The sequence below is a fragment of the Phyllopteryx taeniolatus genome, chromosome 4 (assembly GCF_024500385.1).
Source record: "Phyllopteryx taeniolatus isolate TA_2022b chromosome 4, UOR_Ptae_1.2, whole genome shotgun sequence".
Lineage (NCBI taxonomy): Eukaryota > Metazoa > Chordata > Actinopteri > Syngnathiformes > Syngnathidae > Phyllopteryx > Phyllopteryx taeniolatus.
This window is the reverse complement of record NC_084505.1, coordinates 5,507,154-5,579,242: the sequence shown is the minus strand read 5'-3', so window position 1 is coordinate 5,579,242 and position 72,089 is coordinate 5,507,154. Positions and strand designations below refer to the sequence as shown.

Sequence of the window (72,089 nt, the reverse complement as noted above, 5' to 3'; positions counted from 1 at the left end):
TCAGACCCCCTTAAATTTTTCACTCTGTTATATTGCAGCCATTTGCGAAAATAATTTAAGTTCATTTTCCCCCTCATTAATATACACACAGCACCCCGTAATGACAGGAAATAAAACGGAATTGTTGAAATTCTGCTTTCTGTTTTGCTTTAATGCACATTAACAGTTTGTGCTAATAATAACGTTGTTTTGGTTTTGTTCAAAATAATTTGGCTTTGGGTATGTATTTTAGGCCACAAACTGATAATGAATCCGAAATACTGGTGGTTAATAAAGTGGTCAATAAAGTTTATCAGTTTGAACATTAAATATCTTGTCTTTGTAGTGTATTCAATTAAATATAGGTTGAACATGATTTGCAAATCATTGCATTCTGTTTTTATTTATGTTTAACACAATATCCCAACTTCATTGGAATTGGGGTTGTATATTCTGGTCGTTTTTTTTAGTTTCTATTCACCGCAGCAAATTAACACCTGGTTAAAATGCATTGACGAATACAATGTTTACAATCATGGAAAACACTGAAACTAGAATTTCTCTGTGGAGAAAATACCCCCACTCAAGAAGCCAGAACTGTTAACAAAAGATTTGATCTGTATGTGACTTTTGTATTGCTGTGAAACTATATTTCTCGCCCTGTTCGTCAGATTAATTTCTGGTTCACAGGGATGATGTGAGACAACAATGGGTACTCTTATAACTCACTTATGGGGATGCTTTATTACATCCAGGCAGACGTGGCACAACTCCTCAGGACAGTATCATTCTTCTCAATACAAACAACACTGGAATCGAAACAAGAGTTCAGAACATTTAAATAACTTGATAATTTCATCATTCATTTTCCGCATAGAGTGCCGTGAATAAGTATTGGCCAAATCAAATTCGTATGTTTTTTCACAGTTTCCCCCACTTTGTTTAACATCATCAAACAAATGTAAATATCAGACAAACATAACCCAAGTAAACATAAAAGGCATTTTTTAAATGGTTATTTTATTTATTAAGGAAAACAAAACAAAACAAAACACTTATTCAAAGCTACCTGGCCCTGTGTGAAAAAGTAATGCCCCCCTAAACCCAATAATTGTTGCACAACAACTGAAATAAAGCATTTTCTGTAACTGAAAATGCATCTTCCGCATCTTGTCTTAATTCAGCAACAATTGAATGTTTTTGAGCATGAACCACCAGTATTTCAATCGGATTCAAGTACGGACTTTGACTAGGCCGCTCCAAAACCTCTATTTTTTTTAAGCCATTCAGATTTGACTTGCTGGTGTCTTTTGGATTCTATCACTCACAGTAAAGTCTCCAGATCAAGGATTAAAGCAACCCCAGCCCATCACACTACCACCACGTTTGACTGTTGGTATGATGTTTTTCTGAAATGATGTTTTACATTTAGGTTAGATGTAATGACTGTGATTGGATGGCGACCAGTTCAGGTTGTACCCCGTCTCTTGCTTGAAGACAGCTGGGATAGGCTCCAGCACGTCCTAGTGAGGATAAGCGTTATGGAAAATGAATGGATGAATAGATCATCATCATCATCATCATCATCATCGTAGATGGGCACCAGCCAGGGGTCAGTATATTTTTAGTGCCATTCCCAAGTGCAGGTAAATGGTGAAGGTTGTGTCAGGAAGGGCATCTAGCATAAAACATTGTCCAAAACAAATCTGTGAAATACAAACTTGACTTCCATACCAGGTCTGGGATACCCATGATTGCCGAAAGTGCTGTCGACCTGAAAATGAAGACAGAGAGAAAAGGCAGGTTAGGAATGTCGACTGAGAATTGGATCAATAAATGTCAGAGAACACCCAGCCAGCAAACATACATCGCAGTTACGTCAACCTTAGGTAGGCACGTCGGCTGGCAGTTGCTATATGCCTGACAAACATCCGCTGAAAAGCGTGTTTCCAAATTTCATTGAACGTCTCATCAAGGTCTGTTTTGCATCAGCTCAGCTCAAGACTGCGTGTGAGCAATGGAGAGTCATCTCCAGACTTCTCTGCTAATGCCACAAACAGCTTTGAATGTTTCATTAGCTAGTGTTACGTTTGCTGCCGAGTGAAAATAAACATAACGTTAACGTGCTTCTGTAGCGGAGCCATGATTTTTTATGTGGGGTGGCCAGCCGTTTTCCCGAAAATTACTCACAATTAAATCGTTGCCGGGGGACGGGGGTTTGGGGGGTGCTAAACATTGTTTTTAAAACTTCGAAACTGGGGGGGCGCCTCGGTGCGGCTTAATGCAATACACCACTCCGGGGTCACTTATGCATGGGCAGAGGTAGGTAGAGTAGCCAAATATTGTACTCAAGTAAGAGTACTGGGCGGCACGGTGGACGACTGGTTAGAGCGTCAGCCTCACAGTTCTGAGGACCCGGGTTCAATCCCCGGCCCCGCCTGTGTGGAGTTTGCATGTTCTCACCGTGCCTGCGTGGGTTTTCTCCGGGCACTCCGGTTTACTCCCACATCCCAAAAACATGCATTAATTGGAGACTCTAAATTGCTCGTAGGCATGACTGTGAGTGCAAATGGTTGTTTGTTTCTATGTGCCCTGCGATTGGCTGGCAACCAGATCAGGGTGTACCCCGCCTCCTGCCCGATGACAGCTGGGATAGGCTCCAGCACGCCAGCGACCCTAGTGAGGAGAGGCAGCTCAGAAAATGTATAATATGTATATTATATATTATATATATATATATATATATATACACATATATGTATATATATATATATATACATATATATACATATATATACATATATATATATATATACATATACATATATATATATATATATATATATATATATATATGTATATATATATATATATATATAAATACATATATATATACATATATATATATATATACACATATATATATATATACATATATATACATAGGTGAGGGTAAGAATGTAGATCGACTGGTAAATAGAGAGCTTTGCCTTTTGGCTTAGCTCCTTTCTTCACCACAACAAACTGATACAAAGTCAGCATCACTGGAGAAGCTGCACCGCCTGTCGATCTCCTGTTCCATTCTTCCCTCACTCGTGAACAAGACCCCAAGATATTTGAACTCCTCCACTTGGGGAAGGATCTCATCCCCGACCTGGAGAGGACACGCCACCCTTTTTCGAGTGAGGACCATGGTCTCAGATTTGGAGGTGCTTATTCTCATCGCAGCCGCTTCACACTCGGCTGTGAACCGCTCCAGTGAGAGTTGGAGATCACAGCTTGATGAAGCCAACAGAACCACATCATCTGTAAAAAGCAGAAATGCAATACTGAGACCACCAAACCGGACCTTCTCTATGTCTCAGCTGCGCCTAGAAATTCTGTCCATAAAAGTTATGAGCAGAATCGGTTACAAATGGTAGCCTTGGCGGAGTCCAACCCCCACTGGAAACGAGTCCGATTTACTGCCGGCAATGCGGACCAAACTCTGACACTGGTCGTACAAGGACCAAACAGCCCGTATAAGGGGGTTCGGCACCCCATACTCCCGAAGCACCCCCCACAGGACTCCCCGAGGGACACCAGTCGAACGCCTTCTCCAAGTCCACAAAACACATGTAGACTGGTTAAGCGAACTCCCATGCACCCTCGAGGACCCTTCTGAGGGTGTAGAGCTGGTCCAGTGTTCCATGGCCAGGACGAAAACCACACTGCTTCTCCTGAATCTGAGATTCGACTTCCCGACGGACCCTTCTCTCCAGTACCCCTGAATAGACTTACCAGGGCGGCTGAGGAGTGTGAGCCCTCTGTAGTTGGAATACACCCTCCCACCACCCCAGTTTGCCAATCCAGAGGCACTGTCCCCGATGTCCACGCAATGCTGCAGAGGTGTGACAACCAGGACAGCCAAACAACATCCAGAGCCTTTAGGAACTCCGGGCGAATCTCATCCACCCCCAGGGACTTACCACCAGGGATCTTTTTAACAACCTCGGTGACCTCAACCCCAGAGGTAGAAGAGCCTGCCTCAGAGACCCCAGAATTTGCATCCTCATGGGAAGGCGTGTTGGTGTAATTGAGGAGGTCTTCGAAGTATTCTCCCCACCGCCTCACAACGTCCCGATTCGAGGTCAGCAATGCCTCATCCTCACTATACACAGTGTTGATGTTGCACTGCTTCCCTCTCCTGAGACACCGGATGGTGGTCCAGAATTTCTTCGAAGCCGGTTGGAAATCATTCTCAATGGCCTCACTGAACACCTCCCACGTGTGAGTTTTTGCCTCATCGACCACCAAAGCTGCATTCCGCTTGGCCATCCGATACCCATCATCTGCCTCAGGAGTCCCACAAGCCAAAAAGGTCTGATAGGACTCTTTCTTCAGCTTGACGGCATCCCTCACCTTTGGTGTCCACCAACGGGTTCGAGGATTGCCGCCACGACAGGCACCGACAACCTTACAGCCACAGCTCTGGTCGGCTGCCTCGGAAATGGAGGCGCAGAACATGGTCCACTCGGACTTAATGTCCCCTGCCTCCCCCGAGACGTGGGTGAAGTTCTGTCGGAGGTGGGAGTTGAAACTCCTTCTGACAGTGGATTCTGCCATCTTCCCCCACCATCAGAGCCAACTCACCACAAGGTGGTGATCAGTTGACAGCTCCTCTCTTCACCAGAGTGTCCAAGACATGCAGCCGCAAGTCCAATGACACGACCACAAAGTCGATCATCAAACTGCGACCTAGGGTGTTGTGGTGCCAAGTGCACGTGTGGACACCCTTATGCTTGAACATGGTTTTCGTTATGGACAGTCCGTGGTGAGCACAGAAGTCCAATAACAGACCACCACTCGGGTTCTGATCGGGGGGCCGTTCCTCCCAATCATGCCCTTCAAGGTCTCACTGTCATTGCCCAGTTCCCCAGCAGAACGATGGAGTCCCCAGCAGAAGCGCTCTCCAGCACCCCCTCCAAGGACTCCAAAAAGTGTGGGTACTCTGAACTGCTGTTTGGTGCATAGGCACAAACAACAGGCAGGACCCGTACCCCCACTCAAAGGTGGAGGGAGGCTATCCTCTCGTCCACCGGGGTGAATCCCAATGTACAGCCGGGGGGGCAATAAGTAAACCCACACCTGCTCGGCGCCTCTCTCTGTGGGCAAGTCTAGAGTGGAAGAGAGTCCAACCCCTCTCAAGAGCACTGGTACCAGAGCCCAAGCCGTGTGTGGAGGTGAGCCCGACTATATCTAATCAGAAATTCTCAACCTCACACACCAGCTCGGGGTCCTTCCCTGCCAGAGAGGTGACATTCCACGTCCCTAGAGCCAGTTTCTGTAGCCGGGGATCAGAGCGCCAAGGTCCCCGCCTTCGGCCACCGCCCAGCTTGGACTGCACCCGACCCCTATGGCTATACGCCCCAGACAACTTAGCTCCTAGGATCATTAGGACACACAAACCCTCCACCACGATAAGGTGACGGCTCAAGGAGTGGTATTTGTCATGTACTGCCCTGCAGTTCAATTATTGGAGCCGGGAGGGCGCTTTGTGTCCTCTCTCCACCCACCCTTCCCCTCTCTGTTTTCAGCACCTGTCTTCAATCAGCCTCATCACCACCGGTGTATATAAGCCTGCCTGTTCCCGGAAATCCTCGCCTCAGTATTGCAGCCTCTCCGAGCGGTACCAGGGCCCACCTTATGTCAAGTAAGCTATACTGCTCCTCGCTTCCCTTGTTAACTCTTGTGTCTCCTCGTTCCCAGTGCTCCCCTGTGTTCCTGACCCACGTCATTCCTGCCACCAAGCCAGCTGCCTGTTCTGTCAACTGCCTGCCAACACATCCAGGACCACCTCCATAACCTTTCCTCAATAAACTGTTCATCATTTTACATCTGCCTCCGCCTGCTCTTGGGTCCAGCTACTCCCCACACGTGACAGAATACTTAGGCCACTATGGACCCAGCAACTCCGGAGGCGCTGAAGAACGCACTAACCCTCCAAGGCGCCCACATTGGACGAAAGGACAAAAACCTGCAAGAAATCACCGAAACGCTCTACTACCTTTCGTAAACATGTCTCCCTTCTTTCCCAACAGATGCAATCCATTCAACCCCCTGTAAGTACTCCTCCCGAGCCCCCAGCCTCCGAGCCATCCCGCTTCCCGTACAAAGAAGCTCATGTCCCTCCGCCCAAGCCGAGTGTCAGGTTCAAACAACCTTGAACATTTAATAAAAAATAAACAAGGAAGGAAGACAAGAAACTGGTTCTTTTACTCGCGAAGAGAACGGACAGAGTTGTACGCAGTTACAACCTCCTACCGCTCTGAGCACACTCTGCCGATCCCTCTCTTTTTATTTCCTTAGGGTGGTTCTTAATTACACAGATTACTGCTATCTTGAGATAAGGGCACACACAGTAGCAACGTGAAACAATCATAGATATAACTCATTGTGCAGATGATAATGCAGATGTGTTCTTCATCAGCGCTGATTGTTTCAACCTTCGACCGCAAAATGTTCCAGCCGCAATCTTTTGATAAGGGCACAGTCCTCTTCACAGACAACTTCAACTTTCATGATACATTCAACATTATACTGCTATAATGTAATATAATAATTTAATATAGTAATATATCCATCCATCCATCCATTCTCTACCGCTTATCCGGGTCGGGTCGCGGGGGCAGTAGTTTCAGCAGGGACGCCCAGACTTCCCTCTCCCCAGCCACTTCATCCAGCTCTTCCGGGGGGATCCCGAGGCGTTCCCAGGCCAGCCGAAGGATGTAGTCTCTCCAGCGTGTCCTGGGTCGTCCCCGGGGTCTCCTCCCGGTGGGACATGCCCGGAACACCTCACCAGGGAGGCGTCCGGGAGGCATCTGAATCAGATGCCCCAGCCACCTCATCTGGCTCCTCTCAATGCGGAGGAGCAGCGGCTCTACTCTGAGATCCTCCCGGATGACCGAGCTTCTCACCCTATCTCTAAGGGAGAGCCCGGACACCCTGCGGAGGAAACTCATTTCGGCCGCTTGTATAGTAATATATAATAATATAAATGCTTTGCAATAGGATTAGAGTAAACGAGATAATTTATGAACATTTATTCTAACACCGAGTGATTCTTTTTCTGCCGAACTCCGCAAAGTATTTGATCACCCAGTTCAGGAAGGAAGCCACCCGTCGACTCCTCACGCTCACGCAGGGCGCTAAATCAACAGCGGAATATTCCATTGGGTTCCGGATATTGGCAGGTGAATGTGGGTGGGACGACGCGGCGCTTGGTGGGATTTTTTCAAATGGCCTCTCCGGCCAACTCAACGATGAGCTAGCGGTCCGGGATGAGCCCCCCTCTCTCGTGGATCTCATCACCCTTTCCCTTCGGCTTGATAACCGACTGCAAGAGAGAGAACGAGAGAGGAGGGTCAGCGTATGTAAGAATCCTCCCACTCAGAGCACCACGGCGTCGGCTTCTCAAACGCTTCCCGCACCGTCTCCCGCACTTCCGTCACTAACAGTAGCTGCCACAGAGCCCACGCAAATTGGTAAAATGGATCTAGACCCAACGGAGCATCAGCGTCAAGTCATCCAGCGGCTGTTCACTTTATTTCCTCATGCCCCCTCCGATCAAAAGACCAGGCTCACCGTGACCCGAGAGCGTCGTGGTGAGCCAAACCTCCATTCCCTCAAGTTCTCCCTCTCGCATGACCGCTCCCGCTTGCATTATAGTTTCTGCTTAGAACACCCCCATTACTGCCCTTATAGATTCCGGTGCCGATGACAATTTCATTCATGAAGCAATAATTCACCAGCTCCAAATAGATCTCCAACCACTTCCGTCCCCAAAGAAAGTCACAGCCCTGGATGGCCGAATCATCTCCCCCGTTACCCACCAAACAGTGCCATTCACCTTGCTCATTTCGGGTAATCACCATGAGAACATCGCACTTTTTGCGATCCCTTGCCCTGATACCCCATTAGTCCTCGGAATTTCCTGGCTCAAAAAACACAATCCCAACATCGACTGGACACACTTAGCCATCACCGGATGGATCCCTCACTGCCACTCACACTGCCTGCTCTCAGCTATACCGCCCTCTGATAAATCGCCACCCTCTTCCACACCCGTTGACCTCTCCCGAGTCCCCGAAGAATGCCATGATCTCTCTCCGGTGTTCAGCAAAGACCTGGCCAGTTCTCTCCCCCCACACCGCCCGTATCACTGTGCAATTAATCTGCTGTTAGGGGCCCCTCTTCCTTCCAGGCGTCTCGACAACCTTCCCCGACCTGATAAAAAGGCAATGGAGGACTAATTCCATGACTCTCTGGCTTCCGGACTCATACGACCTTCCTCTTCTCCAGGAGGCGCCGGCTTCTTTTTTGTTAAAAAGAAAGACACCACTCCCCACCAATCTATCGACTACCGTGGTCTCAATGACATCACCGTCAAAAATAAATCTCTGCTTCCCCTCATCGAACTCTTGTTTAAACCCCTCTGCGACGCCTGGATCGTCACCAAGTTGGATCTACGGAACGCCTACCACCTCATCCGTATTGGGGTGTTGAAAGCGGTTTTCCATTCATCCCCCTCTCGGACACTTCGAATACTAGGTCATGCCGTTTGGATTGACTAATGCCCCCGCTGTCTTCCAGACCTTCATTAACGATGTCCTCCATGATATGCTGAACCGGTTTGTTTTTGTCTATTTGGATGACATCCTCATTTTCTCCTGCACCCTTGAAGAACATCACCATCATGTACGCCAAGTCCTCCAACGCCTCCTTGAAAACCGCCTTTATGTTAAACCCGAAAAATGTGAATTCCACCGCTCCTCCGTACACTTCCTGGGCTACGTTATCGCTAAAGGACAACTACAACCCGACCCTGCTAAGATCCAAGCCATCGTTAACTGGCCCACTCCCACCACCCGTAAAGAACTGCAATGTTTCCTTGGATTCGCCAATTTCTACTGTCGATTCATCCGTAATTACAGCAAGGTCGCAATTCCATTCACTAGCCTCACATCCACCAGCTCCCCCTTTCAGTGGACCCCGGCAGCATCCCAAGCATTTAGTCAACTCAAGACCCTGTTCACCAGTGCACTCATTCTTTGCCACCCCGACCCCTCCCTCCAGTTCGTGGTCGAGGTTGACTCCTCGGACACGGGGGCTGTCCTCTTGCAGCGGGACCCCACGACCCAGAAACTTCACCCCGTGCCTTTTTTTCCCGTCATCTGTCTCCTGCCGAGAGGAACTACAACGTCGGAAACTGAGAGCTACTGGCCATTGTATGGGCCTTGGAAGAGTGGAGGCAGTGGCTGGAGGCGACTGAACAACCATTCATCATTTGGACAGACCACAAGAATCTCTCTTACCTCCGTTCCACCAAACGCATTAACCCTCAACAAGCTCGCTGGGCTCTCTTCTTGAGCAGGTTTAATTTCAGTCTCTCCTTCCATCCTGGCTCCAAAAACAGCAAACCAGATTCCCTGTCTCGACGTTACTCACCCCCCTCCAGCCCTGACGAACCAGAACCCATACTCCCTTCCTCGTGCTTTGTTGGAGCAGCCACTTGGCAGATTGAAAAGGTGGTTCAGGAGGCCCAATAGACTCCCCCGGATCCCAAGACCGGGCCTCCAAACCGCCTGTTCGTACCCGATTCCGCACGCTCTGACGTTATTCAGTGGGCTCACAACTCCAAACTCACCTGTCATCCTGGCATCACCCACACCCTTCAGTTCATCCAGCAGCATTTCTGGTGGCCCAGCCTGGTTCAGGACAACCGGGAGTTCGTCAAAGACTGCTCCGTCTGTGGCCGAGGGAAGGTCTTCACACCTGGCCCCAGCTGGGCTGCTGTGTCTATCTCTAGCAGCCCTTGGTCCCATATCGCTATGGACTTTGTTACCGGTCTTCCTCCTTCTGAAGGTAACTCTATCATTCTCACTATTGTTGATCGCTTTTCCAAATCCGTCCATTACGTACCCCTCCCCAAACTACCATCCGCCTTCGATACTGCTAACCTCCTTGTCCAGCATGTCTTTAGACTCCACGGTATTCCCATCGATATTGTCTCTGACAGAGGTCCTCAGTTCTCATCCCTGGTATGGAAGGAATTCTGTTAAGCGCTGGGCGTAGCAGCCAGCTCGTTGTCAGGATATCATCCGCAGACCAACGGTCAGACGGAGTGGGCAAACCAATCCATTGAATCAGCCCTCCGTTGTGTTGCTGCATGCAACCCCTCCTTCTGGAGCTCATTCCTCCCGTGGAGTGAGTACGCCCACAACTCCCTCACCAGGGGCCTCATGTATAAAAGGTGCATACTCACAAAAACATGCTGTCCGTCAGATGTATTAAGAGTGAAATGACCGTGGAAATGCCACTGCATGGCTGGCGTACGCACGTTTCTACAGCTTTTGGTGCTTTGGCGACACTTCGAGGTGATGATGGGGAACAGTTATAATAAATAACTCTGCACAACAGACACACATTAACAGCAATTAACACACCCGCATAACTGCAATTACACACGTGGATATAAAAGCATGCGCAAAGTGATGCAGACAATACCAATAACAACAATGGCTGCTTTAGGTCTCCTCGAAGACGTTGCAAGCGGTGCCATAAGGAGAGAACGTCAGTTCAAAGACAGAGAGGATTTATTATCGAATGATGACAACTGGCTCATCAGCCGATTTAGGTTCCCGAGGGCAGTCCTCCTGGAACTGTGCGCAGAGCTGCGGCCGGCTTTGACACCGCAAGAAGCAATGCGCTGCCTGTGCCGACACAGAGTGCTGACCATCCTGGGGTTCTTCGCAACTGGGGCATTCCAGAGGGAGCTGGCAGATTGATCAGGACTGTGCCAGTCGACACTGAGCCGAGCCATGCCAGCCATGTGGGACGGAATTATCCACTTGTCCGCCAGGTATATCCAATTCCCTTACAATGCAGTTGAACAGACACAGACTAAAGCGCAATTTGCAGCGAAAGCAGGTTTTCCTAATGTAATCGGAGCTATCGACTGAACACACATTGCTATAAAAGCGGCATCACATGATGAATTTGTATATGTCAACAGGAAACAATTTCATTCGATCAATGTACAGATCATATGTGATGCACAAATGCAAATAACTAACATTGTGGCGAGGTGGCCTGGTTCAACGCACGACTCATACATTCTGAGTAACAGCTGTGCGTGATGGGTGGCTTCTTGGTGAGTACACTCATTTGTGTAATTATACTAATATTGATCCCTGATACGCATTGAGCATGTGTGCCCCAGAATCCTATCCCGTATTAACAGCATCATTACTAGTCAGTGGTTGAGGTTAGTGATTATTTGTTTTTAGCTGGTTAAACTACAGCTTCAGATCTAACAAGTCCCTGATTGTCTCTGTGTGCAAAGCACTCAAGTTAATAACCCCTGTGCGTAAAGTATGAAATGTTCGAATCAGCCACACCTTTACCCCGGTGCACCTCTGGATTGTATGGCAACAATAGTGTGTGATGCATCTAAGTAGTATGTAGCATAAATGGAAACTGTAAATGTAGTTAACTCACTTCCTTTAATTGACCCCAGGCGACTGTGGCTACCCACTTAAGAGCTGGCTGATGACCCCTCTCACCAACCCTCAGACTGAGCAAAAGTGGAGGTACAATGACCTCCATTCCCGCACTCGGTCAGTTGTTGAGAGGACAATCGGCATGCTGAAGGGGCGGTGGCACTGCCAGGACAGGACTGCGGGTATGCTGCTGTACAATTATAATGGCGTGCGTCCTCCACAATGTGGCACACCGGCACACCATACCACTGCCAGAGCAGCATATCCCCACACCAGACGAGCCAGAAGATGGACCTTTCATGACAAATCCAGCCAGAGAGGCCATTCAGGCCTGGCAGCATTTGATGTCAACAATGTAAAAGAGGCAAGGACTCACAATTCACTTGTTAACCATTGTATTTAATGAATGGCTTATGTTTGAGAGGACACCTATTAACTGATCAAGGCGATCACTTATGCCGCCTATTGCCCTCACAATCTCCTCTTGTGACTCCAGCACAGCACGGGTGAGGACACGGCCGGTCGGGCGGGAACACGCAGCCGATTCCTGGGACGTAATTGGGCCGGATACGCCAGTGACTGTGGACGTATCCTCCATGCCTGTGACACCAGAGACGACAGGGATGGGAGAGGAATGCCCCAAACATGTAAAACGCAGCGAATGCTTGTCCTCTCCTATGTATGAAAATAATAAATTGAGTTTTAAACATGTCGCAATCTTTGATATCCTCTTTGATATGCTGGCATGCTTCTATTTGAATTCAAAAGATTTATTACAAACTAAATACCATACATACATTTACACAGGAACCTTTATCTCATTGGGATGAGTATAGGTTACTGTATGAACACATTTGTTGTGAGTTATGAAAATACATGGTATCTACCTAGGGGATAATCAGAGTCAGCCACATGTGCTCCCAACAGCCCTGAGATAGCAGTGTCAACCATAATTGCAACAACTCTTTCCTCGAACGGGGTGAGGCCCTCTGCCCCGGTTCCTCCGGCAGTTTTGGCCACACTTTAGCGGTGGGCAGCTATCTTCCGCTTCACATCCACCTTTATATCAAACCATTTCTTTTTTTATTCCAGCGTATGTGCGCTGTTCCGACCCGACAGCATTGACAATCGCACATGCTGTCCAATTCGCTCCTTTTTCTCTTGTTGTTCACGCCAGACAACAGTGTGCCGAACAGGATTATTTTCCGTGCCTCCACTTCATTTAGCAGCGTCTCCACTTCACAGTCAGTAAATTTCCTTTTCCTCCCTGCCATGCTCATTTCCTATTTCCTCCGATCGTGAGGCGATTGGGATCGCAGGTGCAGGGTTCATTTAAATGTGATTTGCATATTAAAATGTGGGCGTGGACAGGGAGAGAGTTTCATACATCTGAATATTTTTGTGCGTACGATGTTTTCTGGATTTGAGCGTAAGCCATGTTTTAGTAGGAAAACCAAGAAAGTCTTGTACATGAGGCCCCAGTTCCGCTACCGGTATTGCCCCATTCATGGCTTGCTATGGTTACCAACCCCCATTATTCAACAAACAGGAGCAGGCAGTGGCAGGCCCGCTGTCAAGGATCATCTCCGGAGAATCCAGGCAGTGTGGAAAGACGTCCGTGCGGCGTTGACCCGGCCTGCGGCACGCAATAAACAGCTTGCGGACCATCATCGCTCCCCGACGCCCGAATACAAGGTGGGCGAATCTGTCTGGCTTTCTTCTCATGACCTCCCGCTTCAGACAGAGTCCCAGAAACTCACTCCGCGTTTCATTGGTCCCTTCCCCATTACGAAGATCATCAATCCCACTTCCGTCCAATCGAAGCTTCCACATCTCTGAAAATTCATCCCACATTCCACGTCTCTTTGCTGAAGCCTCTCTCTACCTGCACCCTAAGCAAAGATGAATGGGGCCAAGTACAGGGATATCTTTGACGAAAACCTTCTCCAGAGTGCTCAGGACCTCGAACTGGGCCGAAGGGTCACCTTCCAACAAGACAGTGACCCTAAGCATACAGCTAAAATAACGGAGTGGCTTCAGAACAACTCCGTGACTGTTTTGGAATGGCACAGCCAGAGCCCTGACTTAAACCCAATTGAGCATCTCTGGAGAGACCTGAAAATGGCTGTCCACCAACGTTCACCATCCAACCTGACAGAACTGGAGAGTATCTGCAAGGAGGAATGGCAGAGGATACCCAAATCCAGGTGTGAAAAACTTGTTGCATCATTCCCAAAAAGACTCATGGCGTAATAGCTCAAAAGGGTGCTTCTACTAAATACTGAGAAAAGGGACTGAATACCTATGGGTGTGTTGAATTTCAGTTTTTCTTTTTTAATAAATCTGCAAAAATTTCAACAATTAATTTTTTTTCTGTCAATATGGGGTGCTGTGTGTACATTGAGGAAAAAAAACCTTAAATTATTTTAGCAAATGGCTGCAATATAACAAAGAGTACTTTCCCTACCCACTGTATGTGCCCTGCGATTGGCTGGCAACCAGTTCAGGGTGTACCCCGCCACTCACTCGAAGTCAGCTGGGATAGGCTCCAGCACACCCATGACCCTGAGGATAAACGTTATGGAAAATGTACGGATGCATGGTTAATGTAGACTTCAGTCCAGTTTTGTTTTTCTAGGTTTATCTTCCTTTTTTTCATTCTTAAAGTCCTTAAAGTTTCTGATCCATAAGCACATAACACATTAAGTTGAAATGAGGACACTGCTAATGTTTCCATTGTAAAGTAATTTGGATGTTATATTTTACAATGAATAACATGTTTTGATCCTCAATAATAATATCAGCTTACATATTTAGGAAGGATTCAATCGGATTTTATTGACTAGAACCACCACATTGACAAAAGTATTTTAAGTTACTCAGCATAACATTCATGGAAACCCCTCAACAACTCATTATAAGTGCACAGTTTCTTCCACATCTCATTTGAGGATGCAAGAATTGGTTTCCAGATTTGGTGTTGGAGTTTTATATACATACGGTGGCATATATATATATATGCCAGTTTTTTCATAAGACGTAATGTCTTCATTTCTGTTAAATGCCAGCAATTACTACACAAGTGACAGGGTCAGTGGAAGTGGGTTGAGTCCACAATGATCAGTTTTCAGTGAATGACCTCAAGGTAAACTCTTCGTAGGCCACTAAACTGGAGAAAAAGAACACCTTAGGCCTGATGTTCACTTTGTGCATGTGCGGCCGTGTGCATGCTTTATACGTGTACAGTATGCCTGCAATGTGTGTGTATACTTGCAACAGGGAGATACAGATGAGCAAGAATAGAAGATCTGATACTCGGTTCATGTCGCAGATGAAAGAAATGTACAATTCTCTCATCTCTCAAGTGTGTGTAGCTGAGAAAGGAGCGCTGGCAGCAGAGAAAGAAGCTACAGACTGATTCCAGCGAGCCCATGGCCGATTTAGGTGCTGCCGCTTCTTCAGCCTTCAGCTAGACAGGAACTGAATGATATTTGACCTTTCCAGAAAAGTGAAGAGGCTTCTATTATTATTTCTCTCGGGAGAAATTCCCAACACACCTCGATCAAAAAGCTTCCTTGGGCTGACGGCAGCACTGCTTGCAAAGTAACAGGAGGATGAGATGGTACTGATGCTTTTGGTTTGATGCTTTTTCAGTCTTCACATGCATTAGTGCAGTTCTATGTTTGTGTCATGTATGGCCATAAAATAACCCCATATTTACTAAATGATTCATGTTTTATTTGATTTTAACTGTCTTCTACAATCCCTGCATGTCTTTCTTATTGCACCATTACTATCATGCTAAAGCTGTCCATTTTTGCTTCTTTCTCCATTTTATCACACTCACTCCAGATTAATAGTCTCCTGACTCCCATTTTAACATAAGACATAATACCTAGAATTGAAATAACATTATTTCCCCCCTTTTGTTTAAAGGCTACAATAAATTATTTGTCACATCTAGGGAAGGGTTCTTCCATGTTCCACCACAGGAGGGCAGTCTTTGGACACAATTCATCACGTTGACCTCACCTGAGCCTTCCTATCCACCACCATGTGATTAGGGATGATGTTTACCTTTTGCATGAACAATATATGTCTTTAACTTAGGGTATCCAAAAGATGTATCCGTCATTGGACGGTTTATGAGCATAGAACCACGAGTGCCTTTTATGGAATCCATGTTGGGTTATTTGATTTGCTGGTATGCAGACATTTTGATTTTACTTGAATGCAGACTGACCTCATGCTGCTATCGAATTGTTACCATTTCCTGCGAAGCGATTGCTTATTATTTTTTTCAACGGAGATGAAGAGAGAGAAAGGGATTTCCGCAATATCAACGACATTACGAGCGTGACCAAAAGCCATAAAGAACTGTAGATCTCACACTGCCAGAAAGACAATTCCTACTCCATCATTTGACAGAGAGATTAAGAGACTGCAGCACTCAACAGGAAATATGTATGTACGCATGTACTCAAACTAAACCCTCATCAAGTAAACTAGTGTCATCATGATTGTTTTACATTTTTTTCACCTATTGGAAAACTGAACATCAGTATTAAGTTTATGTCAAAGCTCATATTTGGGTTCTTATCAATGATTGATAGCAGTGAGAAGTCAGAGGTTTTTTTTTTTCATCAGGAGGCTGGTAGCTGCCTGTGTTTGACTGTTTTCCATGTACAGTAGATAATATATAGTGTTGACAGATAACCTACAAAAATATTTTTAAGATGAGTAAAATCAGTTTTAGTAACTGAAAATAGACGCCACAATTGACCAAAATGTACATATTTAGTTTTTACTATAGTGAATCTGTAATCTTATGGACTACTACTACTACTACAACGTACTTATGGAATAAGTTGCCAACAGAAGTGACGTCAGCCCCAAGTGTGAATGTTTTTAAGTCTAGGTGAAAAACTTTTCTTTCTTCCCCATGATTTTTAGAGCATTTCCAATTTTAAATATTTCTTGCACTGTACGCTGTTTTAATTGTACTTTTATTTTTCCCTCTTTGTTTTAAATGTTTATCAGCGGTTTTTTCCCCTTTGTTTTTAAATACTTTTAATCATGTAAAGCACATTGAGTTACCTTGTGTATGAAACAATATAGAAACAATATGATATCTAATACAGTAATATTATTTGTAAAACAAGTTATTATAAAGTTAACTGTCTTACCATTACTCTATAAAGTGCCGAAAGCAAACATGGTCGGTCAGTATGATTCCACTTGTGTCACTGTTATGTGGCTGCATGTAAGCTTTCAGTGAGCTTCATGTGTCTTTGGGATGGCGTAAAAGTTCTATGAATCCTTCGTTGACAATCTGTATGTACATCCCATAACGCAACTTGACACTACCACTTATTAATTAACGGAAATAAGAGTGAAAACCCTGGTAATTTTGACCTCCATAGGCTTTCTGCCAACTGCGACACTATGTGACCATATGGTGACGACACGGCGAGTACTCCCAGAGTGAGATTTTATTTTTTTATCTCTCCAGATGATTGCCATGTTTTCTCTGGGGGTAGGAATGGACATAACAAACAAAAGTAAAAACAGGCTTAAATGAAAAGACGAGCATTTATTTGTACTATTGAAATAAAGTTATACAGCACAACATAAATACTGTAGTTAAAAAAAAAAGAAGCTAATTTGTTTCAAACACTATTTGCCCACTGTTTAATGGGGGGCTGGGTGGTGGGGGGGGGTTACCCGAAACAAGTTGAAAATTTAAAAAATTATGGCTAATTTCAGTTTTGTTTTTTTACGGTTTTGCTTTGGCAGTGGCGGCATGGTGGATGACTGGTTAGCACATCTGCCTCACAGTTCTGAGATCCGGGATTCAAATCCGGCCTCGCCTGTGTGGCGTTTGCATGTTCTCCCCGTGCCTGCATGGGTTTTCTCCGGGTACTCCGGTTTCCTCCCACATCCCCAAAACATGCACTGTAGGTTAATTGAGGACTCTAAATTGCCCGTAGGTATGAATGTGAGTGCGAATGGTTGTCTGTGCCCTGCGATTGGCTGGCGACCAGTTCATGGTGTACCACGCCTCTCGCCCGAAGATAGCTGGGATAGGCTCCAGCACACCTACGACCCTAGTGAGGATAAGCAGTGTGGAAAATGAATTAATGTTTTGGCAGTGGGCAAATAAATGTATCGGAAATATTATTTTAATGCTCAAACGTGACATATTTTTCTGACAGCGAGCCAGCCTTCAACAAGCTAGCTTTCTAAAAAGCCAATGTAGTTCATTCATTGCAGGCACAATTGGAAGAGCCAATAAATATTCTTACCTTTAAAAGGTTATTCCCAGTTCAGAGTTCCCCTGTTGCGATTGTGCGACATGCGTGCAACTGTACGCAGGACAGCGTGCAGGCATCCTTGTTATTTTGGTTTCCGACCCTGTCGTCCGTCCACAAATATCGAATGTGCATACACTTTGCTCCCACTGGGTTAGCGACGGCGTAGGCACGCGACTCAAAGGTGAGTGTCATATCTACGATGTTGACGTGCTTGATCCGCTGACTTGCATTTTTTTCGGCGTTTCCGCTTTTCACGTCACGTTGTCGTTAACTTTAGGTTTAAAGGTAACAAGCAAATTTTTTAAATGTAAGGAGTAGAATGTACAGATACTTGTGTTTAATAAGTAAGGAGTAAAAGTAAAGTAAAATGTCGGCGGAAAATAAATACTCAGGTACAGATACCTGAAAAAGCTACTTAAGGACAGTAAAGAGGTACAATTACTTCTTTACTTCCCACCTCTGCTTATTGGTGCTAGATATTGCATAGAAAAAGAGCAGCATCGAGCATCAGCTGGATTCATGACTGCCCCCTGAAGTGCGGCACAACAACTGGCATGTTGCCAACTGCATGCAGTCAATGCACTGTGAGTGGCATACTGCAGTCTGTGTGAGGCGAGGCTCAATATCAATACAAATGATCATATTATTGGACTCACACAAAAGCAACTTTGTAGCACAGACTAGCAGACACATTTATTTTGTTTTTGTTATTATCATTATTGTTATGCTTACCTTCTACCTCACTGCAATATACATCTTTGTTCCCTTGCTAAGGTTCAAGACTGTTTTCTCTCAGGTACATGTCATCAGGGTACCAAATGCGGTATGCACCCCATTTCCATGTACTGTCCCTTTTCATTAATTGGGCATTTTTTTTATGGTGTAGGGTTTGTTTTTCTGAAAAGGCCTCTGATGAGCTAAAATAGCCTCAAGGTTGTAAAGTGCTTCCCTCATAGAGCTAATGCCGGCTTGCCCTTTGGTCTACCCTCATGATCACCGTGTGATTGACTGTTGAAAGGCTCAGGGTGTGCTTTTTGTGAGCTGGGAAATCTTAGCGTCAAATTTACATACAGATCACCATTCAATACTCTTTAATCCCCTTATTACAAACCACCAATGAGGTCTGTTTAATTAGATGGCTGTGTCACTAGTATATTATCGGGTCTCATGTTGTGATGGATGAGCTAAGAACACACTGTCATGTTAACACGTCTCTAGGAAATGATGGATGGGAGACTCCAATCCAATTGGGATGTCAACAGCCACGATCTACTGCACAGAGAGAATACGAAATAACCATTTCTTATGACAACCCGGATGCTCATGCTTTTTGACGTTCCTAACGCTTTCCAATGTCTTATGTGTTGTTGTTTTTGTCTTGGGTTTTCTTTCTCCTGTATATCCCTTCATGTGTGCGTGTTTCTGTGTGTGTGTGTGTGTGTGCGAGGGGGTGGGACCAGGCATTTAGACTGCAACACAGACACAAAGAAGCATCGTGACAATCTCCGTGCAGCAAATAAAGTTAATACAGCGGTTACACCCGGCCACACCCCCGACCACAATCACACCTGTCTTCTGGGTTAACCATCCATGAACAGGACGTGAGACGCATCTTCAAACAACAAAAGATTAACAAAGCGGCAGGCCCAAACCATGTGTCCCCGTCCTGCCTCAAAGTCTGCGCGGACCAGCTCGCGCCAGTCTTCACTCAGATCTTCAATAGATCTCTGGAACTGTGTGAAGTACCATCCTGTTTCAAACGCTCCACCATCATTCCAGTCCCCAAGAAACCTGCAATCTCGGGTCTAAATGACTACAGGCCTGTCGCTTTGACATCTGTGGTCATGAAGTCCTTTGAACGTCTCGTGCTGGACCACCTCAAGAGTGTCAGAGGTCCCCTGCTGGACCCCCTGCAGTTTGCCTACCGAGCGAACAGGTCTGCGGATGATGCAGTCAACATGGGACTGCACTTCATCCTTGAACACCACGACAGTGCAGGGACCTACGCGAGGATCCAGTTCGTAGACTTCAGTGCAGCGTTCAACACCATCATCCCTGAACTCCTTTCATCCAAGCTTCTCCAGCTCAGCGTGCCATCTGCCAGTGGATTTACAGCTTCCTGACGGGCAGGACACAGCAGGTGAGGCTGGGAGAGACCACCTCATCCACACGCAGCATCAGCACTGGGGCGCCCCAAGGTTGTGTCCTCTCTCCGCTGCTCTTCTCTCTCCACACGAACGACTGCACCTCAGCGCACCCGGCTGTCAAACTCCTCAAGTTTGCAGATGACACCACTGTCATCGGGCTCATCAAGGACGGTGACGAGTCTGCATATCGACAGGAAGTGGAGCAGCTGGAGCTGTGGTGCGGCCGACACAACCTGGAGCTTAACACGCTCAAGACTGTAGAGCTGATCGTGGACTTCAGGAGGCATCCTTTGCCACAGCTGCCCCTCACGCTGTCCAGCTGCCTTGTGTCAACCGTCGAGACCTTCAAGTTTCTGGAAATTACAGTCTCTCAGGACCTGAAGTGGGCAACCAACATCAACTCCGTCCTCAAAAAGGCCCAGCAGAAGATGTATTTCCTGCGGCTTCTGAGAAAGCACAGCCTGCCACGGGAGCTGCTGAGGCAGTTCTACACAGCGGTCATCGAATCAGTCCTGTGTTCTTCCATCACAGTCTGGTTTGGTGCTGCTACAAAAAAACCCAGTGGGAGCAAAGTGTCGGCACATTCGATATTTGTGGACAAACTCCGACTGCAACGGACAATCAAAACTGCTGAAAGGGTTGTCGGTACCCCCCTACCAACCCTTGAGGACTTGCACGCTGCCAGAACTAAGACAAGAGTGTGCAAAATCCTCTCTGACCCTCCACATCCCGGTCACCAGCTCTTCCAGCTCCTTCCCTCAGTTAGGCGCTACCGATCTTGGCACGGGAGTATGGGGTCAGAGTTTGGTCCGCATATCCGGCAGTAAGTTGGACTCGTTTCCAGTGGGGGTTGGACTCCGCCAAGGCTGCTCTTTGTCACCGATTCTGTTCATAACTTTTATGGACAGAATTTCTAGGCGCAGCCGAGGCGTAGAGGGGGTCCGGTTTGGTGGCCTCAGTATTGCATCTCTGCTTTTTGCTGATGATGTGGTTCTGTTGGCTTCATCAAGCCGTGACCTCAAACTCTCACTGGAGCAGTTCGCAGACGTGTGTGAAGCGGCTGGGATGAGAATCAGCACCTCCAAATCTGAGACCATGGTCCACAGTCGGAAAAGGGTGGCTTGCCCTCTCCAGGTCGGGGATGAGATCCTGCCCCAAGTGGAGGAGTTCAAGTATCTTGGGGTCTTGTTCATGAGTGAGGGAAAAATGGAACGGGAGACCGACAGGCGGATCGGTGCAACGTCTGCAGGACACGCTGGAGAGACTACGTCCTTCGGCTGGCCTGGGAACGCCTCGGGATCCCCCCGGAAGAGCTGGATGAAGTGGCTGGGGAGATGGAAGTCTGGGCGTCCCTGCTAAAGCTTCTGCCCCCGCAACCTGACCCCGGATAAGCGGTAGAAAATGGATGGATGGAATTTAAGTGCCTTAAACATTTATTCTTCCCTGGGAACTACCCTGAGAATGCCTGATCTTGTCTGATCTCAGAAGCTAAGCAGGCTTCGTCCTGGATAGTACTTGGATGGGAAATCACCTCAGAATATTTGGTGCTGGGGTTGGGCAGTATGCCAATCACCTGCTCCTGTAAAAACTACAGATTACAGAAACTGCAATTGCTGCCTAATGTGGCTCATGGCATTGAGAGCTCTAGAAAAAAAAAATTCATTTTGTATGCATTTGTATGTTGTTGTTTGAGGAGTATAATTTACAAGATTTGTGCATATGTGACGTTCATTAGTGAACCTGCTGCCAAAGTAAAGGTATCGTTAGTTTGCACTGGAAGTGGTGCAATTGTTTTCAAGTTTTAAAAAAAGAGCAACATACTAACATACTGGTACTACAGGACTGGGTATGGCGGTCCTCTCTCCCTGTGGTTGTCCCACCGGGTGAGCCTGGCCTGCAAGAGCCATGCCTCTTAATCACTCACTTAGCACAAACTCACACCATTCATTGTAAATATCCATCCATCCCAGTGACATGCGGTGAGGTTCTTGATTGGTGAGGCACTGACTACGTCATGTGACTGTCCGTCACTAAATGTCACACACGTTCATTAAATATATTAGACAGTCTGTTAAACGTCAGTAAGTGCAGTACATGTTTGATAAAACGTATATTATTGGAGAGGTAAACCCCAATTCCAATGAAGTTGGGACGTTGTGTTAAACCTAAATAAAAACAGAATACAATGATTTGCAAATCATGTTCAACCTATATTTAATTGAATATGGAACAAAGACAATATATTTAATGTTCAATCTGATAAACTTTATTGTTTTTAGCAAATAATCATTAACTTAGAATTTTATGGCTGCAACATGTTCCAAAAAAGCTGGGACAGGTAACAAAAAAGACTGAGAAAGTTGAGGAATGCTTATCAAATACCTGTTTGGAACATCCCACAGGTGAACAGGCTAATTGGGAACAGGTGGGTGCCATGATTGGTTATAAAAGGAGCTTCCCTGAATTGCTCAGTCATTCACAAGCAAAGATGGGGCGAGGTTCACCTCTTTGTGAACAAGTGCGTGAGAAAATAGTCGAACAGTTTAAGGACGATGTTCCTCAACGTACAATTGAAAAGAATTTAGGGATTTCATCATCTCCGGTCCATAATATCTTCATAAGGTTCACAGAATCTGGAGAAATCACTGCATGTAAGCGGCAAGGCCGAAAACCAACATTGAATGCCCGTGACCTTCGATCCCTCAGGCGGCACTGCATCAAAAACCGACATCAATGTGAAAAGGATATCACCACATGGGCTCAGGAACACTTCAGAAAACCAATGTCAGTAAATACTGTTTGGCGCTACATCCATAAGTGCAACTTGAAACTCTACTATGCAAAGCAAAAGTCATTTATCAACAACACCCAGAAACGGCGCCGGCTTCTCTGGGCCCGACCTCATCTTCAATGGACTGATGGAAAAGTGTTCTGTGGTCCGACGAGTCCACATTTCAAATTGTTTTGGGAAAATTTGGACGTCGTGTCCTCCGGGCCAAAGAGGAAAAGAACCATTGGACTGTTATGGATGCAAAGTTCAAAAGCCAGCATCTGTGATGGTATGGGGCTGTGTTAGACCCCGGACTGTTGAACAGCTGAAGCTGTACATCGAGCAAGAATGGGAAATAATTCCACCTGCAACGCTTCAACAATTAGTGTCCTCAGATCCCAAACGTTTATTGAATGTTGTTAAAAGAAAAGGTGATGTAACACAGTTGTAAACATGACCCTATCCCAGCTTTTATGGAACGTGTTGCAGCCATAAAATTCTAAGTTTATCAGTTTGAACATTGAATATCTTGTCTTTGTAGTGTATTCAATCAAATATAGGTCGAACATGACTTGCAAATCATTGTATTCTGTTTTTATTTATGTTAAACACAACGTCCCAACTTCATTGGAATTGGGGTTCTAATAAGGAAACACCAATGTCTCTTGTGTGAAGTCACGGACCAATCACAGCCTGCCTGAACGGATGTGTGCGTGGTCTCTTGAAGCATCATGGGAGTGATGACTCAACGTGACTCGTAGCTGCGCTTCCTATACATTTGAACAGGAAATAAAGAAAATTCAGCTATTTTAATGATGAAATCGTTTAAATTATTGGATTCAAATGAAAAGCAATTTCACGCACGGACCATAGAACTAAAATGGAAAAATTTAATGTTATCAGAGGGTTGCGTCAGGAAGGGCATCCGGCTTAAAACCTTGCCAAACAAATATGAGCGTTCATCCAAAGAATTCCATACCGGATCGGTCGTGGCCCGGGTTAACAACGTCCGCCACCGGCGCCGTCAACCTGCAGGGCGCTGTTGGAAATTCAGCTACTGTGGGTCGAAGTCGAAGTCAAAGAAGAAGAAGAAGAAGAGGTGGAAAGCGGGTTCTTCGGCAGAAAGAGAAGAGGAAAACAAAGAGCCTAGAACTGAATGTGGGGACTTTGAATGTTGGGACTATGACAGGAAAATCTCGGGAGTTGGTTGACATGATGATTAGGAGAAAGGTTGATATATTGTGTGTCCAGGAGACCAGGTGGAAAGGCAGTAAGGCTAGAAGTTTAGGGGCAGGGTTTAAATTATTTTACCATGGTGTAGATGGGAAGAGAAATGGAGTCGGGGTTATTTTAAAAGAAGAGTTGGCTAAGAATGGAGGTGAAAAGAGTATCAGATCGAGTGATGAGGCTGAAATTTGAAATTGAGGGTGTTATGTGTAATGTGATTAGTGGCTATGCCCCACAGGTAGAATGGGACCTAGAGGTGAAAGAGAAATTCTGGAAGGAGCTAGATGATGTAGTTCTGAGCATCCCAGACAGAGAGAGAGTCGTAATTGGTGCAGATTGTAATGGACATGTTGGTGAAGGTAATAAGGGTGATGAAGAAGTGATGGGTAAGTACGGTATCCAGGAAAGGAACTTGGAGGCACAGATGGTGGTAGACTTTGCAACAAGGATGCAAATGGCTGTAGTGAACACTTTTTTCCAGAAGAGGCACGAACATAGGGTGACCTACAAGAGCGGAGGTAGAAGCACACAGGTCGATTACATCTTGTGCAGACGATGTAATCTGAAGGAGGTTACCAACTGTAAGGTAGTGGTAGGGGAGAGTGTGGCTAGACAGCATAGGATGGTGGTGTGTAAGATGACTCTGGTGGTGGGGAGGAAAATTAGGAAGACAAAGGCAGAGAAGAGAACCATGTGGTGGAAGCTGAGACAGGACGAGTGTTGTGCAGTTTTTCGGGAAGAGGTGATACAGGCGCTCGGTGGACGGGAGGAGCTTCCAGAAGACTGGACCACTGCAGCCAAGGTGATCAGAGAAGCAGGCAGGAGAGTACTTGGTGTATCTTCTGACAGGAAAGGAGAGAAGGAGACTTGGTGGTGGAACCTCACAGTACAGGAAATCATACAAGGAAAACGGTTAGCTAAGAAGAAGTGGGACACTGAGAGGACCGAGGAGAGGCGAAAGGAATACATTGAGATGCGACACAGGGCAAAGGTAGAGGTGGCAAAGGCAAAACAAGAGGCATATGATGACATGTATGGCAGGTTGGACACTAAAGAAGGAGAAAAGGATCTATACAGGCTGGCCAGACAGAGGGATAGAGATGGGAAGGATGTGCAGCAGGTTAGGGTGATTAAGGATAGAGATGGAAATATGTTGACTGGTGCCAGCAGTGTGCTAGGTAGATGGAAAGAATACTTCGAGGAGTTGATGAATGAGGAAAATGATAGAGAAGGGAGAGTAGAAGAGGCAAGTGTGGTGGACCAGGAAGTGGCAATGATTAGTAAGGGGGAAGTTAGAAAGGCATTAAAGAGAATGAAAAATGGAAAGGCAGTTGGTCCTGATGACATTCCTGTGGAGGTATGGAAGCATCTAGGAGAGGTGGTTGTGGAGTTTTTGACCAGCTTGTTCAATAGAATTCTAGTGCGTGAGAAGATGCCTGAGGAATGGAGGAAAAGTGTACTGGTGCCCATTTTTAAGAACAAAGGTGATGTGCAGAGCTGTGGCAACTATAGAGGAACAAAGTTGATGAGCCACACAATGAAGTTATGGGAAAGAGTAGTGGAGGCTAGACTCAGGACAGAAGTGAGTATTTGCGAGCAACAGTATGGTTTCATGCCTAGAAAGAGTACCACAGATGCATTATTTGCCTTGAGGATGTTGATGGAAATGTACAGAGAAGGTCAGAAGGAGCTACATTGTGTCTTTGTAGATCTAGAGAAAGCCTATGACAGAGTACCCAGAGAGGAACTGTGGTACTGCATGCGGAAGTCTGGAGTGGCAGAGAAGTATGTTAGAATAATACAGGACATGTACGAGGGCAGCAGAACAGCGGTGAGGTGTGCTGTCGGTGTGACAGAAGAATTTAAGGTGGACGTGGGACTGCATCAGGGATCAGCCCTGAGCCCCTTCCTTTTTGCAGTGGTGATGGATAGGCTGACAGATGAGGTTAGACTGGAATCCCCGTGGACCATGATGTTTGCAGATGACATTGTGATCTGCAGTGAAAGCAGGGAGCAGCTGGAGGAACAGTTAGAAAGATGGAGGCATGCACTGGAAAGCAGAGGAATGAAGATTAGCCGAAGTAAAGCAGAATATATGTGCATGAATGAGAGGGGTGGTGGGGGAAGAATGAGGCTACAGGGAGAAGAGATGGCAAGGGTAGAGGACTTTAAATACTTGGGGTCAACCGTCCAGAGCAATGGTGAGTGTGGTCAGGAAGTGAAGAAACGGGTCCAAGCAGGTTGGAACGGGTGGAGGAAGGTGTCAGGTGTGTTATGTGACAGAAGAGTCTCTGGTAGGATGAAGGGCAAAGTTTATAAAACAGTGGTGAGGCCAGCCATGATGTATGGATTAGAGACAGTGGCACTGAAGAGAAAACAGGAAGCAGAGCTGGAGGTGGCGGAAATTAAGATGTTGAGGTTCGCTCTCGGAGTGACCAGGTTGGATAAAATTAGAAATGAGCTCATCAGAGGGACAGCCAAGGTTCGATGTTTTGGAGACAAAGTTAGAGAGAGCAGACTTCAATGGTTTGGACACGTCCAGAGGAGAGAGAGTGAGTATATTGGTAGAAGGATGATGAGGATGGAGCTGCCAGGCAAGAGAGCTAGAGGAAGACCAAAGAGAAGGTTGATGGATGTCGTGAGGGAAGACATGATGGCAGTTGGTGTTCGAGAGGAGGATGCAGGAGATAGGCTCTCATGGAAAAGGATGACGCGCTGTGGCGACCCCTAACGGGACAAGCCGAAAGGAAAAGAAGAAGAAGATAAGGTTTTTTTTTTACTATTCACATGCAGTGGAAAAGAAAGACCGCCACGGGGCAGTGAGGCTCTGGCAGTGTTGAGTTGAGCTTCATCGAGCTCCAGACGTCACGTTACTGTAGTTCGTGCCTCACCAATCATGAACCTCACCGCATGTCACTAAGTATAGTATAGTAAATGGTAAATGGACTGCACTTATATAGTGCTTTATCTAGACCAGGGGTCGGGAACGCATGGCTCGCGAGCCAGATGTGGCTCTTTGATGATGGCATCTGGCTCGCAGATCAATCTTAGCTGACATTTCTTAACACAAAAAATAAATAACAATTCCGCTGACATTTTAGAGGAAAACATTGCAAAAATCCAAACATTTTCCATTTTCGGTACCACTTTATCCTCACTAGAGTCGCAGGCGTGCTGGAGCCTATCCCAGCTATCTTCGGGCGACAGGCGACAGGCACATATAAACCAACAACCATTCGTGCACACAGTCACACCTAAGGCCAATTCAGAGTCTTCAATCAACCTACCATGCATGTTTTGGGGATGTGGGAGGAAACCGGAGTGCCTGGAGAAAAGCCACGCAGGCATGGGGAGAACATGCAAACTCCACACAGGCGAGGCCGGGATTTCAACCCCGGTCCCCAGAACTGTGAGGCAGATGTGCTACCCACCGTTCGCCCGATCGTACCATCATGATGGCAAATCATGTGGTAGCAAGGGTTAGCTCATTTTGTGGCACAAGGTCTTGGCTCATCTCGGCATATTCAACTTGCTGCTTGTTCCACGACATCGTATGTGATTTGAAACGGTGATATATATCCATCCATCCATCCATTTTCTGAGCCGCTTCTCCTCACTAGGGTCGCGGGCGTGCTGGAGCCTATCCCAGCTATCATCGGGCAGGAGGCGGGGTACACCCTGAACTGGTTGCCAGTCAATCGCACGGCACATACAAACAAACAACATTCGCTCTCACATTCACACCTACGGGCAATTTAGAGTCCCCAATTAATGCATGTTTTTGGGATGTGGGTGGAAACCGGAGTGCCCGGAGAAACCCACGCAGGCACGGGGAGAACATGCAAACTCCACACAGGCGGGACCGGGTATTGAACCCCGCTCCTCAGAACTGTGAGGCTGACGCTCTAACCAGTCGGCCACCGTGCCGCCGGTGAGACTACAATCATACAAAATACCTGCTGTTGGCCCATATGTTGATACTTTTTTTACTCTATATGTTTGAATGTTAGAATTGATGTTTTTTTTTGTTTTGTTTTGTTTTTTACCTCGGAGTATTGATTGTCCATGAAGTCTCTTTGGCCATGAAGACTTTAAGATCAAGTTCATTTTTAAATACGTTTTCTATGAAGATAATTTTCTCAACATAGCATTTGAAACTATTGTTAATTTAGTGTGTAGAGGAATTGTTACTGATTAAGATGACATTATGTAAATATTTGTTTATGAGACACGGTCTATGTATTCCTTATTATGACGAGAGCCACCAATGGCTCGGAGCAGCTTGTGCATCCGATGTCTAATAATGGCTTTTCTTTTTAAATAGCTGTCAATATATAGTGCTGTATGTCATGAATGGCACAAAGGACAGGACCCAAAATGCACGACTCCAATTCAAGTGGACAGTTTCAAAAAGAGAGGTTTAATAAACGGGCAGAGGTCGGTACACAGGCAGGCTATCCGCAAAGGCAACAGTATCCGAAAAACATGAGGCAAAAAGGTCAATAATCAGAACAGGGTCTAGGATTACTATGAGTCGGTGACGTGGAAACAAGGAATGCTGGAACGTGCAACAAGTTACAACGAACGTACTTTACTGAAGTATTTAACAATGTACTCACATTATTTTTTTATCAATCCTCATCCACAAATCCATCAAAGTCCTCATCTTCTGTATCCGAAATGAACACCTGGGCAAGTTCTCCATCAAACACGTCAAGTTCCCTCTCGTCATTGTCAGAGTCAGTCTCGTTGCCGTGCGGCTCCTCAGAAATGATGCCGGCTTTTACGAAAGCTCGAACAACACTGCAAGCAGACACGTTAGCCCAAGAAACCACAATCCATTCACAAATTGTGGCGTAACTCGCCCGGCGCTGCCTCCTAGTCTTAGTAAAGCTGTGTTTGCCCTCTGTCATCCATGGCTCCCACGCCGCTCACAACTTCACTTTGAACGCCCTGTTTACACGGATGTCCAGCGGTTGGAGTTCCTTCGTCAAGCCTCCCGGAATGATGGCAAGCTCTGAGTTATTGCACTCACTCTAATGGTGATTGTAGAGACGCTGTTCTTTGCTCATTAATCCATTGCTTGAGTTGGTCTTCCAACTCGGGCCACCTCGCATTGTTTACGCGGAAACTCAGCTTCGTCTTCTTGATCTGGCGAAGCTCGTTTTCCTGCTTCCTCCACTTGCGAACCATGGATTCGTTGATCTTGAATTCTCTCGCGGCTGCTTGATTTCCATGTTCCTCCACGTAACTCATAGCTTGCAGTTTAAACTGTGCTTTGTAAGCGTGTCTCTTCGTAGGTGCCATTTACGGGGGTCCTTAGCCAAACCGATGCACATACCGGAACTATATACCTACTGGGGCGTGTCTTTAGCTTCCTCTGTCACACGCACCCTTCCCCCTTTACGTCCGCATGCTTCCCCCTTTACGTCCGCATGCTGTCCTCAGTCACGTCCACCTTCCTCTATATAAGCAGCGTGTCGGCAGGAAATCCTCCCAGATGTCAGGCGGAGCGCTCATTAAAGTCACACAACATTTACAGATTATGGAACTCGGCGCACACATACGGCGCGCCACATTATAAGGCGCCCCGTCCATTTTGGAGAAAATTTAAGACTTTTAAGTGCACCTTATGGTCGTGAAAATACGGTATTTTGATTCTATTTCTGATCAAAGCAAAAGTGTGTTTTGATTTTTTTTTTACACAATTTTCCTGACAATGAAGTCCTAAACCGTGAGGTCACAACAGAGACTCTTACAATAAACCAGTGCCGAACTCTACGCCTATATCATGCTGCTAAAATTCTCAGTAATATCAAGTGGAGGAAATACAATTGAAAGACATAAATGCAACGGCATACTTTTCCCTCGCTTTGGATGAGTCGACAGACGTAAGCCATTTATCCCAGTTCAGTGTGATTGCAAGGTTTGTTGCCGGTGACACACTGCGTGAGGAAAGTCTTGCTGTTTTGCCAATGAAAGGGACAACAAGAGGGGGATTTCATAGAGTTCGCTAAAGAAAAAAAAATTTCCCGATGGATAAACTTATTTCAGTGTGTACTGATGGTGCGCCGCGTATGGGAAGAAAAACAAGGGATTTGTAGCACTTCTTCGTGAACATGAAAATAGACCCATCCTAAGTTTTCATTGCATTCTGCATCAGGAGGTACTTTGTGCTCAACTGTGTGGCGAGCAGCTTAATGAGGTGATGGCTCTGGTCATTCGGGTGGTCAACTTTATCGTTGCCCGAGCTTACAATGAACGCCAGTTTAAAACACTGCTGGATGAAGTTGGGAATAATTATCCCGGTCTGCTTTTGCACACCAATGTGCGTTGGTTGTCAAGAGGGAAGGTGGTCAGCCGTTTTGCAGCTTGCCTGAGCGAAATACGGACTTTTTTTTAAATGAAAAATGTCAAGCATCCTGAGCTAACACTGAATGGCTCCTGAAGTTTTATTATCTCGTGGACATGACTGAACATCCGAACCAGCTCAATGTGAAAATGCAAGGCACTGGAAATACAATATTATCCCTTCAACAAACAGTGTTTGGATTTGAAAACAAGCTGGAATTCTTTTTTGCGAATGTTGAAACAGGTCATCTGCTACATTTTGAAATACTGAAGTAATTTAAAGATGCGTGCACAGCAAGTAACCACACTCAACATTTTGATCTCCAGCAACTAGTTGGCTTCACATCTAATCTTCTGCAGTCATTCAAAGCACGCTTTGGAGAATATAGTGAGCGCACTTGTCTTTTTAAGTTCATCACTCATCCTGATGAGTGTGCTGTGGAGAAAGCCGACCTGAGTTACATCCCTGGTGTCTCATTGGAGATTTTGAGTTAGAATTTGCTGACCTGAAGGCTTTAGACGTGGGTGAACAAGTTCAAGTCACTAAATGAAGATTTGGAAATACTTGCACAAGAGCAAGCCGAGCTGGCGAGCAAGCACAAGTGGACAGAAATGAAAAAACTTCAACCGGCAGACCAGCTGATTGTCAAAACTTGGAACTCGCTTCCTGTCACATACCACACACTTCAGCGTGTGTGTATTGCCGTATTGACCATATTTGGCTCCACGTATGCATGTGAGCAGTCGTTCTCACATTTAAAAAAACAAGACCGACCTACGATCACGTTTAACGGATGGAAGCCTCAACGCCTGCATGAAGCTTAACCTCACCACGTATCAACCAAACTAAAAAGCTATCAGCAACACCATGCAACACCAGAAGTTGCATTAACATTAAAAAACATTTTATTTATTATTGGTTAGCTTCAGTATAGCGATGTTAAAGAGTACATTATTATAGTCTGAAATTGTTGGTATTGCTTAAAAGATGCACACATTAGTTGTATTATGCGTTAAAAAAATATTGTATGGCTCTCACGGAAATACATTTTAAAATATGTAGCTTTCATGGCTCTCTTGGCCAAAAAGGTTCCTGACCCCTGATCTAGACCATCACAGTGCCCAAAGCACTTTACAAAGCCTCATATTCACCCACTCTCACACACATTCATACACCAATGGGTGACTGCTGCCAGGCCCACTGGGAGCAAATTAGGGTTCAGTGTCTTGCCCAAGGACACTTCGACATGCAGACAGTTGTCGCCGGGATTTGAACGGTCACTGGGCAACCTGCTTTACCTACTGAGCCACAGCAGCCCATACATTCATTTGTCTACATCGACTATGCAGTATATACAGTATTTCTTTTGTTTTTTCCTAAAAAGTTGTCATTTTGGAGGTGAGGGGATTCCACAATTCGACAATATATAAAATGTGACAATATATAAAATGTGACTATATACTGTCACTTTATAGTATATGGTACGTTGACTCACTGGTTAGCACATCTAGATCGTAGTTCTGAGGACCTGGGTTCAAATCCAGCCTCGCCTGTGTGGAGTTTGCATGTTCTCCCTGTGCCTGTGTTGTTTTTTCTCCAGGTACAGGCTCCTACAGACCCAAAACATGCGTGGTAGGTTAATTGAAGACTCAAAATTTCCCGTAGGTGTGAATGTGAATGTTTTTTTGTTTATGTGCCCTGCGATTGCCTGGCGACCAGTTCAGCGTGTATCCCGCCTCTCGCCCGGAATCAGCTGGGATAGGCCCTAGTGAGGATAAGCGGTACGGAGGATGAATGACTGATGAATGAATATAGTATTGTACATTCCTTTTTCACCACTGGCTCTAAGGGCTAGGTGATATGACCTAAAATTAATATCATGGTTTAAATTGAATCCCTTCACAATAATGGTATATATTGTGATATATGCCTCAGTGTAAAAATTATAATGGAAGTATTTATGCATTGGTTGTCGATTTTGTGAATATAATAATTGTAAAGTCGTGTTGCGTCATCGGCTGTTCATACAGATTTGATAACACTTTGTATATGGCAAGACAAATAACTTTGTATAATTTTGTTTTGGACTTGAATGTCATATTAGGCACAAATAGTAATGACAAAAGCAGTCCTGACTACGTTCCATATGTAAATCCATCCATCCATTATCTGAGCCGCTTCTCCTCACTATGGTCGCGGGCGTGCTGGAGCCTATCCCAGCTATCATCGGACACCCTGAACTGGTTGCCAGCCAATCGCAGGGCACATACAAACAAACAACCATTTGCACTCACATTCACACCTACGGGCAATTTAGAGTTGTCAATTAACCTACCACGCTCGTTTTTGGGATGTGGGAGGAAACCAGAGTGCCCGGAGAAAACCCACGCAGGCACGGGGAGAACATGCAAACTCCACACAGGCGGGGCTGGGGATCGAACCCTCCACTCCCATCCTCACTTTTCCAGATCCCAAGCAGCAGTTTGTTGTGGAAGTTGATGCGTCTGGTGCCGAAATAGGAGCAGTGCTTTCTCAGAAATGTCTCAAGGATGGTAAGTTACATCCTTGTGCTTATCTCTCTAAAAAAGTGACTCCAGCCGAGAGAAATTATGACGTAAGTGACCGTGAACTGCTGGCTGTCAAGGTGGCTTTGGGGGAGTGGAGGCACTGGCTACAAGGGGCTCAGACCCCGTTTTTAGTATGGACGGATCACAAGAACCTTGAGTATCTCAAGTCTGCTAAAATATTAAATGCTAGGCAGGCCAGATGGGCTCTATTCTTCACAAGATTGAATTTCATGGTATCCTACCGACCTGGTTCTAAAAATAGTAAGCCAGATGCTTTATCACGTATTTTCTGCGAAGAGAATTCTTTGTCCGAACCTAAAATAATTTTGCCCAAGTCATGTTTTATTTCTGCTTTTTTTGGGGACATTAAAACTGAGGTAAAAGCCAGTACCTGGATGTTATTAGTATTTTTATACAACGTAGTGAAGGATGCCGTGTAGCAATATTTATTTAGAAATCGGATACATATAGCTGAAGTATTCTCTGGCACAGGTTTGCTATTAATCATAACTCTGACTAATGTTATGAAAAAAAATATGCAATGAATTTTAACCAGATTGTTTAAATGAGGCCATACTGTTAAAACTCTTTTTTTTTTTGTCTTGGGCCGCATTATAGTTATGATTTCTCTCAGAGGGCCGTTAAAACACTGAAACCATATAAATGTTTAATTGCCAAAACATATTACCATTACACAAGAAATTGAGGGATAACTAGTTTTGAAATCAGAAGACAAGGATAATAGTTTGTTTAAGTTACTGTCGAAGAAGGGTTTCGTAACAGAAAAATGCAATATCTCAACATTACTGTTTATTATTATGACAATTTGGATTTTGGGTATAGATTTTAGCAAAAATCACAGAAGTTGTCGAGCATGATTTGCTTTTGCGGGCCACATAAAATGATGTGGCGGGCCGCAACTGGCCCCCAGACCTTGAGTTTGACACCTATGCTGTAAATCATTTAGAAGTTAGGTTTGCACTTTCTCTCGAGTGGTGGGCACCGCACATGCTGTAGTTACCCTTTTTCCATTACAATCTCACAATTACTTGCACTGTGGGCACATCTACAGAAAACCACTGATGTCACTGAGACAAGATGCAGCTATGAATGAAAATGGTAATACAGTACTGTAGAAATCCCATGGTCATTTTAAGCTAATTTCCTTCGCAGGAAGAGATTACAGTTATGAGTGGGGAAAAAAAGAGCAAAAGAAGAATGGAAATGCTCTAATCAGAGCAACAGCCTCTAGTAGCAACTCGCTTTGTGATGGTGCAGTCTTATTATGTAGTCCCATGGGCAATATGAAATTTTTATTGAAGTCTACATTTGAAAATGCTGTACTCTTACTTTAGTTTTATCCAGTGTTTATTACTACGATCTACCACTACAGAATAAAAGCAAAGCAAAGCAAATGTATTTATATGGCGCATTTCATACACAAGGTAACTCAATTTGCTTTACATGATTAAAAACATTTAAAAACAAAGAAAGACAAATAAAAAACAGCTTATAAACATTTAAATCAAATAGAAAAATTAAAATACAATAAAAACAGCGTGCAGTGCAAGAAAGATCATTTAAAAGTGGAAAAGCTCTAAAAAGGATCAGAAAAAAAGAAGAGTTTTTAACCTGGACTTAAAAATATTAACACTTTGTGCTGATGTCACTTCTGTTGGCAACCTTTTCCATTTGTGTGCTGCGTAACAACTAAATGCTGCTTTACCATGTTTGCTTCGGACTCTGTGCGCCACTAATTGATTTGAGTCTGTAGATCACAGATCCAGGCAGGGTTTATATTCTATTAGCATTTCTTTCATGTATTCAGGACCAAAACAATTTAGTGATTTATAGACAAGTAGCAGAACTTTAAAATCTATTCTAAAGCTGACTGGGAGCCAGTGCAGAGACTTTAGAATTGGAGAAATATGTTCTGGTTTCTTTGTTCTGGTCAGAGCCCAAGCTGCAACATTCTGAATGAGCTGCAGCTGGTTAATGCTCTTTTGGGAGAGTCCAGTCTGAAGACCGTTACAGTAATCAATGCTACTTGAGATAAAACCATCGATGAGCTTCTCCTGATCAGCTTAGTACTTGCAAGCCTTCACTCTGGATATGTTATTCAGCTGGGAGAAGGCTGTTTTACAAATTGATTTGATATGACTGTAAAAAATCATGGTCAGAATCTATCAGTACACCAAGGTTTAGGACTTGGTCTTTTGTTTTTAAAGAGAGTGACTCCAGGTATTTACTAACAGCAATCCTCCTTTCTTTACTGCCAAAACAATTATCTCAGTTTTGTTGTGGTTTAATTGAAGAAAGTTTTGGCTCATCCAGTTATTTATCTGTTTTAGACAGTGACTCAACACTTCCAGTGAACTTTAGTCCTCTGGAGACACTGCTAGATATAATTGCATTGTCATTTGCATAGTCAACATTAAGGTTCTGAAGAATTTGACCCAAGGGTAGCATATACAGGCTGAATAAGAGGGGTCCAAGAACTGACCCTTGAGGGACCCCAAGGGCCATTACCATTCGATGAGATTAAATACAAAATATGTTTTACCTTTCAGCATCTATGGTGCCTTCACAGATGTGTACGTTACCCATGCCATTGGCACTAACACAGCCCCATACCATCACAGATGCTGGCTTTTGAACTTTGCGTCTATAACAGTCCGGATGGTTCTTTTCCTCTTTGGCCCGGAGGACACAACGTCCGCAATTTCCAAAAACAATTTGAAATGTGGACTCGTCGGACCACAGAACACTTTTCCACTTTGCATCAGTCCGTTTTAGATGAGCTTGGTCCGGCGGCGTTTCTCGGTGTTGTTGATAAATGGCTTTTGCTTTGCATAGTAGAGTTTCAAGTTGCACTTACGGATGTAGCGCCGCACTGTATTTACTGACATTGGTTATCTGACAAGTGTTCCTGAGCCCATGTGGTGATATCCTTTACACATTGATGTCGTTTTATGATGCAGTGCCGCCAGAGGGATCGAAGGTTACGGGCATTCATTGTTGGTTTTTGGCCATGCTGCTTACATGCAGTGATTTCTCCAAATTCTCTCAACCTTTTGAGTATGTGGACCGTAGATGATGAAATCCCTAAATTCCTTGCAATTGTACATTGCTAAAATCAATAAAGTTAATCAATTTGAACATTAAATATCTTGTCTTTGTAGTGTATTCAATTAAATATAGGTTGAACATCCATCCATCCATTTTCTGAGCCGCTTCTCCTCACTAGGGTCGCGGGCGTGCTGGAGCCTATCCCAACTGTCATCGGGCAGGAGGCGGGGTACACCCTGAACTGGTTGCCAGCCAATCGCAGGGCACATAGGAACAAACAACCATTCGCACTCACAGTCATGCCTACGGGCAATTTAGAGTCTCCAATTCATGCATGTTTTTGGGATGTGGGAGGAAACCGGAGTACCCGGAGAAAACCCACGCAGGCACGGGGAGAACATGCAAACTCCACACAGGCGGGGACGGGGATTGAACCCCGCACCTCAGAACTGTGAGGCTGACGCTCTAACCAGTCGGCCACCGTTGAACATGATTTGCAAATCATTGTATTCTGTTTTTATTTATGTTTAACACAACGTCCCAACTTCATTGGAATTGGGTTTGTAGATCAACCATTTGGAGTGTTGAGTTATTGATACCATTTAGCCTACAGCCATGCAATGCTATCAAGTAACTAAAGCAACAGCAGGTTCTCAAGTCTTACCAGAGATGTCATGATATGTGCCCTGCAGTTCTTTTTTTTGGAGCTTGGGTGTCGCTTTGCATCTTGCTTACCCCTCTCTCTAGCACTCTCCCCAGCAATCACCACCTCTTCGCCCGTACACCTGTTCCCAATCAGCACTCATCACTGCCTGCATTTAAGCCTGCCTGACCCAGGGATCTAGCGCCAGAGTATGCACACTCGTTCGTGGTACACAGGCCGACTCTTGAGGTAACTTCTTGTGTGTAAGTTGATTACCTGGCTCCCGCACTTGTACTCATCCTCTTGTGTTCTCCTCCGCTTCCAGTGTTTCTCCCATGTCTCCTGTTTTGCCGCCCGCTCCAACCATGCCGTCTAGCTCTTCCACCTGCTCACGCTCCCGTATCCTGCCCGTTCCTTGTTCCTACGAACCACTATCAAACCCTGAGCTACCTCAAAATAAACCATTCTCATCTACTCCCTCGGCCTCAGCATGCTTTTGGGTCCAATCCAATACCATGCGATTATGTATCTTGACAGAATACTCTGGCCCTCATGGACCCAGCCACACCGGAAGCGTTGAGGGAAGCGCTCGCCCACCGAGGCCCACATTTGCAGACAGGATAAAGCTCTCCGCAAAATCATGGACTCTTTAAGCACCCTCACACAACAAGTATCACTCCTGTCCTCCCACATGGACTCTGGCAACCCCCACCTCAGCAACCCTTCCGTGAGTATTCCACCCGAGCCCACAGCCTCCACAGACACCTGGACCAACCGCACGTTCCTCCTCCCGAACCTTACTCCGGGGACAGAGGTTCCTGTGGTCAGTTTCTATTAAACTGTTCACTTATATCAAGAAGGTCAGTCAAGGAGTTAAGAAGGTCTTTGACCACCCTGTGAAGGGTAGGGAAACCATTCAGTGCTCTAGCTCTGTGGCTTCCTATTCTATAGATTTTAGGATTCTAGCGGGTGAGTATGGGTAGGATGACACTGCATTAAAGGGTATTTTTTAAAGGACTATCTGAGCAGCTGAAGGACGAGCTCGCAGCCAGGGACAAGCCTACCTCACTCGAGGATATAATCGCCTTATCGATAAAACTGGACCATCGTCTACGTGAAAGAGCTACGAAGAAAGGGGTTTGTACACGTAGAATAGCACCTTCCGGGGACACAGCACCTGCAGTCACCCCGCCTCACACTGAACCCCCTCCCAACTTTATTCACCCCCCTCCAGCCCGGTAGAACCGGAACCCATCCTTCCTTCCTCCTGCTTCACTGGGGCTGCCACATGGGAGACTGGACCTCCTTACCGGCTCTTCATGCCCAATTCTGCATGCTCGGAAGTACTTCAGTGGGCCCATAACTCCAAACATACCTGTCATTCCGGATTCACCCGTGCCACCCAATCCCACAATACCTCTGGTGGACCAGCCTGGTTAAAAACACCTGAGAGTTCGTCCTAGCCTGCTTCGTCTGTGCCCGAGGTAAAACTTTGCATCAGCCTCCAGCTGGTCTGCTGTCCCCCTTACCCATCCCGAGCAAACCTTGGTCCCATATTGCCTTGGACTTAGTTTATCATCATTCTTACTATCATTGACCGTTTCTCCAAGTGGACCCCTTCCACGGTTACCCTCTGCTTTCGAAACTGCTGACCTTCTTGTCCTTCACGTGTTCAAACTCCACGGCATCCCCATTGACATCGTCTCAGACCAAGGTCCTCGGTTCTCCTCCCAGGTTTGGAAGGAGTTCTGTAAGGCGGTGGGTGCAGTCTGTCCTCAGGATACCACCCACAATCCAACGGCCAGACGGAGCAGGCGAATGAAAATCTGGAATCCGCTCTTCACTGCGTAGCTGCACGCAATCCTGTCTCCTGGAGCACCTTTCTCCCGTGGGTTGAATACGCTCACAACTCCCTCACCAGCTCCGTCACGGGTATTTCTCCCTTCATGGCATGCTATGGTTTACAACCTCCACTGTTCAAGGGACAGGAGCACATGGTGGCGGTTCCTTTGGTGAGGGAGCACCTACGACGAGTCCAATCGATTTGGAAGGATGTCAGGGCGGTCCTAGCTCGTTCAGCCGAAAGAAACAAGTGGCTGGCGGATATTCATCACTCCCCTACGCCTGTATACAAGCTGGTTCAGATGGTTTGGCTCTCCTCCCGTGACCTTCCTCTCCCGCAATATACTGCCATTGGCTTAGACAAGTGAAAGCATAGTAAAAAAAAGGTCACAGACACCTGGCCCAACCAAAATAAAAATCATGGGTATATACTGCATTTCCAACAGTGTTGTCTAATACTCAAATTTAAAGGTGAACTTATAAACAACTTATTTCTTTTTTAATAGAGCTAGAGACGAGCCAAAATGTTTTTAATATTCCTTTGAGATGCAATATTCATTGTATTCATTCTGTTCCAAATGGTCTGTGCTTTTCTGAGAATAAACCAGACTTTTATAACGTATAATAACACATGCATCCACACATACACGCACGCACACACACACACACACACACTCACACTCACACACACACACACACACACTCGTTTCAAGTTCAGATTTCATTTTCGGCATTTCCTGGCAAGTTTGATGCATGTCACATGAATAACATAGCTCAGTGTTGAACACTAACCCAGTCCTTGGAGCCTATATGCAATAACAATTCTGAGAAATTACAATATTACAGTTTGTATTACAAATATTTGACAGTCTACCTTGAGTCACACTATTTCATACAGTCTATATTTATCAACAGTTCACAAAGATCTTCATACCTATTTAAGATGGTGCTTACTATGGTGGCCAGCAAAATGTTTAACAAAAATGGTGCCTTTGCATGCTTGCTCTCAATGCTGAGCACACCCTTCATTCTGCTAAAATTATTTTGTCTCATCAGTTGTCTCCAGACATGTTAGTCTTGTTTATCAAACTTGTTACACGATATACTAACAGTGATTTCTTTGCTGTACTGCAAAAATTCAAGTCAAGTCAGGAAAAGCCAAGAAACATGGGAATGATGGCTAGTTTATTTTTGCTCCACTTAGTGATACAGAACCCAAAGAAAACCCACCCAAACTCCACATATGAAGGTTTGAACCTACAACTTTGGAACTGTGAGACAGATGTACTAAGCAGTCAACTACCATGCTGCTGCATAACCAACCTGCCAAATATCAATATTCCTTTTCCTATTCACACTGGTTCACGATTTTTTATTTTTCGTGAAAAAAACAAATACTGTATTTGCCTGTACCACGAATTAAAGTATTTTGATACTCCTAAAGGACAACAATGGATGGACATGAATAAATGTATTCCTCAGAACACAGAAATACAAAGTGCTTTTTAAACACACATCTAAACTCTTGAACAGTTCACATTTAAATGCAAAGAACACCAATAACTTAAACATCTCGCAAACAGGTACAAACACTGCTGGTCTACATTTCAGTATACATTATATTTTGATGCCCGCAATTCAAAAAAGGCTGGCAAACAATTTGAAAGCAGCACAAGAATCTCAGCTCCTTAATTTCAAGTAACGCTGAACAGGCAAATGAACCCTAACTTTTAAGTAAATCATTTCAAGTAAAAAAGTGAAAGAAGTCTCTGTAGCTGCATTGACACATTCCTTTACAACTGAATTGTCACTAAATACTCGTTTATGCTGTCCCAAAATTCACACTGGAGCGAACATTCATTTGCTCTTATGACAATGTTACAAAATGTTTCAAAATACTTTTATATCAAAATAGATGAATATCATTGGATAGGGGAGTGTTACATGAATAAAATGAGCCATAGTTTGTAAGAATTGGATCGGGATTAAGGATTTTATGCCACTTTTTATGTTGAGAATTTGCCAAAATCTTATGCCCAGAAATCAGTGTAAATCATTAAGAAATGTGTGACCGAAACTTTTACTCTTTAGTAGAAAAATGCCGGATGTTTCTTATTAGTTGAGAAGAAAATGTGATGTTTAAATAGGCCATTTTCCATTTTTTTAATGGAGGCCTCCGCTCGAGCCATCTGAGCATCTGATTTTGATGATTTAAAGTGAGACCAAGCAAATCATCACAATTACTTCAAACTTCACACAAAACATGAATAATAGTGAATCATCACCATAACGTGAATGTGTGATTTTCGACACCAAAATGGAGGAAAATGTTCATCTTTGTCAGAAGTACAGAAAATCTCAACCAAATTGAAAAATACAAAAATGAGGCGGGAAAGGAATGTCCCAACAACGTAATCCGAAAAGAACAAGTATTATCTTGCGTGAAACAATAAGAAAATGCCATTTCGGTGGATCACCGCTAAATTCACGAAACATATTTCCGCCACAGTACAATATACAAGACACAAAGATTTTGAGATTCTTCTGGAAGAATAAAAATGTACTGGTCTGTTGTCTGTGTCAACTACCGAACATTGAAACAAGCCATGCGCTACGTCTTCCGCTGGAATTATCTTCCGGTAAACAAACGGTTTGTCAACTAACGAACAACAGTGTACCATTATTTTACAGATAGTACATTTTGATTGCCTCCCTTGGATCAGACAAAGGTGTGCCTGTTGGTTTTGAGCGATTCCACTGACTATGGGGACAACTGCATCTAGAGACTGCGTTTATCTGCCAAAGGTTTGATTTTTGGAAGCAAAAATACCCTCGCTGGATAACATGTACAGGAACCCCAAGAACATAGTTAAAACCTAATTATTCTTTTCCTTTCGGCTTTTCCCTTTAGGGGTCATCCTTTTCCATGTAAGCCTATCTCCTGCATCCTCCTCTCGAACACCAACTGCCCTCATGTCTTCCCTCACGACATCCATCAACCTTCTCTTTGGTCTTCCTCGAGCTCTCTTGCCTGGCAGCTCCATCCTCATCATCCTTCTACCAATATCCTCACTATTTCTCCTCTGGACGTGTCCAAACCATCGAAGTCTGCTCTCTCTAACTTTCTTTCCAATACATCGAACCTTGGCTGTCCCTCTGATGAGCTCATTTCTAATTTTATCCAACCTGGTCACTCCGAGAGCAGACCTCAACATCTTCATTTCCGCCACCTTCAGCTCTGCTTCCTGTTGTCTCTTCAGTGCCACTGTCTCTAATCCGTACATCATGGCTGGCCTCACCACTGTTTTATAAACTTTGCCCTTCATCCTAGCAGAGACTCTTCTGTCATATAACACACCTGACACCTTCCTCCACCCGTTCCAACCTGCTTGGACCCGTTTCTTCACTTCCTGACCACACTCACCATTGCTCTGGACGGGCGACCCCAAGCATTTAAAGTCCTCCACCCTTGCTATCTCTTCTCCCTGTAGCCTCACTCTTCCCCACCACCCCTCTCATTCATGCCCATATATTACTTCGGCTAATCTTCATTCCTCTGCTTTCCAGTGCATGCCTCCATCTTTCTAACTGTTCCTCCAGCTGCTCCCTGCTTTCACTGCAGATCACAATGTCATATGCAAACATCATGGTCCACTGGGATTCCAGTCTAGCCTCATTGGTCAGCCTATCCATCACCACTGCAAACAGGAAGGGGCTCAGGGCTGATCCTGATGCAGTCCCACCTCCACCTTAAATTCGTCTGTCACACCTACAGCACACCTCACCAGTGTTCTGCTGGCCTCGTACATGTCCTGTATTATTCTAACATACTTCTCTGCCACTCCAGACTTCCGCATGCAGTACCACAGTTTCTCTCTGGGTACTCTGTCATAGGCATAGACACAATGTAGCTCCTTCTGACCTTCTCTGTACTTTTCCATTAAGATCCTCAAAGCAAATAATGCATATGTGGTACTCTTTCTAGGCATGAAACCATAATGTTGCTCGCAAATACTCACTTCTGTCCTGAGTCTAGCCTCCAATACTCTTTGCCATAACTTCATTGTGTGGCTCATCAACTGTATTCCTCTATAGTTCCCACAGCTCTGCGCATCACCCTTGTTCTTAAAAATGGGTACCAGCACACTTTTCCTCCATTCCTCAGGCATCTTCTCACCCGCTAGAATTCTATTGAGCAAGCTGGTCAAAAACTCCACAGCCACCTCTCCTAGATGCTTCCATACCTCCACAAGAATGTCATCAGGACCAACTGCCTTTCCATTTTTCATCCTCTTTAATGCCTTTCTAACTTGCCCCTGACTAATCATTGCCACTTCCTCGTCCACCACACTTCTACTCTCCCTTCTCTCTCATTTTACCTTCTACCTCTACTCTTGTAGGTCACCCTATGTTCGTGCCTCTTCTGGAAAAAAGTGTTCACTCCAGCCATTTGCATCCTTTTTGTAAAGTCTACCACCATCTGTCCCACCAAGTTCCTTTCCTGGATGCCGTACTTAGCCATCACTTCTTCATCACCCCTATTTCCTTCACCAATATGTCCATTACAAACTGAACCAATCACGACTCTCTCTCTGTCTGGGATGCTCAGAACTACTTCGTCTAGCTCCTTCCAGAATTTCTCTTTCACCTCTAGGTCACATCCTACCTGTGGGGCATCACCACTAATCACATTATACATAACACCCTCAATTTCAAGTTTCAGCCTCATCACTCGATGTGATAATCTTTTCACCTCCAAGACATTCTTCGCCAACTCATCTTTTAAAATAACCCCGACTCCATTTCTCTTCTCTACACCATGGTAAAATAATTTAAACCCTGCCCCTAAACTTCTAGTCTTACTGCCTTTGCACCTGGTCTCCTGGACACACAATATATGAACCTTTCTCCTAATCATCATGTCAACCAACTCCCGAGGTTTTCCTGTCATAGTCCCAACATTCAAAGTCCCCACATTCAGTTCTAGGCTCTGTGCTTTCCTCTTCTCTTTCTGCCGAAGAACCTGCTTTCCACCTCTTCTTCTTTTTCAACTTCAACCCACAGTAGCTGAATTTCCAACGGTGCACTGCAGGTTGACGTGCCGGCGGCGGACGTTGTTAAACCAGGCCACGACCAATCCGGTATGGAATTCTTTGGATGAACGCTCATATTTGTTTGGCAAAGTTTTAAGCCGGATGCCCTTCCTGACGCAACCCTCTGCATTTATCCGGGCTTTGCACCGGCCTACAGTTTGCACTGGCTTGTGCCCCACATAGGGCTGCATTATAGTTAAAACCTAATTAAAGAACAAAAATGTGTTTAAACATCCATCCATATTCTGAGCCGCTTCTCCTCACTAGGGTCGCGGGCGTGCTGGAGCCTATCCCAGCTATCATCGGGCAGGAGGCGGGGTACATCCTGAACTGGTTGCCAGCCAATCGCAGGGCACACATAAACAAACAACCATTCGCACACACATTCACACCTACGGGCAATTTAGAGTTTTCAATTAACCTACCTTGCATGTTTTTGGGATGTGGGAGGAAACCGGAGTGCCCGGAGAAAACCCACGCAGGCACGGGGAGAACATGCAAACTCCACACAGGCGGGGCCGTGGATTGAACCCAGGTCCTCAGAACTGTGAGGCAGACGCTCTAACCAGTCCTCCACCGTGCCGCCTGTGTTTAAACAAAATCATAAAAAGTCTATAAATTTAAATAGAGAGGTTCCAGGAAATGTGACACCTCAAATCTGTGCTGGGATTGATAGCCAAGGGTTTTGTCAAAGGGGCAGACAACATTCCTGCAAGCATAACTATACGCAGAGTCTGTTTTAAATATTCTAGCCAGGGGTGGATCTGGTACCAGGCTTCCTTAAACCTCATCTTCCTGTCCCCATCAAGGTCCTTGGAAAAGACTTAAGGTTCTGCTCCATTGTTGGGTATTTGCGGATGTCTGTGAAGAAAAACAAAGAAATACATGTACAGTATAAAAATACTGTGTACTCTGCATGGAGACAGAATATAAACTACATTTACACTGACACTGCTTAAGCACACGCACGCACACATTATGCAAAACATTTTTTTCAACAACATATACAGTACATGTACAGTATATTCTCTGTCTGTGTCTCACATTCTCCTTGTATTTTATTCTCCTCATTCTCAGGATCTTCATCTGTCTCTCTTTCCTCCTCTCTATCCTCTCTCTGAAAATCAGTGTCTCCCAAGTCCTCAGGCTTTATCTATGGCACACTCAGATTGTTTTTCTTTAGCTCTCTCAACACTATCATCTGGCTCTGTCTCAATGTCTCGTGCGTTGTTATTTGTCTTTCTGATGCAGAAATCGGAAATAATGCCTTTTGTCCCCTCTTCAATTTTAACGTTATAAGACAAAATGTAATGGAGTGAAATATCGTGGAAGTCCCGAATGAGAGAGTCATTCACGATAAACCCAGACGGCACCCATGAATGTTCCTCAGGCCCATCACCCTCCCAGTCCACCAGATATTGAAACCCCCTCCCCCTCCGACGAGATGACAGGATCAGAGGGGACTCCCGGACGGTTTGTCTGTTGGTTTCAGGATGAAACCCAGATGACAGACTGACGATAGCACCTATTAGACTGCAAAACCCTTTCCAAAATCGTGAAATGAATTGGGGGCCGCTATCAGACACCACATTCTTGGGAAAATGCAACTTGAATACCTGGTTTATCATCAACTCAGCAGTGTCTTTAGCTGAGGGGAGTTTCGGCAGTGCAATGAAGTGTGCCATCTTAGAGAACCTGTCAACAACTGTGAGATTGGTGGTATTTCCTTTAGAGGCCGGTAGTCCCGTCACAAAGTCTACGGAGATGTCTGACCAAGGATGTTGTGGTATTGGCAGGGGTCGCAACTCCCCAGAAGGGCATTGAGGAGAGGGCTTGTTATCAGCGCATACCTGGCAAGCATTGACATAATTGATAACATCCTTCCTAACATTAGGCCACCAAAAGAGCTGTTCGACCACAGATTGCGTTTTGACATACAAGTCCGGTTAGTGTGAGCCAAGTGGATGACTCTTCCCCTTAAGGTCGGAACCACATAAAGCCTGTTTTCAGGGCAATCTTCAGGGCTGAGAGTGTTATTCAGAGCCTGTTTTACCACAGTTTCAACGTCCCAAACAAAAGCAGAAATAAAACACGACTTGGGCAAAATAGTCTTAGGGTCGGACAAAGAATTCTCTTCGCAGAAAATACGTGACAAAGCATCCGGGTTACCATTTTCAGAACCAGGTCGGTAGAATAACACGAAATTAAATCTTGTGAAGAACAAGATCTAGCCTGCCTCGCATTTAATCTTTCAGCAGACTTAAAATACTCAAGGTTCTTGTGATCTGTCCATACTAAAAACGGAGTCTGTGCCCCCTCTAGCCAGTGCCTCCACTCCACCAAAGCCACCTTTGACCGCCAGCAGTTCATGGTCACCTATGTCATAATTTCTCTCGGCTGGAGTCAGTTTTTTAGAGAGCATTGGTGTGTTGAATGCTGTTTGGTGTGTTGAATGCTGTTTTCCATTCACCCCCTCCCTCATCCTGTCTAGATGATACACATTTCTTAAGTCCAGTTTGGTGAAAACCTTGGCTCCCTCCGGGAACTCAAAGGCGGTGGAGATGAGAGGAAGAGGGTACCTGTTTTTCACAGTTATCTCGTTGAGACCCTGGTAATCGATACAGGGTCGCAGGGTCTTGTCCTTTTTGTCCACAAAGAAAAATCCTGCTCCCGCAACGGATGAAGATGGGCGAATGATCCCGGCTGCCAGTGATTCTTCCACGTACTCCTTCATGGCCTTGTGTTCCGGCCCTGAACGAGAGAACAACCACACCCGTGGAGGTGCGGTTCCAGGCAGCAAGTCAACTGCACAGTCATAAGGTCTGTGGGGTGGAAGGGATTTGGCTCTGGACTTGGAAAAAACGTCTTTAATGTCATGGTAACAGGTGGGCACTTGAGATAAGTCAGGATTTGATGACAGATATTTGAACACATAATTATTACTAATTACATACCCACAATGCTTTGCATAACACAAAATACAGAACACATTTAAATAACGACACCAAGCTGTTCTGTAAGTTGTGGCATCCAAGGAAGATGCACTTTCAGGTTGTAGGCATAGTTAGCTTGCTAACTGCACGCTGTGGCAGTAGAAATTATATAGTCGGGGAGGGGCGACTCATGTCGGAAGACCCTTTTAACCACACCCCAAAAATCCCGAAAACTGAAATGGTGAACAACAGTTTAACACTATGGGCTCTATTTCTTTGATGGCACAAGGCTCACTGGGCGTATTTTCCTATTTAGCAGAGAAGTCTGCACCAAGCTGGGTGTTCCGACACAGTAGAGGGAGTATCCTTGGAAATGCTCCTGGCAGAGTGACAATTCGGTGGCAGAAAGTTGATTTAAATTCACACCTGCTCAGACCACGTCTAAATACCGGTGCAAGGTAGACCACTGGTCTAACGTGATTTTGGTGAATTTGATCAGCGCACAGGCAGACAGATGCTGAGCTCTGTGGACATATTTAAGTCACCAGCGGTTATCACCAGCTTATTCTGTATTTATTAAAGCTACCTAGTCACATTCTTTGTTGCCACACCATGGCTAGAACAGTGACAGTGCTCCACTCACGCACGGATCACTGCGATCCTCTTACGCACAGAGCTGTCTCCATGTGAGACTGTGAGTGCGCCACATTTAAAGGGAATGAGAGGAGCTGCTTTGATTGGAGGCGACTTAAGTTGGCCGAAAACACTCCCACAGTGTTGCAACCCACTCACTCTCAGTTCCGCCAGCTTGTGCTCGTCTACGAAATTACTAACACTGGTACAACCCACCTGTGGCGCACAGGTGCGCCACTTACTGCACAGGATTTACACCGTTCACGAAAAGAGGGCCCTATATTGCCACACTACAGGACTACAGCGATGTCAATCTTTGCATGTTTGCAGCAATTATCTTCAAGCATGTTTAATGTATTGAGAAAAAAAATCTCTGAATTCATTTTACAGGGTCTGTAAAAAAAAAAAAAAAAAAAAGTGTTTCATACACCACAGATGAATGACGTTACTGCTCCAGTAGGACTTCTGGCACCTCCTTAAGGGATCTCAGCTGCTCTTGGCGTAACTGTCATTCCTGGGATAACAGTTATGATGCTCAATAATAGAATAGCAGCGGCTAACGACCACAAATGATTGAAATATGCAGTAATTGAGGGCAGACATTTTGACAGGATATCATACTAACAACTGCTCCTTGGTGTTTGTAAAATGCTATATATACAGGATACCCATTGTGCCCCTTTATTTTCATCCCCTATTTGAAAAGGATTGAAGAGACTATCTTCTAATAAGGATATATAACCAGAGAGCTCGTAAGCACTCAAAAGTGTTGCTAATGTTTTTCTCTAAATGTCAGAAGGGACAAAATAATCTTTGAATGCAGTTTTTCAATAGGAATCACTTTCTTAGCGATGATGCCTCTGGGTTCCTTTTCCTACCCCACTTTATCTCTCTTCCTCACATTCTCCTTCTACCACACATGCAGCAACAAACAGGCCTTTGACACTGCTGTACAAAAGAAGATGGCATTCAAGCATGGATAAAAAGATCGCTGAGCTGAAGCTCGAGCAACATCAATCTGTTTGTATGGATCTTTCATGTTCCCCTGAAACCTCTCTCACTAAAACTCTATTTCAGATCAGGAGGACACATGTGACAGCCTTAATGAATGCAAAACTGAATAGTCTCTGGCCAAATCTCAATTCTTTATTTGCAACCTCCTCGATCCTCAAACCTTGCACTTCTGTGGCGCCTCCCACCAGGCATCCCATCCAAAAGATGTGGTGAACAACAGAGGAGTGAGGTGGGTCAAATGTTTGCAGAAATGAGACGATCTTAGTGTTGCACCAACTACCGATACCAGTACCGAACTGGTAAAAAAAAAAGTGGTGTCTTGCCACCCGGGTTTCCTGCTCACTCACCTCACTGTTACTGTCATCTGATAAGTGTAAAGCGTCTTTGAGTGTCTTGAGAAGCGCCATATAAATTTTATGTATTATTATTATTATCCATCCATCCATTTTCTGTACTGCTTATCCTTATTCTTATTATCCATCCATCCATTTTCTCTCTCACTTATCCTCACAAGGGTCGAGGGTGTGCTGGTGCCTATCCCAGCTATCTTCAGGCGGGAGGCAGGGTACACCCTAAAGCGGTCGCCAGCCAATCGCAGGGCACATAGAAACAAACACCCATTCGCACTCACATTCACACCTACGGGCAATTTAGAGTCTTCAATTAACCTACCCTGCATGTTTTTGGGATGTGGTGGGAAACCGGAGTACCCGGAGAAAACCCACGCAGGCACGGGGAGAACATGCAAACTCCACACGGGCGGGGCCGGGATTTGAACCCCGGTCCTCAGAACTGTGAGGCAGATGTGCTAAAACAGTTAACACTTATTTTTATTATTGTTATTATTAAATAAAAAGCAATCGCATTAGAGACACAGAAGGAATGATATGTATGTGTAGGTATATAAATTTATTATTAATTTACATATATTTTAAATATGTGTGCTTGTTTTCATGTGCTTGACTGACTCAACATTAGCAGTTAGCTTGAAGAAACGGCTGCTAGTGAAAGCTATCCCCGCGAGGATGTCAGGACTTGCGGTTAAAATCACTCATGAGTACGTTCACTGCGTAGTATGTCGTTCCTTGCGCAAACGTATCACTTGTCGTACTAGTACATCGCTCCTTAGCGGATCACAAACGAAGAAGTTCAACAAACGAATTACTAGTGTCTAACGGGTCGTGAACTAAGAAGATCAACGAACGAATCACTCTTCAGGGAAACAAAACATCGAACTTTGGCTGTCCCTCTGATGAGCTCATTTCTAATTTTATCCAACCTGGTCACTCCGAGAGGGAACCTCAACATCTTCATTTCCGCCACCTCCAGCTCTGCTTCCTGTTGTCTCTTCAGTGCCACTGTCTCTAATCCGTACATCATGGCTGGCCTCACCGCTGTTTTATAAACTTTGCGCTTCATCCTAGCAGAGACTGTTCTGTCACATAACACACCTAACACCTTCCTCCACCCGTTCCAACCTGCTTGGACCCGTTTCTTCACTTCCGGACCACACTCACCATTGCTCTGGACGGTTGACCCCAAATATCTAAAGTCCTCCACCCTTGCTGTCTCTTCTCCCTCTAGCCTTACTCTTCCCCCACCAACCCTCTCATTCATGCACATCCATTCTGTCTTACTTCGGCTAATCTTCATTCCTCTGCTTTCCAGTGCATGCCTCCATCTTTCTAACTGTTCCTCCACCTGCTCCCTGCTTTCACTGCAGATCACAATGTCATCTGCAAACATCATGGTCCACGGGGATTCCAGTCTCACCTCATCTGTTAGCCTATGCATCACCACTGCAAACAGGAAGGGGCTCAGAGGCCGAGTCTAGCCTCCACTACTCTTTCCCATAACTTCATTGTGTGCCTCATCAACTTTATTCCTCTATAGTTCCCACAGCTCTGCACATCCCCCTTGTTCTTAAAAATGGGCACTAGCACAATTTTCCTCCATTCCTCAGGCATCTTCTCACACGCAAGAATTCTATTGAACAAGCTGGTCAAAAACTCCACAGCCACCTCTCCTAGATGCTTCCATACCTGCACAGGAATGTCATCAGGACCAACTGCCTTTCCATTTTTCATCCTCGTTAATTCCTTTCTAACTTCCCCCTTACTAAACATTGCCACTTCCTGGTCCACCACACTTGCCTCTTATACTCTTCCTTCTCTCTCATTTTCCTCATTTATCAACTCCTCAAAGTATTCTTTCCATCAATTTAGCACACTGCTGGCACCAGTCAACATATTTCCATCTCTGTCCTTAATCACCCTAACCTGCTGCACATACTTCCCATCTCTATCCCTCTGTCTGGCCAGCCTGTATAGATCCTTTTCTCCTTCTTTATTGTCCAACCTGCCATACATGTCATCATATGCGTCTTGTTTGGCCTTTGCCACCTCTACCTTTGCCCTGTGTCACATCTCAATGTATTCCTTTCACCTCTCCTCGGTCGTCTCAGTGTCCCACTTCTTCTTAGCTAACCTTTTTCCTTGTATGATTTCCTGTACTGTGAGGTTCCACCACCAAGTCTCCTTCTCTCCATTCCTGCCAGAAGATACACCAAGTCCTCTCCTGCCTGCCTCTCTGATCACCTTGGCTGCAGTGGTCCAGTCTTCTGGAAGCTCCTCCTGTCCAACGAGAGCTTGTCTCACCTCTTCCCGAAAAGCTGCACAACACTCGTCCTGTCTCAGTTTCCACCACATGGTTCTCTGCTCTTCCTTTGTCTTCCTAATCTTCCTCCCCACCACCAGAGTCATTTTACACACCACCATCCTATGCTGTCTAGCCACACTATCCCCTACCACTATGTTACAGTCAGTAACCTCCTTCAGATTACATCGTCTGCACAAGATGTAATTCACCTGCGTGCTTCTATCTCCGCTCTTGTAGGTCCCACTATGTTCCTGCCTCTTCTGGAAAAAAGTGTTCACGACAGCCATTTGCATCCTTTTTGCAAAGTCTACCACCATCTGTCCCACCAAGTTCCTTTCCTGGATGCCGTACTTACCCATCACTTCTTCATCACCCCTATTTCCTTCACCAACATGTCTATTACAATCAGCACCAATCACGACTCTCTCTCCGTCTGGGATGCTCAGAACTACTTCGTCTAGCTCCTTCCAGAATTTCTCTTTCACCTGTAGGTCATAACCTACCTGTGGGGTATAGCCACTAATCACATTATACATAACACCCTCAATTTCAAGTTTCAGAGCTCATCACTCAATCTTTTCACCTCCAAGACATTCTCAGCCAACTCTTCTTTTAAAATAATCCCGACTCCATTTCTCTTCCCATCTACACCATGGTAAAATAATTTAAACCCTGCCCCTAAACTTCTAGCCTTACTTCCTTTCCACCTGGTCTCCTGGACACACAATATATCAACCTTTCTCCATCATGTCAACCAACTCCCGAGATTTTCCTGTCATAGTCCCAACATTCAAAGTCTCCACATTCAGTTCTAGGCTTTGTGCTAAATTTTAAGTTAATGATTATTTGCTAAAAACAATAAAATTTATCAGTTTGAACATTAAATATCTTGTCTTTGTAGTGTTTTCAATTAAATATATGTTCAACATGATTTGCAAATTATTGTATTATGTTTTTATTTATGTTTAACACAACGTCCCAACTTCATTGGAATTGGTGTTGTACTTCCACTCCAGACCACAACACCTAATTCACTTTATTATGATGATTAACAATGACTCAGTGCAGTAAACAATAGAGAGCCAATTGTTGTTAATCTGATTACTAAAAATACAGTCACTATTGAATAATAAATGTATAATACAAGGTTTCATTGCTGAACTGAGTCTGATAGACAGCCACTAACAGCAATGATGGCAAACTAAAGTTAAGCAAGACAATTTCATGCCAGCACAACAAAGAATGTGTAGGTATACAAGACTTGATTATAAAAATGACAGAAAAAATACTAAGAGTATAGAGAACACAAAACTGAAAGAAAAAGTCATTAAATTGCAAAAGCAAACAGATAATGTTTTGTAAGAAAATTCACATTCTGGTGAGACTGTGGATTGTTTTGGTTATCTGCTTCTCGAAACAGAGTAAATCCATGCAAACGTTTTCAGTATATAGGTTGTATAGTCCAATTTGTCAGCCCTGTAATAATTTGATTACTGCTGTGCCCAACTTGTACAGCTATGTTCAAAGTCAGTGAGGTTAAGTTGCAGCCTTCTTGCTGATGATATGCAGCATTGATAATAAATGAATGGATTAAATAATGATGAAAAACACTATGTAGATTTGTCAGAGCAGATCTGTGTCACATTGAAAAAGTTGATGGGCAAGCATAAAGTCAAAATTATCATACTGCCTGTTTTGGTCCAGTAGTTTTTCTCTACTTGATTGCAGTTTAGTGGCAGTTTGACAAGCTTTACGGCCCTCACACTGCTCCAATGCGTAGTACAATGTACAATAGCAGTGGTAAGTTTTGCGAAACAGCAACTGTTCTTGACAAACCATGCAGTGGAAGGCCTGATACCAACACTGAACCACTAGAGCAGGCATTCGTGCAAAGTCAGGGTAATGTATCAGGAGGACTGCACAGGTATTCAGCGTCAACAAAAGCTCGATTGTGGATGCTTCAGAGAGTGACAGAGCTTTATCAATGCCAATTTCAGGTTGTTCAAAGGCTTCTAGCGGAAGATTATGATACTCAACAATCTGTTGGTACTGGTAAAGCGTTATCACACTCCAAAGCATCAGCTGAATCAAGCTTTTGATTGCAGCCCTCTGGATAGTCTATCTTTGGCTTTCCTCCAACACAGAGATTTTGTTTTCATCAGTGGTGATAGTAGCAGGCCTTTTCGTTTCATCGTTTGTCAAGTACAGATCCTGTTTCGAAAAACCACAGATTAATTTGTCCTACTTCTTGAAGCAGTGTGACGGCCATAAAGCTTCTCAAATTGCTGCTGAACTGCAGTCAGGGACAGAAAAACATCTCTGCAAGCGGACGTTTTGCAACGCTACTCCATTGTCAAATGGCAAGCCATGGGGAAGGGAATGAGACTGTATGCTTACAAAACTGCAAAGCCTACGCTGTCAAATGCTGAATGTCCAAATCATACCTGAAGCGAAATACAAAAACAAAGAAGTGTTTAGTGACTTTTGGGACACCCGGTACATAATACACACACACACACACACACACACGCACATGCACACACATACACAATACACATGCACATACACAAACCTTAAACAGTCCTCTGTAGCCCCAACATCAAACCCCCCATGCCTATTCATCCTTGCACATTGAACATTTTATTCTCTTACAAGTGCACTGTAAAAACATATTTGTTGGCTCAACTTAAAAATCCGGCCTCGGCTGTGTGGAGTTTGCATGTTCTCCCCGTGCCTGCGTGGGTTTTCTTCGGGTACTCTGGTTTCCTCCCACATCCAAAAAAAATGCATGGTAGGTTCATTGAAGACACTAAATTGTCCATAGGTGTGAATGTGAGTGCTAATGGTTGTTCGTTTATATGTGCCCTGTGATTGGCTGGCGACCAGTTCACGGTGTACCCCGCCTCTCGCCCAAAGATAGCTGGGATTGGCTCCAGCACACCCGCTTAGTGACGATAAGCTGTACAGTGTTTTTCAAAGTTTTTATACTTTATAATCAGCGTCTAAGTCATGATGACATGGTAAGAGGACCCTTAGCATTTGGTAGATATTGTTGGATTTTTAAAGTATTTTTCTTTTTATTTGTTTTACCTGGGACTACTTAATCACTTTGCTTGGCCCTCCTCCCATTCCCCCAGCCAGAAAAGTATCTGACTGCATTTATGGTCTTCTTTCTGTTACCTGTTCTGTGATAAATAGTGTTGTACTTTAGTTTGACAGCTTCATTCTGTTTGTCGGTTTGGTTTTAAATAGCTTCCTTTGTCCAGCCTCTCAGTTCGTGTTAAACCCAGTCTGTTGTTTTTACTGTCTCAGTTTGTAAGTTAGTTAGTTAGTAAGAATGGAAACTACAAATAATTTTACCCAAGAAATATTATCTGGGTTATTGTCCACCATAACAGTTTTTCCACAAGTAAAAAAAAAAAAAATCCCACTAAAAACATTTATGGATTTAAGTATACGGTCCCTATCTTTCTGACTTACTGTGACAGGACTCTTTGCAATATAACCTTTTGGAGTGCAATCAGTCCCCAGCCTCTTGAATTAAAAATCAATGAGCCTGAATTATGCACTAATAAAAAGGCTTCTCATTTTGGAATATTTTATTATTAACATACCAATATTTCCGTTTCCTTGGGTGCTTATGGGAGATATGGCTTCACTTGGTGCATGTACAGTAGCTAGATAATTATTGTTTTATTATATAGGTTTCATACCTCTTCCAAATTATTACTACATGTTTTCATCAACAATTCAAACGCAAAGCTAGAAAGGCATCAGGCCATTAGAGCCTTTCATTACTTGGCATGAATAGTTTTCAAAATGATAATTTTAGTTATGCGCACTGTACATGTGTACTTTTCCATCCAAATACTGTATACTGTTAGTTACTTGGGAAGAACACTTTCGACAAGATAAAAGGTTTCTGCAACTTAAAAAGAAAAGCAAAATAGAGATCCTAAGATTTGAAATGGATGTGCTATTTATCACAAAGTTATGTCAACAGAGGACAAGTGTTAAGTGGCTTTTTGCACGGTAAAGTTTTATTACAATTTCAAATTAAGCCTCATATCTGAGCTGGAGCCTTTCCCAGCTGACTTTTGGGAAAAGGCAGGGTACACCCTGAACTGGTTGCCAACCAATCGCAGGGCACAGTTCTTGTCATATAAACATAATTTAACATATGCTTCTTATCCCACGCTCTACATTGACGTAGATAAATAAAACAAATAATCAATGATTAAAATAATACATAAATAACGTTGAGTTGAGATGAACTGTTGGAAAGATTGGAGAAAACTCATAAGCAATGTTGAATTTGTATAAGGTTTACTTTGAGGCACTTCTGGTGCCAACATACAAATACTGTACATACAGCTTTCCAAGTTGGTTCATTTCATTACATCCATCCATCCATTTTCTGAGCCACTTCTCCTCACTAGGGTCACGGGTGTACTGGAGCCTATCCCAGCTATCATCGGGCAGGAGGCGGGGCACACCCGGAACTGGTTTCCAGCCAATCACAGGGCACATACAAACAAACAACCATTCATACTCACATTCACACCTACGGGAAATTTAGAGTCTCCAATTCATGCATGTTTTTGGGATGTGGGAGGAAACCGGAGTGCCCGGAGAAAACCCACGTAGGCACGGGGAGAACATGCAAACTCCACACAGGCGGTGCCGGGGATCGAAACCCGGTCCTCAGAACTGTGAGGCTGACGCTCTAACCAGTCTGTCACCGTGCCGCCATTTCATTACACTGTATTGTTATTCAGTCTTAGTGGAGTTCCAGCAACAAATAAAATGTATTTCTCTCTAGGCAAAACACATGCAGCAGTTTGAAGTTGTGCTCGTTAAAATAACAAGAAGCAGAGTTGACATTGAATGCAACCAAATGTGCTGGGGCTCAAAGAGGTGGTAAAAGACCAAATGAGGAAGTGTTTCTATGTAGTGGTATGTTGTTTTTTGCAAGTTTTGTTTTTGACACTGGTCGCATCACTCATTGGACAAGCAAAGGCATCTTTCTCATATTTTGGAGCACTGAATAGACAGATCTGTCAAACTTACTGCGCCTCAAAGTGAAGGCATCCACCTTACTCCTAAGTAATGGAACAGTCAGGGAAATTCCTCTTTTTTTACGAGACACTGAAAATATTTGGGTTTGACAACTTAAGATAAATATGAGAATAAATTGAGACAAGAAATTGGATATGAAGGATTGTACAGATCTGCAATTGGCTGGGAACCAGTTCAGGGTGTACTCCGCCTCCAACCCGCAGTGAGCTGGGATAGGCTCCAACATACCTGCGACCCTAGTGAGGATAAGCGGTGTAGAAAATGGATGGATGGATTGTACACAACTTACATGAGCATGGCATTTCAGACAGTAATTTATTCTTTTGGCTTCGTGCAGCTGATACATGAAGATCCTGTAGATTTGGTACTAATCAGAATCAGAATCAGAATTATCTTTATTTGCCAAGTATGTCCAAAAACACACAAGGAATTTGTCTCCGGTAGTTGGAGCCGCTCTAGTACGACAACAGACAGTCAATTTACAGAACACTTTGGAGACAGAAAGACATTGACAAAAAAAAAAAAAAACAGTCACTGAGCAGTAAAGGGTTGCTAGTTATCTGGTAATGCTGGTACATTTTTATTAATTTTTTTGACAAATGTGCAAAAAGATGTCCTCTAGCACTTAGAGCAGTTCGAATGACTAATATTGCAATAGTCCGGTGCAATGACCATTGTGCAAAGGGCGCCGAGACTTCAAGGAGTGTATGCGGTTTAAAGTGACGAGTAGTGCGATAGTCTGGGACAATGTTGGCTGTGCAAATGTTGGAGATACTCCTAAATCAGTGTGAAAATGGAGCAGATGGTACTCTGGCATGAGTGGCCAGTATATGCAAATAGTGCAACATGGCGAGACAACTACAGTGAGTGCACGAGTAATACATAATTGGCCCCACAGAAATGTGATAACAAACTCAAGTCAAAAAATTGCCAGCATGTTGTAATGAAATTGTAGGTTAGGTGTTTGCGAAGTTGATCGCAAGAGGGAAGAAGCTGTTGGAATGTCTGCTAGTTCTAGTTTGCATTGATCGGTAGCGCCTACCTGAGGGAAGGAGCTGGAAGAGCCGGTGACCGGGGTGCGGAGGGTCCGAAAGGATTTTGCACGCTCTTGTCTTAATCTGGGGGATTGTTACCTCAAATATAATGGTTCTTCCCCTGCTATGTCCGATCATAAGATTTGAGGTCTTGGCCTGTTATCGTCGCTCTGACCATGAACATTTCCATTGTAGCTGTAAAGATAGTGCTTTAACTACTACTGTACTGTCTGAACTATAACCCACTGCTGTTGCTTCCTTTCCTTCTCATGTTGGTCCTACTAATAATTTTACAAACTATTTTAATGTGGTTCTTTGTAATACCTTAGCATCATTAAGAATAAAAATGCATACTGAGAGACCTAGACCCTGGTTCGAAGATGAGACCTGAGCCCTAAGCAACCATATAAGACGCTTGAGCGCAACTGCCGTGCGAATAAACTTGAGATATTGCGTCAGGCATGGGGTGATAGTTTGTAGATATACAAACAAGCTCTTGTGTTAGCCAAAATTAATTATTTATCCAGAATGCCCCATCCATCCATTTTCTGAGCCGCTTTTCCTCACAAGGGTTGCGGGAGTGCTGGAGCCTATCCCAGCTATCATCGGGCAGGAGGTGGGGTACACCCTGAACTGGTTGCCAGCCAATCTCAGGGCACACATAAACAAACAACCATTCACACTCACATTCACACCTACGGGCAATTTAGAGACTTCAATCAACCTACCATGCATGTTTTTGGGATGTGGGAGGAAACCGGAGTGCCCGAAGAAAACCCACGCAGGCACGGGAAGAACATGCAAACTCCACACAGGCGTAGCCGGGGATTGAACCCCGGTCCTCAGAACTGTGAGGCAGATGCCCTCTCCAGAATGATTTAGCTTCATAAAAATATCCCTAAATACTTACATGTAGTAGCATTTGGGGGCCCAGGTAGTGATGCTAATCCAACAGCAGCCTACTTTCAACAGGTTCCCCTATTCAGCTCAAGATTTAATTGATTTTTTTACTGAAAAGATTGAACTCATTACGGAAGAGATTAAAGGCACTTTGGCTCAAACCCAGTTAAACCCTTTGATTAGTGGGACTAATACAGGCACTAAGGCAGATCCTCATTTGGTTACCCTCTCAAACCTTGAGGGAGTATCCCTTGAAAGACTCACACAACTCAATATTGCAGCAAAATAAGCAACATGCTTGCTTGACCCTCTCCCTAGGAAACTCATTAAAGAGCTCTTTTCAATCCTTCGACCTTCTACCCTTAATGTCCACCATAACATTATTAATATTAACATTAACATTATTGATACCTCTCCTCTGGCACTATATAGAATGCTGCGGCTCGGGTTCTGACCAGAACAAAGAGGTCAGAGCCTATTACTCCAATTCTAAAGTTTTTACACTGGCTTCCAGTCAACTTTAGAATAGATTTTAAAGTTCTGCTACTGGTCTAAAAATCACTAAACGGTTTAAGTCCTGAATACATGAATGGAATGCTAATGGAATATAAACCCAGTAGGGCTCTGAGATCAACAGACTCAGGTCAAATAGTGAAGCACAGAGTCCAAAGCAAACATGGTGAAGCAGCATTTAGCTATTATGCTGCACACAAATGGAATAATTTGCCGACAGAAGTGACGTCAGCCCCAAGTGTGCTTATAAGTCGAGGTTAAAAACTCTTATTTTTTCCCATGCTTCTTAGAGCATTTCCACTTTTAAATGATATTTCTTGCACTGTACGCTGTTTTAATTGTATTTTTATTTTTTTCTCTTTGTTTTAAATGTTTATAAGATGTTTTTCTTTGTTTTTAAATGCATTTAATTATGTAAAGCACATTGAGTTACCTTGTGCAGGAAATGCGCTATTAAAAAACAATTGTTTTGCTTTACTTTATACCTGTCATGGTCTGTGTTTTGTGCTCGTCCAGCGGCCGCCACCCGACCCCGCTCCGGCGGGGCTCGTCCAGCGGCCGCCACACCAACCCTATTGCCTGGCCCCTGCATTACCATTGGGTTCGGCACCGTGGCCGTCCTCCTGAATGGCCCTGTAAAGACCCTGGTGCTTCGCGTCCTGGACGACCTCCTGAACCGCTCAGCCAAGCACCTCACCTCGGGTGGCCTGGATGGCCACCAGACTGACCTGAGGGGTGGACTCTGTACCCTCCTCCAGGCCCCCTTCCGCCCACCCTGGGTTGGTGACTTTTTGGTTGTTGTTTGGGGAACGTCTGGGATCCGTTCCTTTAGAGGGGGGGTACTGTCATGGTCTGTGTTTTGGTTTGGGTTGTGTTTAGTTTTGTTCCATGTTTTCCTGTGTTCCATGTTTGTCGTGTGCTCATTAGGTTGTTGTGTCCACCTGTTCTCGTCTACTTTGTGTCGACCAATCAGCTCTCTCCAGCCACTCGTGTCTTGTCCAGGTATTCCTCGTTGTCTCGTCAATTTGTTTGTATTTAGTTCCCTGGTTTCTTTCAGTTCTTGTCGGTTCATTGTCGTTGTCACATGTCTTGCCATGTCATAGTCGCCAGTTGTTTTTATCATTGTGATTAAATATTATTATTTTGAGATTCCCGCACTCCTGCCTTGCCTCCCTGCTTCCCTGCAATTGGGTCCACCATGTTCTTGCCTTGCGTTACTCGCCTTCGCCCTAACCACGTACGTGACAGAATGAACTGACCTAGAACAGGACCCAGCGGGAAGAACATGGCGTCACCCTGGACACCACCAAACTTCCTCCCACTGTCCTCAGCCTGCCATCCATACCTACCCTCCTTCAGTAAGCTCTATCGTTCAGTCTTTTCTTTCCTTTTCATCGGGTCCCCCCACTTGTCCTAGTTATTCACCATGCCCTACTATTTTACAGCCACATGTTTCTTTAGATTCAGATTTTTCTGATTGTGAAGATGGCCCCGATTTAGTTAACCTCCTGTCTGATTCTGAATCTGACACAGATTTAGATTTTTCTGGTTCCTTCCCTAGTTTATCCCCTCCTCGTCAGTTTTTGTCACGTCTCCCCATTTCCAACCCCAGTGAGTCCAAATCCTCTCCGTCTGACCTTTTCTTGGGCACCCGTTTGGCCATCTACCCGGGACCGTCGCGTGGTGCCCAGCGGAGGCGTCCAAGTAAAGGTAATATTTTGCCCCCTCGTTGTTTTTCCACTGTTCACAAGTCACTTAATTTTTCACCTGTTCCCACACGTTGTTCCACAGCTCCAATTAAGTCACGTCTAGTCAAACCTGCCCCCAAGCCACCATGTTCAGTAGCAGCCATTTTTCCTAGTTCACCTTCCCGAGACCTTGTGCACTCTTCCACTCCCGTACCCTCTACTCCCAAACCTCAATAGCGGCAGGCTGAGGAAGCTACTGCAGGCCCCATTAATGCTCCTCGGCAGCTGTGCTAGGCTCCTGTTCCGGCTCCTCGGCAGCTGCGCCAGGCTCCCGTTCCGGATCCTCGGCAGCTGCGCCAGGCTCCCGCTATGGCGGCGCTCGTCCAGCGGCCGCCACCTGTCCATGCTCCGGCGGCACTCGTCCAGCGGCCTCCACCCGTCCCCGCTCTGGCGGCGCTCGTCCAGCGGCCGCCACCCGACCCCGCTCCGGCGGGGCTCGTCCAGCGGCCGCCACACCAACCCTATTGCCTGGCCCCTGCATTACCATTGGGTTCGGCACCGTGGCCGTCCTCCTGAATGGCCCTGTAAAGACCCTGGTGCTTCGCGTCCTGGACGACCTCCTGAACCGCTCAGCCAAGCACCTCACCTCGGGTGGCCTGGATGGCCACCAGACTGACCTGAGGGGTGGACTCTGTACCCTCCTCCAGGCCCCCTTCCGCCCACCCTGGGTTGGTGACTTTTTGGTTGTTGTTTGGGGAACGTCTGGGATCCGTTCCTTTAGAGGGGGGGGGTACTGTCATGGTCTGTGTTTTGGTTTGGGTTGTGTTTAGTTTTGTTCCATGTTTTCCTGTGTTCCATGTTTGTCGTGTGCTCATTAGGTTGTTGTGTCCACCTGTTCTCGTCTACTTTGTGTCGACCAATCAGCTCTCTCCAGCCACTCGTGTCTTGTCCAGGTGTTCCTCGTTGTCTCGTCAATTTGTTTGTATTTAGTTCCCTGGTTTCTTTCAGTTCTTGTCGGTTCATTGTCGTTGTCACATGTCTTGCCATGTCATAGTCGCCAGTTGTTTTTATCATTGTGATTAAATATTATTATTTTGAGATTCCCGCACTCCTGCCTTGCCTCCCTGCAATTGGGTCCAACATGTTCTTGCCTTGCGTTACTCGCCTTTGCCCTAACCACGTACGTGACAATACCGAAAGCTTTTAAGACAGATGTTTTAGGCAGTTACTTAAAAGACTCAACCTGAAACCTGAGACTCTTAGCAACTACAGGCCAGTGTCAAATCTCTCTTTTATCTCCAAAATTCTTGAAAAAAATAAAATCGCAGCACAACAGATTAATGATCACATAGCCTCTCGCAATCTGTTTGAACTATTTCAGTCTGGATTCAGGGCAGATCTCTCTACTGAGACGGCCCTCACAAAGGTGGTTCATGATCTTTCACTCGCTATGGACACTGACACATCATTAATAGTATTATTACTATGACCTCAGCGCTGCCTTTTATTCCATCTATCATAATATACCATGAGATCGCCTAGAAACGTGCATCAGTATTAAAGGCTTAAGCACTTCCCTTGTTTAGATGTTATATCTCAGAGAAGACACACCATGTAATTCATGGCAACGTGACCTCTGCATATTATGTCACCCCTAACCATAACCCAGTCTTACAGGGATAAATAAAATGTAGGCTTATTTAAAAAAAAAAGAGGAAAAAAAAGGCATATTATTTTATTATTATTATTTTAAATACTTTTTGTTTAGACGTTTACGACTGGGTTCTTGGTAAATTTGTATCACCAAATTATGAATTATTATATTATCTTGCAATTTACTTCATTTATTTATTTTTTTTTTTTTTGGAAAAGCACAAAAAGGTTACTCTGCTAGTGTGCCTGCAAACTTCACAGTAGGAGCCGCTCCGGCAAAAAAAGAAAGTGAAGACATTTCCATGAGGAATCGGAAAATAAATTTCTCTTCATGTCACTAAATGGGAAGATGATATGCCTCACATGCAAATAATGTGCATCTGTAAATTAACGAGGCAACCTCGAGCAGCTGCACCTTACTCATGTTGACCTCAAAGATACCACAACAGAAATGTATTTCCGACTTAACCCATCCATTCATTTTCTACCGCTTATCCGAGGTCGGGTCGCAGGTGCAGTAGCTTTAGCAGGGACGCCTAGAGTTCCCTCTCCCCAGCCACTTCATCCAGTTCTTCTGGCGGGATCCCGAGGCGTTCCCAGGCCAGCCGGGGTCTCCTCCCGGTGGGACGTGCCCAGAACACCTCACCAGGGAGGCGTCCGGGAGTCCGACCGACAGCTCGTGACCACAGGTGAGGGTAGGAACGTAGATCGACCGGTAAATTGAGAGCTTCGCCTTTCGGCTTAGCTCCTTCTTTACCACAACAGACCGATACAAATCACTGCAGACGCTGCACCGATCCGCCTGACGATCTCCCGTTCCATTCTTCCCTCACTCGTGAACAAGACCCCAGATACTTGAACTCCTCCACTTTGGGCAGGATCTCATCCTCCGACCTGGAGAGGGCACGCCACCCTTTTCCGACTGAGGACCATGGTCTCAGATTTGGAGGTGCTGATTCTCATCCCAGCCGCTTCACACTCGGCTGCGAACTGCTCCAATGAGAGTTGGAGGTCACGGCTTGATGAAGCCAACAGAACCACATCATCAGCAAAAAGCAGAGATGCAATACTGAGGCCACCAAACCGGACCCCCTCTACGCCTCGGCTGCACCTTGAAATTCTGTCCATAAAAGTTATGAACAGAATCGGTGACAAAGGGCAGCCTTGGTGGAGTCCAACCCTCACCGGGAACGAGTCCGACTTACTGCCGGATATGCGGACCAAACTCTGACTCCGGTCGTACAGGGACCGAACAGCCCGTATCAGGGGGTGCGGTACCCCATACTCCCGAAGCACACTCCACAGGACACCCCGAGGGACACGGTCGAACGCCTTCTCCAAGTCCACAAAACACATGTAGACTGGTTGGGCGAACTCCCACGCACCCTCGAGGACCCTGCCGAGGGTGTAGAGCTGGTCCACTGTTCCACGGCCAGGACGAAAACCACACTGCTCATCCTGAATCTGAGATTCGACTTCCCGACAGACCCTCCTCTCCAGCACCCCTGAATAGACCTTACCAGGGAGGCTGAGGAGTCTGAGCCCCCTGTAGTTCTTAAAAAGGGGGACCACCACCCCAGTCTGCCAATCCAGAGGCACTTTCCCCGATGTCCACGCGATGTTGCAGAGGTGTGTCACCCAGGACAGCCCCACAACATCCACAGCCTTTAGGAACTCCGGGTGAATCTCATCCACCCCTGGGGCCTTGCCACCGAGGAGCTTTTTAACAACCTCGGTAACCTCAACACAGAGATAGGAGAGCCCGCCTCACAGAACCCAGACTCTGCTTCCTCATGAGTAGTCGTGTCGGTGGAATTGAGGAGATCTTCGAAGTATTCTCCCCACCGGCTCACAACGTCCCAAGTCGAGGTCAGCAGCACCCCATCCCCACTATACAGAGTGTTGGTGGTGCACTGCTTTCCTCTGCTGAGACGCCGGATGGTGGACCAGAATTTCCTCAAAGCCGTCCGGAAGTCTTTCTCCATGGCCTCACCAAACTCCTGCCATACCTGAATTTTTGCTTCAGCAACCACCAAAGCTGCATTCCGCTTGGCCAGCTGGTACCCATCAGCTGCCTCAGGAGTCCCACATGGCAAAAGGCCCGATAGGACTCCTTCTTCAGCTTGACGGCATCCCTCACTGTTGGTGTCCACCAACAGGTTCGGGGATTGCCGCCACGACAGGCACCGACTACCTTATGCCCACAGCCCGAAGGCGGAGGGAGGCTACCCTCTCTTCCACCGGGGTGAACCCCAACATACAGGCGCCAATCCGGGGAGCAATAAATATACCCACACCTGCTCGGCGCCTCTCACCGTGGGCAACTCCAGAGTGGAAGAGAGTCCAACCCCTCTCGAGAGGACTGGTACCAGAGCCCAAGCTCTGTGTGGAGGCGAATCCGACTATATCTAGTCGGAACTTCTTGACCTCACACACCAGCTCGGGCTCCTTCCCTGCCAGAGAGGTGACATTCCACGTCCCTAGAGCCAGCTTCTGTAGCTGGGGATCGGATCGCCAAGGTCCCCGCCTTCGGCCACCGCCCAGCTTACACTGCACCCGACCCCAATGGCCCCTCCGACAGGTGGTGAGCCCATGGGAAGGGGGATCCACGTTACCCTTTTGGGGTGTGCCCGGCCGGACCCCATGGGTGCAGGCCCGGCCATCAGGCGCTCGCCTTCGAGCTCCACCACCAGGCCTGGCTCCAGAGGGGGGCCCCGGTGACCCGCGTCCGGGCAAGGGAAAACCAAGTCCATCGTTTATCATCATCATAAGGGGTCTTTGAGCCGTGCTTTGTCTGGTCCCTCACCTAGGACCTGTTTGTTATGGGTGACCCTGCCAGGGGCATAAAGCCCCAGACAACTTAGCTCCTAGGATCATTGGGACACACAAACCCCTCCACCACGATAAGGTGACGGCTCAAGGAGGGGCCGAGTTAGCCATTTATTGGCTAAACACAAAGTACCATACAGATAGTGACTTGAGAACCAATGAGTGATGGCACAGACCTTGTTTACTGACTTTGAATATAAAATTAGGATTCACGCTGGGCGGCACGGTGAGCGACGGGTTAGAGTGTCTGCCTCGCAATTCTGAGGACCGGGGTTCAATCCCCGGTCCCACCTGTGTGGAGTTTGCATGTTCTCCCCGTGTCTGCGTGGGTTTTCTCCGGGCACTCCGGTTTCCTCCCACATCCCAAAAACATGCATGGTAGGTTGATTGAAGACTCTAAATTGCCCATAGGTGTGAATGTGAGTGCTAATGGTTGTTTGTTTGTATGTGCCCTGTGATTGGCTGGCAACCAGTTCAGGGTGTGCCCTGCCTCCTGCCCGAAGATAGCTGGGATAGGCTCCAGCACGCCCGCCACCCTAGTGAGGAGAAGCGGCTCAGAAAATGGATGGATTCACGCTGCGCATTCGCCACCTCGCCAATGGCTAATTGAAACAGGATGTGAAGCAAATATTGCCCACTTTAGCCAAGCTGGCGAATCAAAATCGCCTGTGCCAAAAGCTCTTTTGGATAAAGGTTCAAGTGAGCGCGCTCATTCTGCCATGTGTGAACTGTGTTAATGGTTTAATTTTCCCCGCAATTCGTAAAATGCTTAAATCCGCCGTCCAGACGAATTTTATGGCTGCAACAGGTTCCAAAAAAGCTGGGACAGGGTCATGTTTACCACTGTGTTACATCACCTTTTCTTTTAACAACATTCAATAAATGTTTGGGAACTGAGGACACTAATTGTTGAAGCTTTGTCAGAGGAATTATTTCTCATTCTTGCTTGATATACAGCTTCAGCTGTTCAACAGTCCGGGGTCTCCGATGTCGTATTTTACGCTTCATAATGCGGCACACATTTTCAATGGGAGACAGGTCTGGACTGCAAACAGCGCAGTCTGGTACCCGCACTCTTCTATTACGAAGCCACGCTGGTGTAACACGTGCAGAATGTGGTTTGGCATTGTCTTGCTGAAATAAGCAGGGGCGTCCATGAAAAAGACGTTGCTTGGATGGGCTATTAAATACAAACTTGAATATGTAAATGACTTAACTGTATATTTTAAGCCCCATGAAATCAATTAACATCAGTATAATATATATATATATATATCAATGAACTCCCTGCACAATTATGGATACACCTATATATTTACACTCCCACCAAATTACACAAACATTGTGGAATTTTTCATTGAAAGTACCATATTATATCATTTGAGCTGCTTCTCAAAGCTAAATTCTAAACAGGTACGTATTATTTAGACTCACTATGATGTTGTAGTCTGCTTCTATCAAAGTAACTACCTTCTGTATCAGTCTCTCTAGATCTCTTTAGCGCCGCCTTAGTGGCTCCCTGGAGCTTTTTCAAAAATGTATGTAAATGGTAAAAAGATGGGGGAGAAAAATATATTTTTTGTTTTAATGTGGTTTCTGTAGGAGGACAAACATGACACAAACATTCTTAACATTTTCGAATGGTGTAAAAATGTTGGATTTATCTTACCCAACATTATAAAAAATAGACACAAAAGGAATGAAGACGCTGGTTTCTTTTTCTCATGAGGAGGGCGTATGGGAGATTGTTCAGATCACAGCCTCTCAACACGCTCTAAACAATCCCCCCCCTCGCTCCTGCATTTATTTGAAATAGGAGGGATTTACAAATCATAATGTTCTAAGCAATAAGACACAACACAAAATATTTGATAATAAGAGGGTTTTTCCCAGACATAGTATTCTAAACAATAAGACACGACACATAATATTTGATAATAAGAGGGTTTTTCCCAGACATAGTATTCTAAGCAATAAGACACAACACAAAATATTGGACCAACACTTGTCCCGACCCGACCACATCCGATCACGTCCTTGGTCCAGGCGCCCTTCCATCGGATGATGCTGAGTCATCTTTTCGAAGGCGAGACATCTAAAATCGTCCATAATACTAATGCAAGCTAAGCAAATAAATGATAACTTCTAGAATATATTTAACAAAAAATGTGTGGAATAAATATTAAATTTCATCATTTCTGTCAACGAAGATTTGCGTCATAGCCTGCAACGCGCGCTTCTTTGAGCTTGGCGTGGCAGGTGGCTGTTGCAAACAAACCGGCGGGTATGTGATGGGCCATGGATCGCTAAGGGAAAAAGAGAAAGATAGCTGAGGAGAACAGAGGATTCAGTTCTTGGACCGAATTATTTGCTTTCATTGCCAACGTGGAAGGTTTGCCGACATGTCTGCTTTGTAATGAGAAGTTGTCAGATAACAAAAAGAGTCATGTGGAAAGACATTTCCAGGGAAGGCATGCTAGCTGCCCTTGTTGAACACATTCCCTCAAGCTGACCTCGAAATGGAAATGGCCGATATAGTTGAAAATGTCACTCGCCAGAAAGCCCAGCTGGCCCAAAGCCACGAATGGAGCGAAATTGAAAGCCTCGCAACACCCGAGAAACTTGTGTTTGAAAAATGGAATGCTCTTCCTGACAGTTATAGGAACATGAAGAAATATGCATTTGGAGTATTATCAATCTTTGGATCAACATACCTGTGCGAGCATATATTCTCAAACATGAACTATATTAAATCCAAATACCGCAACTGCCTCACAGATGAGAGCTTGCAGTCATGTGCCAAGATTAAAGTTAGATCTTACATGCCCGATGTTGAGAAGCTGTCCAGTGATGTCCGAAAACAGAAGTCACATTAAACGGGTGAGAACACAATTCTGTCATAGGCACATATTTAGCAACAAAGTGTGTTTTGTTGCTCAGGTCCGAGGATGGCTGTGTTGTATTCTGCCTGTCAAAAGAGAAAAGGATGCTGCTTTTTACTTTGCACTGACTACTTAGCATTTGTAGAAAACGTAGAGAAGAGGATATTGCACAGAAATCGAACTTTTACCGTATTATTTTAATCAGAATCAGAATCATCTTTATTTGCCAAGTATGTCCAAAAAACACGCAATAAATTTGTCTCCGGTAGTTGGAGCCGCTCTCGTACGACAACAGACAGTCAATTGACAGAGAACACTTTTGATACATAAAGACATTGCCAAAAAAAACAGTCACTGAGCAATAAAGGGTTAATAGTTATCTGGTAATGCCGGTACATTTTTTAAAATATTTTTTTTTTTGGAACAATTGTGCAAAAGATGCAGAGTCCTCTAGCACTTAGAGCAGTTCGAATGACTAATATTGCAATAGTCCGGTGCAATGACCATTGTGCAAAGGGCGCTGAAACTTCAAGGAGTGTATGCAGTTTAAAGTGACGAGTAGCGCGATAATCTGGGACAATGTTGATTGTGCAAATGTTGCAGATAATCCTCAGTCAGTTTGCAAATGGAGCAGATGCTACTCTGGCATGAGTGGCCAGTATTGGTCAACAACAGATATGCAAATAGTGCAGCGTGGCGAGACTACTACAGTGAGTGCACGAGTAACATATAATTGGCCCCACAGAAATGTGACAACGAACTCAAGTCAGAAAAATTTACAGCATGTTGCAATAGAATTGTAAATTAGGTGTTTAAGAAGAAGCTGTTGGAATGTCTGCTAGTTCTAGTTTGCATTGATTGGTAGAGCCTACCTGAGGGAAGGAGCTGGAAGAGCTGGTGACCGGGATGTGGAGGGTCCGAGAGGATTTTGCATGCTCTTGTCTTAGTTCTGGCAGCGTGCAAGTCCTCATGGGTGGGTAGGGGGTACCGACAATCCTTTCAGCAGTTTTGATTGTCCGTTGCAGTCGGAGTTTGTCCTTTTTTGGGAGCAGCACCAAACCAGACTGTGATGGAAGAACACAGGACTGATTCGATGACCGCTGTGTAGAACTGCCTCAGCAGCTCCTGTGGCAGGCCGTGCTTTCTCAGAAGCCGCAGGAAGTACATCCTCTGCTGGGCCTTTTTGAGGACGGAGCTGATGTTGGTTGCCCACTTCAGGTCCTGAGAGACTGTAATTCCCAGGAACTTGAAGGTCTTGATGGTTGATTTTATTAGACTCTGTCTGTTTTATTACACTCTGTCTGTTGCCCAGATATGGGGGAAGAGAGAATAGGATTGTTTGTATTATTGAGGATTGAAGAGCACTGCATTTTATTTCCATGGGGAGGTCTGAAATTACAGGAGGCATGTTCCATTTATTTTTATTTTTTTGAATCCTCAAAATAAAAATGACCAAATAAAAAAGTTTTCTTTATTATATTTCTATAATTTCATCAATGCAACAAAACATAACACATCAATAATGGAAGTTAAACTTAAAACACCATCGTACAACAGAGTAGTCACGTGGTGCGTCATTCTCTCCAGGATACGTTGCGCGGAAAATAAACATTTAATCATGAATGCTCATGATGTCATTTGGATAGTAGGCTAACATAGACACAGCATGTGTTGCCTTCATTATAAGGCTTTTAATTATTTGGGGCTCCAGACAGATTTGTTTTTTGTTTTTTTTGGTCGAATATGGCTATTTCAACATTTTGGGTTGCCGACCTCTGCTCTAGATACACTGTACTGGTTGTAGCTTTCCCTTTGCTATTATATGTGGTGTGGCAAACTAGTAGCTTTAACTTTCTGACCCTACTATCTTGTCCTGCGTAGACTTCAGTGACTCTTGCTAGTTTCCATTTTTTGTGTCGTATCTGTTCATCTTGAAGAAGGATGATGTCATTTACCATATAGTTCCTTCTGATTTTACACAACTTCTATCTTAGTTGCAGGTTGAGAAGATATTCTTTCCTCCATCTTGTCCAAAACTTGTTGGCCAAATATTGTGCTCAGCGGCACCACTTTTGAAGGTAAAGATCCTGCTTGACGTATTGACCAGGTGGGGGTAGAATAATTGTGGATTTCATCGTTAGAATGTGGTTTGGGGTTAATGGTTCCGGTCCGGATGGTTCGTTCAGATGTTCAGCGGTGAGTGGCCGGCTGTTAATGATGGACATGACTTCGTACAGGTGAGTCCGGAGGTAGGTGCTGTTGAATCTTTGTGCAGATTGAGGTCTTTCCTTCCTTCTTTAACGCAAATTGGGCCGAAGCAATCCATTCCAGTGTAGGTGAAAGGTGGAGTTGCTTCCATACGATTTCTAGTTAGGTCACCAATTCTTTGTTCTTCAGTGCATCGTCTGTACATTCGGCACGTGACACATTTGTAGATGTGTGACGAGACAGCGCTACTGCATCCCAGGATCCACCATCCATTAGCTCTGAATGCGTTAGCTCTCATTCCACGTCCTTGGTGCTTTTCATAGTGGTGCCTGGTGATTAGTGATGATATGTGGCTTTTCTGTGGAAGTATTGTTGGATACTTTATTTGCGGGTGTAGTGCAGCTTCATCAGCATCCTGGAAGGAGCTTAACTTTAATAGGGTACTTCCTTTGGTTTTGGCAACCTCTTGCCTTTGCTTGAGTCTTTTAATCTCAGCTGGGAATGCTTCTTCTTGAGCAAGCTTACTGATGGCAAGCTCCGCTTCTTTTCTTTCTTCGATTTTCATTGGTGCATTGCTTCAGACATTTGTGTTCTTTGGGCATTCGCTGTAATTTCGCAACTACCTTTATAGCTCTGTCTGTCTCCAGTCTGAGAACTTCTTTAGATTGTCTACCAAAGACATCTCTTCCATTGTCTCAGTGTGGCACACAAAAACCTTGCGAAGTTTAGGGTCATCTTCGCTAACTTCTCCAACCTTGCACTCCCTCTGCAGTGAGCCTCTTTGCCAAAGAAACTTGGGGCCTGTATACCAGTTTAAGGACTTCAGTTGGGTTGCAGTCAACCCTCGAGAGGCATGGCCAGGTTGTCCTCAGAAGCAATGTAATACCACTCTTCAGGCTTCATGCTTGCCTTGATTCTCTCGATGCGGTTGGCAACAAAAACTTGAAATCTTCTAGCATCGTTGTTTAACTAGCGAAGAACTACCTTGGAATCTGTCCAGAAGAACTCTTGTAAATCTTGAATTTCGAGCTCATTATGGAGCATGTCACTGGTTCGAACTGCAATAACTGCTGCAGCAAGTTCGAGTCTTGGTATTGTTAAGACTTTCGTTGGAGTAACTCTTGCCTTTCTAATAACATGGCAGCAGTGGACTTCATCCAACTCATTAATTAGTCGTAGGTAGGTACATTCGCCGTATCCTGAGACGCTTGCATCTTCAAAGTGGTGCAGTTCGTAGACTTAGACGTTGCCGAAATTTGAAGGGAAGTACAATCTTTTGACATGTCTCAGACAGATTTGATAGGTCTCTCAGCCATAACTCCCACTATGGTCTTAGAGTTTCTGGTAGCTCTTCATCCTAGTCAACTTTGTCTCTGCACATCTGTTGGAGAACCTGCCTCCCAACAAGTACAAAGGGTGCGACGAACCCAACATATATAGAGGCTACAGTTGAGAGCACACCTCGTCTTGTCAGTGGATGGGGCTTTACTTGGACTCTGAACTGGCAGGTGTCAGATGTAACACACCACTCTACTCCAAGAGCTCTCTCCACATGTAGTACTTTGAAGTCCATGTCTTGTTCTTTGACTGCAGCACATTCCTTTTGTGGGATGCTCGCCATGACACGCTTGCTGTTTGAGACGAACCTGTGCAGGCGCAGCTTCCCAGTGCTGCAAAGTTCTCTTGACTCTTTGACAAGTTGTATGGCTTTGTCCTCACTTTCCACACATGCCGAACCGTCATCCACATAAAAATCTCTCTGGATGAAACGTCTGGTTTCTTCACTGAAGTGACCTTTTCCTAGTGCTGCCAGGTATTTGAGGCCAAAGTTGGCACAGCCAGGGGATGAGGCTGCCCCAAACAGGTGGACCTTCATTCTGTAGACTGGTGGTGCTGTATCCATACGGCCATTCTCCCATCATAAGAAGTGTAGATAGTCTTTATCTTCTTTTCTTACTTGAAACTGGTATTATTTTTTCAACGTCGCACATGACTACAACATGGCCTTTACGGAAGTGACACAGGACACCAACAAGTGCATTTGTGAGGTCAGGACCAGTCAGAAGATGGTTGTTAAGGGATGTCTTTCGGTATCAGGCAGAACAGTCAAATACAACGCATACTTTTCCTGGTTTCTGCGGATGATACACTCCGTGGTGAGGTAGGTACCAAGCTGTGCTGTTGCCAAATTCTTCCTCAGGGACTATTTCAGCATCACCACGGAAGATAATATCCTCCATAAAGGTAAATTAATCTTTGTAGTAGTTCTCATCTATCTTGAGTCTTCTTTCAAGACAGTTCAGATGTTGTATCACGCTGATCTTATTGTTTGGTAGCTCTGGTCATTCCTCTCTGAACGGTAGGGGCATCTCGTATTGACCCTTCTCTTTCTATGTGATGTTCTCTTAGCTTTGATAAGAACTGCAGGTCATCTTGTGAGATGGGATTATCTTCTTTCGCCCTTTCTGAGAAGTCAGACCCAAGGACCTTGATGATTTCTGTAGCTGTCACTTCTTTCACTT

General features: G+C 45.0%; 1 long non-coding RNA gene across 1 annotated transcript; it reads left to right on the top strand.

Annotated features, from left to right (window-relative positions):
• The first annotated feature begins 17,888 nt into the window (after window positions 1-17,888).
• On the top strand, window positions 17,889-37,490 carry LOC133477417 (uncharacterized). The gene is made up of 3 exons (XR_009788355.1): window positions 17,889-18,014; window positions 36,713-36,857; window positions 36,934-37,490. It is a non-coding gene; the product is annotated as an uncharacterized LOC133477417 (long non-coding RNA).
• Window positions 37,491-72,089: the final 34,599 nt, after the last annotated feature.